Source organism: Bidens hawaiensis, unplaced genomic scaffold (genome assembly GCF_021521415.1).
Source record: "Bidens hawaiensis isolate Kalapana, Puna unplaced genomic scaffold, B.hawaiensis_p1.1 tig00025797_1, whole genome shotgun sequence".
In the NCBI taxonomy this organism is placed as follows: domain Eukaryota; kingdom Viridiplantae; phylum Streptophyta; class Magnoliopsida; order Asterales; family Asteraceae; genus Bidens; species Bidens hawaiensis.
In genome coordinates, this window is record NW_027494138.1 from 265334 (window position 1) to 337422 (window position 72089).

Here is a 72089-nt window from a genome sequence, read left to right on the forward strand (position 1 = left end):
GCAGACTGGTGTAGGTCACAAGTGAAATAGTATTTTACTATTGAGAGGAATTATTGATATTTCTTGATATATACCTGCATATGGTAATCAAATGTGTACCAATGATAGTATTTCATCATTTTGTACATAAATGTTGGTCTGAGGTATAAATTCAGGTAAAATTACTTGAATAATTTCTAATGAGTGATTTCTAAAAGTCTTATATGAAGTTGGGTCAACTTATCCGTAAGATCTATCATATCCAGTTTCTAAAGTTTTACTTACACGGAACTGTTCGTTTTGGTTTTTACAGATTCAAACATGATGACAGATGAAGATGAAGAAGATGAGTTTGAAGAAGATGGGAATTTGTTGAAAAAGATGAGAATTCAAAGTCGTTACTTTCATATATCAAGTAATAAGTCGTTACTTTCAAATATCATGTTCTTCAAAAGTTTATAATGAAGGAAACCATCACGGATCAGATATGTATGATAATCTGATCATATCTTTACAGAATCTTCAGGTGGCTGGGGTGCTATCAAGACTACACCAGTTAATAACAAAGTCATAGTTTCTAAGAAAATTGTTTGTTGTCTAATGTGGAAAGACGGAAGACAGATCTAGCTATATCCGCGCAGGGGGTCTGTTAGATCATATACGTCTATAGCTATGATCTTGGGTCTTAGATATGATTTTATAGGGATTAAATGTCAAATGTATAAGTTTGTATAGTTGTTAGCGCATAAGTTCAAGGGCCGCATATGTTATGTGGCGCATAACATATGCGCCGTATATCATATCCGTCCTTGAGAGCCTTCATGTGTTTCCTATAAATAGGAGACTTATGCGTTAATCATTAGACTTTTGGTCATTGTTAGAGAGAGAGACTAGAGAGAGAAAGTTCCTGAAGAGTCATATCTTGTAATCTTTTGAAGTTATTAATGAAGAATGTGCTTAATGTTTACTTGTGGTGTTCACTCTCATTATATTTTGTATTCCGCACATTAAGCTGTAACATCTAGAGATCCTATTGGTGTGTGCAACACTATTCCAGCCCTCTTTCAGAAAAACTAAACCCTATCTATTACAATTTTGAACCATTAAGATGGCCAAAAGCCATAAAATAAAACCAAAAAATAAATACAACTTTTGAACCAACCATATGGCCAAAAGCAAAATCATTCAACCAAACAAACAAGGTCGGGCCAGATTTACATATTCAACGAAAATAAAATCGGGCAATATTTTGCTCAAATAAAATAAATAAAATTTTAACCAAACCAAAATTGCCGTAAAATTTTATCTAGATAAAAAACGTCAACTACCTTGAAGTTTATGATGTAGAACCAGTAAAAATACCAGATTCGACTCGTATGTTGTAACCAAGGCTCTGATTCCACTGTTGGGTTCCAGTGGTGATCAGTCAACGGTTTAACAATTAAACCCGGTTTTAATTAAAAGGTTTCATGTTTATTAATCATATTAATAAAGGATTACGCAGCGGAATATTAAAACCAATAATCATCACTTTTAGGAACCGTACAGGATCCAGTTACATACAATATGAGTACGAGTCAAATGCATAAATATAAATTGTAAACTAACAATATATTTAAGTTTACCTTGGTTAATAAATAAACGGTTGAGACACCGAAGGCTAACAAACTGAGCTAGGTGACACAACGAGACAAACGACCGGCGGTGGCGGTGCATGGTGGCAACAACAGCGGCAGTGGTGTGCGGACAACGGACAGCAAGCGGCGGCGGTCGGCAGTAGGCGGCGACGGCTTACGGTGGATGAAGAGAAAGAGTTAAGGACTTATGTTCCAATATTAGGGTTATAGAATATGATATATTATATAACCTCTAATTAGGTTAAACTAATCTTAATTAGTTAAAACCCAATGGGCCGTTTAAGTCCATCTCTAACTCCAAAGCCCACTCCATGTTATTTTATCTCGCTAAAGTGTCCATCCCGGTTAAGTAACTTAAGCGGGTTTATTGTTCGTTACCTTACGGTGTAACTCTCACGGTCATAACCCAATTGGCCGTATTGACTTATCTGAACCGGTCCATAATTCCAACAGCTTGTACAAACATCGAGTCTATTTCAGCAAGCATTTGTGGTTTACAACATTTAAGAGAGCTTACACTTGAAGGCGGTATTCCAGAAGTGCCCAAGGAGCTATATATGTTAGCATTTGCATGTTGAAAAATCTGATCTCTCTTAAACCTGGATATTGTGAGCTTCTCGAGCAGCTACCAAAGGATCTTGGCAAATTAGAGGGTTTAGAGGAATTGCACCTAACAGATTGGATATCCTTACAAGGCATTCCAAACAGAATTTGGACGTTTGGAAAGTTTGGAAGATATTAATGTGGAGGGTGCAGGCATAAGGCATCTTCCGTAGAGCATTTTTCAGTTGAAAGGTCTGTAAATTGTCAGGTCTACGTGACGGCTTGAGTCGTATGGTTTTACATCCTTAAATGAAATCTCAACATACACGGCATCCTGTGAGTTTCCTCGTTGAACTCAAGGGATGATTTGGTGGGGTCAATTTACAAACCAGTATTGTAATTAACAGGTATTCAGTTAATATTTGTCTCCGTTTTATTTGAACTTTAAGTGATGATAGACTAATATTGATGTAAAGTAGGAGTTTTGTGTAGGAATTAAGCTGTCAATAGTCAAGAAGCATTAATCAATGACGTTCTTGCAGGTGCACAATTTATGTTCTTTCAGTAAGATAATCATAGTTGAAGCAAGTGATGAAGTAAATGTGATTTCAAATACTTTCTTTATAATGAATGCATTCTACCAACTGATGTTCAAACAATTTTTTATTTACTTTATTGATTTCTGAATGTATCAGCCCTTGAATATATTAAGTCTGTGATTTCAGGCAATCAAATGTTGAAGAACTCAGTATTAGTATTTGTTCAAGCAATCAATCGAGTTCAAGCAATGTCTTCAGGTTTCGGTGATTTTTAGAATGTTTTCGTTTATAATTTAGAAACGTGTATGCTTATGTTTCATAGAACGTCAGGCATTTTCAATGGAATTTTCAAGTAGCTGTTGTTGGATTCATGGAAAGTCTGAAAAAAAAATTATGGATTTGATGTTAATGTCAAGTACACTGGTAAAACTTGAAGTAAACTGAAAGATGGAGAAAAAGTCAGCATTGACTTTTTGGTCAAGGTGAAAACTCAGATCGACATGTTTTATGTTGCTGAGACCTTAATACCTGAAGCTGCAAAATGAATATATATATATATATATATATATATATATATATATATATATATATATATATATATATATATCAATGTTGCTGCTGCTGGTTATGATCTGAATTCTGTAGTTTCGAAACCCAACAGTATATTTGTGAAATTGTCGGACTTGCATTTTATTCCTATGACCATATTCTCGAATGGTTTTATGTTTTAAGCCAAAGGCACTGTTTTGATAGAGAAGAATTATTAGAGAGAAGATGGAATAATTCCATTCGCATACAAACGCTGCCTATTCAATCAAAGCATTGATGTTATCGATATTTTCTCATCTTTGTACCATATATCTTATGGTCTTACGATTCGTTGTATTCTAGCCTAGACATACACTCACGCTTGTTTTGTTTGATATTCGAATATAATTTCCAATGCCAACACTTCATTTTGGCGTTGCAATGTGAAACTACTTTTGTGAAACCTTTTGTCATGTTGTGACTTTAGTTTTAGCCTAGGCTAGTATGTGGTCTCTTAGTTGACAAATGGTAATGATTTTTAAACCTAGGATGAACTCTCACAAATTTCATTGCTTTACTTATCCAATATAGCGACTATTAGTGGACACCTATTAGTGGCGGTGTAAGTAATTTTTTATAAGTTGTCTTTCCTTCGTACTTGAAATTATACAACCTGCGTCAAACTTTTTGGGTTTGGTACATTTACTCATGTTTGATATTTGATCGGAGTCATTCGTGATTCTTCAAAATTTACTCTCGTTCTTGGTTCTTCAATATCACCCGTCACCTTTGAGAATATCGACTCGGTGACCCTTCACTTGTCTAATGCATTGCCGATTTGGATTAATTAAGCAGTATTTTTGTTAATGTTACAAAAAATTGTGTAATTGGTTATTGAGTTATGGGTAAATAATAAGACATGGATTGGGACTTTAATTGGTTAATAATAAGACACGGGTCTTTAAGTCGTTAAATAATACAACATGGGCTTGATTACTAAACTATAAAAAGAGTTTCTAGGTAAAACGTTAATAAAACTTTTATGTTTTAACTTAAAAATATTATATAGTTTTTTCATGCTAATGGGGTCAAACTTTTTTCATAAGCTTTAGGGTTCAATCGTAATAAAATAACTGGATTCATTCGGAAATTTTGTATTATACATTTTATATAATACGCAAAATATATTGGTGTCGGATGAATCCGATGTTCCCTATGTGAACCACTGCCACGCCAACATCTTTCATCATCAACATTATCCATGAACCACATGGCTATTTGTATGCAGAGCTGGGTGAAATATGGTTAAATCACAAATCTAAGCTGTTTTGGTCAATAGGTAAAAAGTCAACGAAGGTCAATGGTGTTCTAAAGGAACCAAGTGTATTGGGCCAGGTCTAGTTCATGTTTAAACAGTTGGGCTCACCCACTCGGCCCACCAGGTTTTAGCACTTTAATTTTTTAAACCCACTGACAAAGCTGGCATAAAAAATGCAAATAAAATTATTTATTAGTAAAGAAAATCATGATTTAAAGATTATCAGGAACTCATGATAGTGTTAATTCAATATGCTAATTGAATATTATATAATTTTATAAAGACCTGGGGAGTCAATAAATTACCACTACAATTATCAATGGTCATGACGCGTACATAATTAAAGGATACTTTTTTTTATCTTTATATTGTCTTTTTGTTATAAAAATAAGAACACTTTGTCCCCAACCCGTCATAAATTATATATATATTATAAATAAGAAATTCTGTCAGTCTCTCAACTCTATTGTTTATTTGGCAACTTGGTAATTTAATTAGTACTCTTGTCCACAAAATTTAGTTAGTGCTCTTGTCCTGTTTTAAAGCAGTTATGATTATGCCCATTGAGAAACTGGTCAAAATAATTGTAATATAAAACATTTTTGTTAAAAAAAAAGAACTTAGTTAATAAATAATTATTAAAGATTATAGGACCAATGAGGTAGTCGTATATGACAAACCCTTTAAAACACCAAAGTTTTAGACAGAGAAATCTTCGATTCAAGTCCCACAGACAAGAAGAATTAAAAAAATTCGCCGTTCAAAAATAAAATAAAATAATATGGAATTCATAATAGTATTAGAAATGCTAATTATCTAAGAATAATTTGGGAGGAGTATGACGAAATGATTATGAATATCCTCCATCCATTTACGAGGAACCTCTAGATGCATTGAACTCCAGGCTCGATGAATGCATGAACTGGATAGTTGAGATGAAAAGCAAGACGAGTTACGGGATAAAGCACACGAGGTCGTGATTAAGCAAGTAAGCCAACTAACTGAGGATATAGCCGAAACACGAAGAAAACAAGAGGAGTTGATCAGTGGTACCATATTGGATGGTGATTTGGTGGATGAGGTTAATGTTGATCTTCTAGATCAAGATATTGAATAAACTTATTCCACCAACAAGTGTGGAGTGGGGGGGGGGGGGGGGTTGAGGATATAGACTAGGAGTTTAGGACGGAAGACGTTGGACAATCTATCAAGAAGTGGCTTCACAACAATCAATCAACTAGAATGCCAATCGTTGTAAAGTGATTATGGAGTCGGCATGTAAACTATCGAGCATGCATCGGGAACTAGGTGGGTAAGTGCTCACTTTGACCACTTTAAAATAATATCACTTACAGTTTAACTGAAGACCTAAAAGTTAGTGCTAGTCGGGAGGTAGCCCTGAAGTATTTTGTGGGTATGTTCACTAAAAACTCTCACGAGACATCACTCGTCCACCCGGGCCTGCCAGAGGTTTAAAAGGCTAGTTGCAACACTAAATGTAACAGTAATTCTCTTGAAAATAAGTTTAGGATTCTTTAATTTTTTGTTACGAAATTTATGATTTTTTTTATCGAATTATAATTATTTATTTGGTTTGAGTGGTTCAAAAGTTTAAAAAGTTTTAATGAAAATATTGCAAAAAAATTTAAAATTTGTAAGTTAATTGTGACGTGAGAAGCTTGCTTTTACACGATTTTTTGTGAGTTTTGCAGGTCGTTGAGATAGACATTGAATATCGATTCACACTCAAATATATTGCCACGATGACTTGCCAAGTGAACTTTTTTTTACAGGAATTTTGTTAAAAATAATTAATTTTGTCGTTTTGCATGTCACTAGTAGTATTTATATATGTGCATTTAAGTATAAAATAATATCAAAGTTTTATATAATTTACTATAAAACGATTACAATAAAGTGGCAGGCAAACGGGCAACAAGTTGCGCCGCAACCCCCTTTTGAACAGCAAAGCCAATTCTGCTAAAAACGAAGCTTTGGGACCTAGAAGCTGAAGAGGTTCCGTGTACGACGCGCTGAACCCTACTCAAAAATTTCACAGCCTCTGGAGCCAGAAAACCAAATGTATCAAAGGCAAATGGTAGAAAGACATGTTGATTATCTAAACAAGCTTTCTCGTGTTTAACAACTTTGCCCGATTCAGCCTTCAACGCAGCCTGACCCACAACAAACCCACGGTCCCTGAGCCCAACAAGAGGAGACACTCCTGTAAGATCCACACAGGCGTGTTTCCCCCCTGCCCACCCGAACACAAGAATATCAGCTGGTCGTAAAGTAGACCTCCCTTCAATAGAATCCGTGAAAAAGTTAACAGGGGCCTCCTTTTTAGAATAATAAACATCGAGTATTTCCCCGTGAAAAAAGTGATTAGTGCCCCTTGAATAAGAATTTTGTATCTATTAGAAATAATAGGAAATTGGTTGTTTATTATACATGAATTAGATCTCTAGGGGAGGACACAGATAATTTCTGATATGTTGGTAGGCACGACCTAAACTTAAAAACACCAATTTTGTGTGCAATAACTTAATCAATGGATCTGTGTTTATTTTCCAATTGAACCGAAGAAGGAAGCCACCACGCTACTGGTTATTTGTATTATTATGGTCGGCTAAGTTTTCCCGAATCAAAACTGGGTGACCCGATGTTCCTGTGAACCTCTGCCACGTCAACATCTTTCATCATCAACATTAATCATGAACCTCATGGCTATTTGTATGCTGAGGTGGGTGAAATATGGTTGAATCACAAGCTGTTTTGGTCTATGGGTAAAAAAGTTAACGAAAGTCAATGGCGTTCTAAAGGAACCAAATGTATTGGGGCAGGTATAGCTCATGTTTAACAGTTGGGCCCACACACTGCCTTCCTCATCCCACCAGATTTTAGCACTTCAATTTTTTAAACCCACTATAAAAGTTGGCATAAAAACCGCAAATAAAATTATGTATTAGTAAAGAAAATCATGATTAAAGATTATCAGGAACTCATTTTTTTTTGGAACGACCAACTAAGTAACGCCGGGTATTCCGTACACGCCTCCAATGGCTAAAGGTAGTCCGAGCCGCCACGAGTCCGGACAGACGGAGCCCCTAGCGGTCCACCTATTGAGGGATTCCCCGGATAAAACCCGACCCCCACGCCCGTCAAAAGACACGACAGCGAGGTGTCGGAAAAAACCGGGTGAGATCAGAACTCAAACCCTGACAGACCAGGGTCATCCCTCATATCTACCATATAAAGTGGTGATAGTAAGATTTAACCCTTACCTCTCACTAGTTAATGAGTGTTCTACCATTAAGGCAGATCCAATTTTATATCATAAACTCATGATAGTGCTAATTCAACATGCTAATTGAATATAATATAATTTTATAAAAACCCGGGAAGTCAATAAAATACCACTATAGTTATCAATGGTTATGATGCGTACGCAGTTAAACAATACTTTTTTATCTTTACGTCTCTCTTTTTGTTTTTTATTATAAAAATAAAAACACTTTGTCCCCAACTCGTCATAAATTTGTATTAATCGGCAACTTGGTAATTTAATTAGTACTCTTGCCACTGCATTTAATTAGTGCTCTTGTCCACTCCCGAGTGGTCGGTTTTAAAGCAGTTCTGATTATGCCTACCGAGAAACTGGTCAAAATAATTGTAATATAAAACATTTTTGGTAAAAAAAAAAAAGAAACTTAGTTAATAAATAATTATTAAATATTATAGGACCAATGAGGTAGCGGTATATGGCAAACCCTTTAAAATACCAAAGTTTTAGAAAGGGAAATCTTCGATTCAAGCCCCACACACAAGAAGAATTAAAAGAAATTCGCCTTTCAAAAATAAAATAAAATAATATGGAATTCATAATAGTATTAAAAATGCTAATTATCAAAGAATAATTTGGGAGTATGACGAAATGGTTGTGAATATCCTCCATTGGTTTACGAGGAACCTCTAGATGCATTGAACTCCAAGCTCGATGAATGCATGAACTAGATAGCTGAGATGAAAAGCAAGACGAGTTACGGGATAAAGCACACGAGATCGTGACTAAGCAAGTCACTCAACTAACTGAGGATATAGCCGAAATATGAAGAGAACAAGAGGAGTACATCAGTGGTACCATATTGGATGGTAATGTGGTGGATGAGGTTAATGTTGATCTTCTGGATCAAGATATTGAATAAACAATTCGTATGGAAGACACAACACTTTCATAGGAGGCGAAACTGAAGGTAGCCTATGTTTATCTCGATCCTACTCCCATGTCTTATTCCACCAACAAGTGTGGAGTTGGGGTGGGGGGGGGGGGGGGAAGACGTTAGACAATCTATCAAGAAGTAGCCGGACAACAATCAATCAACTAGAATGCCAACCGTTGTAAAACGATTATGGAGTCGGCATGTAAACTACCAAGCATACATCAGGAACTCGGTGGGTAAGTGCTCACTTCGACCACTTTAAAATAATATCACGTACAGTTTAGCTGAAGACATAAAAGTTAGTGCTAGTCGGGAGGTAGCCCGAAGTATTTTGTGGGTATGTTCACTAAAAACCCTCACGAGATCTCACCCGGTCCTGCCAGGGGTTTAAAAGGCTTGTTGCATACACTAAATGTAACAGTAATTCCCTTGAAAATAAGTTTAGGATTCTTTAATTTTTTGTTACAAAATTTATCATTTTTTATTGAAATATAAATTTTAACTTAAGCGTTGCATTTGGGACAATGCAATGTTTGCAGTTGGGGATTTTTTTTTTTTTTGTGGGGGAAGGGTTATCTATTTGGTTTAAGTGGTTCAAAAGTTTTAAAAAGCTTTAATTAAAATATTACCAAAATATTAAAATTTATAAGTTAATCGCGACGTGAGAAGCTGCTTCTAAATGATTTTTAGTGTGTTTTGAGTTTTGCAAGTCGTTGAGATAAACTTTGAATATCGATCATCACACTCAACTATATTACCACGATGACTTGCCAAGTGAACTTTTTTTATAGGAATTTTATTAAAAATAATTAATTTTGTCGTTTTGCATTTAACTAGTAATATTTATATATGTGTATTTTTAAATAATAAACATCGATTATTTCCCTGTGAAAAAGTTGATTAGTGTCCCTTGAATAAGAATTTTGCATCTATGAGAAATAATAGGATTATTTGTTTGTTGATGATTATACATGAATTAGATCTTTAGGAGAGGAAAACACATATAATTTCTGATATGTTGGTAGGCTCGATCTAAACTTATGAACACTAATGTTGTGTGTGATAACTTAATAAATGGATATGTGTTTAGCTTCCAATTGAAACGGAGAAGGAAGCCGCAGTTATTTGTATTATTATGGTCGGCTAAGTTTTCCGAATCATTACCGGGTGAATATGATGTTCCTATGAACCACTGCCACGTCAACATCTTTCATCATCAGCATTAATCATGAGCCTCATGGCTATTTGTATGTTGAGGTGGGTGAAATATGGTGTGAATAAAAAATCTCAGCTGTTTTGGTCTATGGGTACAAAAGTTAACGATAGTCAATGGTGTTAATTAAAAATGCTAATTGAATATAATATAATTTTATAAAGACTTAGGGAGTCAATAAAATACTACTACAATTATCAACGGTCAATACACGCACAACGTAATTAAAGGATTCTTTTTTTATCTTTATGTTTGTCTTTTTGTTTTTTGTTATAAAAATAAGAACTCTTTGTCCCCAACCCGTCATAAATAAATTTGTATTAATTGGCAACTTGGCAATTTTATTAGTACTCTTGTCCACTACCGAGTGGTCGATTTTAAAGTTGTTTAGTTTATGCCCATTGAAAACTGGTCCAAATAATTGTAATTTAAAACATTTTTGTTAAAGAAAAAAAAAAGAACTTAGTTAATAAACAATTATTAAAGATTAAAGGACCAATGAGGAAGTGGTCTATTTTTAAAAGACAAACCCCTAATGGCATTCTTAAGAGTGAGTTTTTTACTTACATACGATACGGTGGGAGAAAAGGTATTTATTAAAATAGGTGGTTTTAAAAGTATTTATAATAATAGGTATTTTCTTAAAACTTTTTCTCTCACTCCTAAGTTTATTGGGATATTAACCTAATATAATTTATTAATTAAAAAATTTAGATATTTTGTCAAAAAAAAAAATCTCGGGTCATGATACTTTATAAAAAATATATTAAGTTTTTTTATAATCTTCTATAGATGATGTTGCTATAACTTTTTATAAAACGATTTTTAAATATGAATGTCTTTTTTGTCTTTATAAATATTATACTGTAGTTTCTTTATAAAAAATCATTTTCATTTAATATTTAACTTTTACAAAGGTTTTAAATGGCTTTAAAAAAATATTTAAGAAAGGTATTTAGATTAGAAAAAATATCATGATAAAAAGGTAAGCATCATTTTATTTTCTATTAAAAATGCCTATATATTAAAACGCTTTTCATGGTATATCCAAATTTTTTTTTTCACTTCATTCCATTATGTTTCTCTCTTTTTAAGTGTTTTCTTTTTTTGGGTTATCGTTGTAAAACAATTACCACAAGTTATAAAAAAAATATGGAAAGGAAATATAAATGTAACAACAAAAGGTATAAATCCATTTAGAAAGGAACGTTATATAAAGAAAAAAAATTATGATAAAACGAGTCACAATATACATATTATTTTGTAAATACAATTTGCAACAGATTTAAAAAAAAACTTTTTAGAATGAAATTTTAATCAAAATTAAGATAAATTTCAATGTACATGTTTATAAATATATTTTTAAAGACACTAGAAAAATATTTGTAATGACTAAAAACATTTATGTTTAAAAAGATATTTAAAAATTTACTGTCACATTTATAGAAAATTAAAAAAGAACATTTAATATATTTTTAATTAAAATATCTTAACCCAACAAAATACTTTTGTTTTATTTAATTATGGTATATCCAAATTTTTTTTCACTTCATTCCATTATGTTTCTCTTTTTAAGTGTGTTTTTTTTGGGTTAACGTTGTAAAACGATTACCACAAGTTATATAAAAAAATATTGAAAGGAAATATATATGTAACAAGAAAAGGTATAAATCCATTTTAAAAGGAACGCTATATAAAGAAAAAAAATTATGATAAAACGAGTCACAATATACATATTATTTTGTAAATAGAATTTGCAACATATTTAAAAAGAAAACTTTTAGAATGCAAGTTTAATCAAAATTAAGATAAATTTCAATGTACAAGTTTATAAAAATATTTTTAAAGACACTAGAAATATATTTGTGTGAGTGCATTCTCCATTTTTTAGAGTATGGTTGTGAGTAGAGAATAGAGAAAAGTTACTGTTCATGATTAATTTTGGAGAAACACTGTTCACACTCTAAAATTTTATAATATTTTTTTAAAGTGGTAGTGAATGGAGTGAAGAGAATATGGAATGATAAAGGTATAAAAAGTATTATTTAATTAGAAAGTGGAGAGAAAATGTGATAATTTTTAATGTAATTTTAGAGATGAAGATAAAGAATGGATTGGGAATGCTTTAAGTTTTAGAGAGGGAAATAATGGCTCAAGTCCCACAGACAAAAAAAAAAAGGATTAAAAAAAATTCGTCGTTCAAAAATAAAATAAATTTTGTGAAATTCATAGTAGTATTAAAAATTCTAATTATCTAATAAGAATAATTTGGAAGGAGTATGATGCGACTTTCAGCCACGTGGACAACCCGATCACTGTTCGCACAATTTTAAGTTTGACAGTTTCCCTAGGATGCACATTCATCAATTAGATGTAAAAAACGTCTTCCTTCATGGTGATTTAAAAGAAACCGTTTACATGTTTCAGCCCTCGGGTTTTCATAATCAGACATCCTAATCTTGTTTTTAGGTTACGTAAATCACTATACGGGCTTAAACAAGCCCCACGCGCTTGGTACCAACGATTTGCCTCCACTATTCAACAGGGTGGGTTCAAAAGTGTGGTCACAGATACACCGTTATTCACTTACAAACATGGCATCAACATTTCTTATCTACCCCCTATATTGATGATATAATCATAACCGCCTCAAGTGATCAATTGCTCAACAGAATTATAGCTTCCCTATCAATGGAATTCGTCAATGACTGATCCAGGAAAGCCTCACCATTTTCTTAGTATTAACGTTCAACATCAACAAAACGGTTTGTTATTATCACAGTCAAGCTATGCAGACGACATTCTCAAATGGGCCGACATGAGCAACTGCAACGCCAATTGATACATAATCTAAATTAAATGCCACGACTTGTACATTGTTACCCGACGGAACATTATATCGAAGTCTTGCGGGTGCAATTTTTGGTTTGGATCATGCAATATGGTAAATAAAATCAAGAAACCAGAACAGGAATAGCCAAATGCAATTTGTTATTGATAATCAAACGATTGAAACAAATGTACTGAATGATTACAGAGAAGAATTATCAGCTAGTTGAAAGTGAATGATAAAAAATACTAGAACAATTAAATAGGAAAAAAATAACAAACTTTGCAGATAACTTGGTCTTCATTTGCTCTTTTATCCTTGACTTTCGACGTTCATAAAATAAACGTTATGGCTGCATATATGGTCAACATTTAACCAACAACACTCCAATACCTCACTTTTGCATGGCCGGACCTCACCTATGCTGTTCAATAATTATGTCTTTTCATGCACGCACCTTGTGAACCGCATCTTTAGTTTCTCAAACGCATCTTTCGATATCTCAAGGGTACCATTAATCACTATCACACCCTCCAAATTGACCACTTTGACTACCTACTCGGATGTTGATTGGGGTGAAAACCCTGACTCACGTCTCTCAACATCCTACTACTGTGTGTCCTTGACGATAGTCTCATGTCTTGGTCGTCAAAACACCAAGCCACCATTTCTTGATTCAGTTCCGAAGTCTACTACCGGGGTGTGGCAAACGCCGTTGCCAAAACAAGTTGGCTTCGAAATATACTTCTTGAACCTTATGTACAAACTCGTAAAGCCACTATTATTTATTGTGATAACATATCCGCTGTCTACATATCTGAAAATCCTGTATAATATCAACACACAAAGCATGTGGAGCTCGACATTCATTTTGTTCTAGAAAAGGTCCAAGTCGGAGACATCCTAGTTCTCACATTCGAGCTGATTTTTCATACGCCGACATCTTCATAAAGGGACCTCCTTGCATTTTATTCTCTCGCTTTAAAGATTGCCTACATGTTCATGATCCTTCCGCTTAGTCTGAGGGGGTGTGTTATCACGTATCACACAAAATAAAATGTTTGATTCTAGAAATAATTTACAATTGACTAGAGCGATCATCGGATTGATTGTTGTATGTCTTCCTAATTAGTTGTAGCCTTTCTTGTGAATATATTCCTCGTATGTGTTAATAGAAATCATTGAACATTTCAATCCTCTTCAATAGACCACTTAACAATAAGAAAAACAAAAACAAAAAAAAATAAACATTATATAAATTAACCCACTTTTCTACAAAATTTTTACATCAAAAGTACTTTTTCATACCGTATTCTTTCTAGTCTACATTTTTCTTCTAAATGAAATGGTTCTTAAAATAAATTTTCCATCCGAGTGATCAACGAGTTCGACTTTGATGAGGGTGATGCAAATAGTATCCGATTCTCACAAATATGGCCGCACAAACCTATCCGACATGACAACATAAAAAATTGTATCACGTGATCATGAACAAGCTCTGGACGTTTAAATGGATGATTACTTCTTCCATACCCCAAAATACGATGAAACTACGTTTCGAGCAGGGCTTCGGATGTTGAAACGGTTATTTTTAAAAGTTGTTGGAGATGTAGAAACAATATTTGAATGTTTTAGGAGAGGCTAGACCAAGGCGTATAAACAATAGTTAGAGATTTTTTTAGTTAGAGTTAATACTTAGAAAAAAAAACATTCAATTATTTTTAAACAATACAAAATATTGATTAAATAATATAGGGATATTGGATTTTAATAATTCAAACTTTGGTCTATTGGCCGATATTAATCCCAACTTAAGAAATTCTCAACATTAATCCCAACTTTCACTATATTGGCATTCACTGAGACTTTTCTTAATGAGAACTAACCCGGTTATTTTTAAAGCAAAATATATCATTTCTCCAAGTTGGGGGAGACAACTTAATAAAAAATGTAATTTAACTTAAAAACTCACCAGCACGGTTGCCGTTGCCACCACCGCCGTCGCCACTGACACCATCTAAGTCATTTATTCGTTAGCATCTGATTTGGAGGTTCATCAAATTGGAAATGCTTGTATAGTTTGTAATTTTTAATCAAATTAATTATCTAATCAATTTAACAATTGTTAAATTAATTATCTAATTTTTTTAGTCCAATATATATTTATTCTAAACTAAAGATATATGAAAAGTAGTGATTATATCGAAATAGAAGGCAAGCGGGCAACAAACTGCGCCGCTATCCCTTTTGAATTGCAAAACCCAGTATTTTAAAAACTACAATAGCTGATCTTGGAGTTATAACATTATCTAATCAAATTAACATTTTAACAACTGTCAAAATTTATTATCTAATCAATAGCCCAACCAGATTTTCGTCTCACCGTGTGTTACGCTAGAGAGTTCTTCTCTTATGGTGACACAACGACTGTCAAGTGGCAGCCGACGGTATGGCTTCCCGGGGAACGCTCAACCCAAACTCTGAAAGCCAAGTGGGCCCGATTAAAACAACATAGTTTGACCAGAGTGGAGGCAACGAGACTCTTCAAAGCTGGAAAGTGGGCTGACTTAGCACACAATAAAGCTGCCGTTCAAAAAAAAAAACCGGATTCTGAAGGTGGTGTCAGATCCATTGCTGGTGATTGTAGCCCAGGAGGTAACCAGCCCAGCCAAACACAATATAGTTATTAAAATTGTTATTATTTTATTTTTGACTGATTTACCAACTTAGTCCGTGGATCCGTTAGGACTTCACCAAAGTATTTGGTCAATACCGATTAGGCAAGGGAAACAGAGTGTCCGGCTGTTAACTCAGAACCTAATGTACACTAATATGTACGACTTTATCAAGTAAGCTAGTCTTATAGTGACATTCAAACCTTCTTTACTTCTAATTTTATTTAATTTCCATTTTCAAAATTGTTTTCTTATTTTAAACTTACTCTTACATATTATTTATATTAACCTTATATAACTTCAATTCTTAAAACAGATTATTTATTTATTATCATCAAATTTAGTCTTGGTATTTGTCGGTTTCGTAATTTGTTATCGTGATAGATTAAATATATAATTTAATTATAAAAGTATATTATATAAATAAATGTTCAATGGATCTTGTCCATATAAAATATTACATGTTCCGACAATAAAAGTTGTCACTATCATTTTAATAATTAAAAATGATTTACATAATTTCGTATATGCGTCATGGTTGAAATATTCAAATTAAGCATCTTTTCTCCAACTAGGGCCATAATGTTATTTGTTGGCTTCGTATTTTCTTATTATTTATGTCGCTTCGTGGTTTAAATTTATAATTTATTAAAATTATAAAGACTACAACTTAACGATCTTCATTATATGATATTATATGTGGTCTTTTTAATTATTTTTTAAAATTAAAGAGGTATTTGTTTTTTCAGAAAAGCTTTCCCGGCCTTTTTTGTTTACGCCATGCAGATCACGTGCAGATGTTTACGCCAACAGTGTGTTTGTTTTTCAAAAGACCTTTCATTATAAAAGGTTTACGCGTCCTCTTCTTGAAACAGACATGGATCACGTTCTTCTAAGATCTTCTAACATCTTCCAAGACCTAAGACTTAGAACATATAACTAGTGATACAGAAACACACAAGTACCCTACTGGGCCACTTGCAGGCATCGAATTAGTCAGCAAATTTTGTTTTATTGTTAATTTAGCTTCCATAACGAACCTAACAGGAACCGACCAAATGCAATGCCTCAATGCTCGGGACCGACAACGCCCGAGCGTTACCGACCGACACACTCCATTGGTCTACCTCAATTTTGTTTTCTTTAAGTTGCGGTACCGTAACGAACGTAACCAAATTATTATTTTTGTTATACTTCCAGTGTCGTAAAGATCATGACGGAAATCGACCAAATTCGCACAAACTCGCCACCCCAACGCCCAAGACCAACAACGTTGGGGTTTTCTGAATGCCCAAGTTTTACAGATGCACACCACCCCACTAGTCCATCTAAAATTTTGTATTTTGTTTTTTTATGTTTTTTATTTTGTTTTAGTTCTAGTATTGTAACAAACGTAAGCTTTTTTTTTATTTGATAACTAAACTTTTATTTGCATCGACTTGCTGCTGGAAGCCTGGAATGCCCGAGGACCGACTATGCTTGGGTTTTACTAACACCCGGGGTTTACTAACCATTTTGCTTAGTTTCGGTACCGTAACAAACATAACCAAAACCAACCGAATTCCCATCCACTTACCACCACAATACACGGGACCGACAACGCTTGGGATTCACGGGACCGACAACGCTAGGGATTTACTGACTGAATAAACGTCGTTTTCTTTATTTATTTTGTTATATGTTAATTTCACGATTTTGTTTTGCTTTAACGCTTGAATTATACCAATGTTGTTTATACGGTACCGTAACAAGCGTAAATTGAAACCATCCAAATTTGCGTCAACTCACCACTGCAATGCCTGAGACCTACAATGTTTGGGTTCTACCAGCGCCCCGATTTTAACGACCGAATGAATGTCGTTTTAAATATTTTTATTTACATGTTAGTCTTTTTATATGTTAATTTGACGATTTTATTTTTTTAGGTTTTAACACTTAGGTTTTACCAACATTGTTTATATCGTAACGAACATAGTGGATGTTGACCAAATCTGCTTCGAATCGTTGTCGTAAATCGCGGTTTTACCCGCCAAGATTTCCACGCTCGGGTTCTACCAACCGAATATTTTGGGTTTAATTATGGTATCAAGTTAATCCACATTACAACACAGCTGCAACGCGACTAGTACAAAAACATATCCGACCAGCCCCGCTCAAGTAGAAAAGTGTTATGTAGGTTCATATATGGGTTGTGTAGATAACATTTCGAATTGTGTATTCATAATTTTTATCTTATGTAGGTTCATATATATATTGTGTAAGTGGTATTTTAAATTATGTATGTGTAAATTTTAGCGTGTGTAGGTTCATATATATACTGGGTATGTGGTATCTCAAATTATATACGTGTATCGTGTTTAGAATCATTTTGTGTAATATGTAGATGGTTTTACGAATTCGGTATAAAGTTGAAAATATTTCTAGATATGGTTAAATTGAAATATGATGGCGAACGAATTAATCATAGATTAAAAAAACAATTTAAAACAGAACGTAGTTTGTTACTTGGTTATATTAGTTGATAAACTGGTATTCGAAATGCATCAATTATTTCATGGTAAATGGAACTAGTGAAAAAAGAAACAAAAATAAATCCATACTAACTAAAGGAGATATAGTTGTATAAATAAATTGTAACTTACAAATCATAAAGTCTAGATATTAATGCTTTAAACTTTTATTTAGGGATATATTAAAAAAATTAAATGATGAATTATTTTAATCTACCCATACTATCCTTTTATTTATTTATTTTATTTTTTCTCAAAATTTCATTAATTACAATAAATGCAATACATTTTCAACCATTGATTAATAATCTAATGGTTGAGATGACTTCTCGTTATAAGAATCACTTCTGAAATGACCTAATCCTATATATATATATATATATATATATATATATATATATATATATATATATATATATATAATTGCAAGATGACATGCAAATACGACACACAATTTCTTATTAGCTTATTTTTGTAGTTTATGACTCTGGATTGATGACTTACAAAAATAAGTGTTATAATTTTTAAAAATACAATCTTTTTTAATGACACACGCATTTGTGTGTCATAAATCACCGCATGTTATAGTGCATATGTCATCCAAAGGCCTTTTTTCTACTAGTGTTAACATGACAGGTTTGCACTCAATTGATTTTAAAAGGGGTAAAGAGAATAAAACTTTTCAAAAATCAAAGATTGTTGAAAGTTTTGAGAGTTCTAGTTCAAATTGTTCAATTCCAAAGTCCGTTCTTTCTTATTTTACTAAACCAAAACATATTTGGAAACGTAAAACTCAGCAAACTACTTTTTGAAAAATCAAATGTTTTCATTAATGATGGAAAAGATATGAGTTGGCAAGAGGTCACGTATGTTGATGCTCAACGGAACTCCAAGACATTCATGACTTGGGTTCCTATGTCCAACTGATCCTGCTATGCGTGCGGGAACAACCACATAATTAAATGTTTATTAATATTAAATGGGTTGTTCCAGTACAGGGCAAATATCCTTTTTTTTAAGATTTCAAAACCGTAAAATGAATTATTTGTTTCTTGGTGAAGAACGTTTTAATTTGCTCTTTTAAGTGTGGAGGAATAAACATGATATGAATTGCATACTAAAAGGTTTGTCCAGACATTCAACTCGCAAAGGTGCAAAATCTCAATGATGTCTTGAAGATAAAAGGTAACTGTATCACCTTGGTATGGAAGATTTATCAGTCAAAAACAAAATTTTTGTTTTAATTTGTACATAAATTTCTTTTGTTTTATTTATTTTCAATTTACGCACAAACTTAGGGGGAGAAATTAAATTTTGATTTAAAAAATGATTATATATTCTACTAAAGTTTGTTTTTTTTAGAAAAATGAAAGTGACTTGAATGTACATGAGAAATGACAGTACATCAGTTGGCTTGGCTGTCTGTCACATCAGTGTGTGTGCGTTTTATTTGTTTCCCATAAAATATCAAAATACAAAAATAATGTCGTTAATTAAAAAAAATTCAAAAAATATATGTGAGCATTTGTTAGTTTGTTGCATTTGTCTGGGAAATGATATGAATCTTCATGTTAACAGTAAGATCAACACATATAAGGTACTGTAGCTGAAACGTATAGACTCTGTAATCTGTAATCCAATCCAGACCCTTAAGAATGAAAAGTCGGTTTGACTACTGACTTGTCTGAAATTAATGAACATGTGCAGGTGGGACACATCTTAGGGTCTTATCAATATTTTTAAATATGCATGTGTAAGAACTGAAATGGAAGGTCAAGCTATACTCAAGCCTTGAATTAGTTAGATCACCAAGTAATCAGCTTTTATAGAAATGTGAATTGTTTATCATATGATTCTTGGATAGGTCTACCGTGTAAGTATGCTAGACGGCCTGTGGTACAAACTAAATTCTTATGCTTGTAGTTTATGTGGTTAACACTTCACGAAGTATGGTCTTATGGCCTTAAATCCAATATTGATGGGATTCTTCCTAGTCCAGACACCATTGGGACTTTCTGCGATTTATCATCTAGGTATTCACTTCTTTGGAGTGGATATTAAATGAGCTCAAAGAGCAAACCTGCAGTTTATCTGCCAGATAAGTCAATAAATTGATCACATCGTACTTCAAAGTACGCATACACTACTGACTTGATCAACCATGTTGTTAATCATACGTGGTCCCTTTGCTCACATCCTGATACCATTAAGAAACAGGCCATAAGGGACACGACATATGTAAGCCCTATAGATGAAATCGTGCATACTCATCCATGGGAATGGACTTTGGGGTGTTTCTTGATAACGGGGGTAAGTCTTGTAGTAGGGACCATTTACTAGTTAGCTACTTTAATATACCTTAATCATATCTAATGGCCTTCTGGTAGATTTGCATGCTTAGGTTTAGGTGGACAGCAATATCCTTAATCGTCTTAGCTGGGTCATCACCATTAAACTTTGTACATTGATTGTGCAATGATTTTTGAACTACTGATTTTGAGGTTTAAGTTAAGTTGGGGTGGTTCGATTCGGTAACTGTAATGAAACATGGTAATGTGGTTTCTAGACTTTTAAGTGTGGGTCCCATTTGCTCAAACGAACCCAAATTGTGTCCGGTCTTATCCCTCTAAGTAAGTATTATGGGCATGGATTTAAGTGGACAACAATACTGACAATGGACCAGATCTAGTAAATTATGTATGTGCGGAAAAATGCTCCTTGTTTGGACTTAGAATGATTTGATCCCAACTTCTTTGCAAAAGTTGTAAGTTGAGTGTATATTAAACTTAATGTGTGATCTAGTTTATTAAGCTGGTATGATCTCATTTCAAGTCTTTTCAAGAAAATCACTAAAAATCTGAAAAATAAAAAAAATACAAAAAAAGTATGTTTATTCATTTTGTTTAAATATTTTAAAAAATATTTTTTGATTGATCTTTCTATCAAAGTTGATTATTCTTTCAAGACTGATTCCTTGCAAAGGAAGCGTATGAAGTATCTTAGGTTCAAGATTTGATGATGCAACCAAAAGGGGGGGGGGGGATGGTAGAGTACTGGATACAGATGCTGCTGAAGTTGCTGATCATGTTCAAGTAAAGTTTCTAAGGGGGAGATTATTGGGTTATAAATTGGTGAGACTGATGCATATCAAATGAACAAAAACATGATCAAGGTGAAAGAAGCATGATGAGTTGAAATGGTGCACATGGCTAATATTGAAAATGTATTTGGTTATGTGAATGCCGAAATCTCCTAGAGATTTCGGCTTAGGCCTAGTAATATCGTTTATGGGCTTGGCCTTTGGGCCTTTGCACATAGTAACTATATAAAATTATATAATTCATTATTATGCTAGCACTCTTAATAGAAAAACGACAGCCACCATCAAACCTAGAGAGCAGGATATCTAGTTTAATGGTTTATAAATCTAACAATTATTATAAATGTAACTGTATGCATTGAAACCGTATCATCGTATTCTTATTATTCGATCATAAACATCTTCATCTCTACTATTCTTGAATCACCACGGTGTTTGGATTCCGCACGAACATCGTGTTCAGCATCTGTATCCAGTACTCTACAATGCTTAAAGATCCGATTTGGGACTTACAACAATTGTAACATTGTATGTTTCATTTATCTCGACCTCCATAACTTTCCCGATTTTAATTGTTAACTAGGTTTTGGTTTTCTTCATGAGTTTGATTTCTGCCCCGACCTCGACCAAAACCTTCTACCTCAGCCTCGCCCTCGACCTCTTCTTGGTTGTCAAAACCGCGGCCTCGAACACCTTGTGCCCATTGACTTTTACCTCTATCTTGTGTATCGGTTTTCTCATACAACAGTGTCCTTTCTTTCTCAACCAAAACTTCTTGTCCTTTTATTGGTTCTTCGAAGGCCTTTTCACCAGTCATCAAAGCCCAAACACCAACCATAAATGTTGTACACAAAATAAAGTTGTACACGTGGAGAGAAAGTAGAAACTTGCTTGACTTGTTTGTAGACAAAGCTTGAAGAATAGTACTAAAATTGAAAGGTTACCCTGTGAAAAGTGAATAGAAAGTTCAGCGGGACACGTAGCAAACCAAGCAGATTATTTTAGTCATTTACATTGAACAGTAGTATGAGTTGTTGGTCCAGTAAAATATCTTTAAATTGAATAGTAATTCTCCCTCACGAAGTAGATCTCCATTTTAATATATAGTTAATTAGTAATTATTAAATGATATGTGGCAAAGCGGTGGTGGATTAAAAACAGTTAAGTAGCAGGGGCAAACATAGCTTATAAGGAGGGGTAGACTTTTGCGACGAAGTGGAAATTTTTACATTTTATGTGTTACGCTACCATTGAAATATATATTACGCTGTACCTAAAAAATTTTGAAAAGTCCAAAACTTTACCTTTTAAAGTTTTAAAAGCCCAAGATGATTAAAAGTTTACTATTTAATTAAAACTTAAAAACCCAACTTAAATAATCGGCTGAAGGTAGGCATGAAACGAGTTACCGTGCGCCGGTACGAAACGCGTAACAAGGCACCCGTATGCGCTAAACAGGTGGTTGGGCGTGGAGAGGCGCATAATGCTAAACTAGGCCTGGGATGCGTGAAACGCATAACAAGGTGGTTGTATGAGCGAAGCGCATTACTGGGCGCCAGTACACTCGAAATGCATTACCAGGCCCGCGAAACTAGTAATTGGGCGCCAGTATGTGCGAAACAGGTAATCTAACGCCGGTACGTGCAGCGCGTAACCAGGCTGGGAAAGTGCAAAACGCGTTACCGAACCTCCTTAAGGGCGAAACGCGAAACCAGCTACTCATAAGTGCAAAACGGGTTAAAAAGATTTTCGTTAAAATACAATCAAAAAAATTTTACGCTACCCATAAAATTATATTTTAGATCCACCACTTTTAAGTAGTTACACATTATTTACTTCTTATTATTATGAGTTAATAGCCATTTTCGTCCCCGTGGTTTGCTACTTTCGCCACTTCAGTCTAAAGTTTGAAATTTTGTCAATTTAGTCCTTATAGTTTTAAACATTAGCCAATTACGTCCCCCCGTCTAACGGCATCCAACTATGCCGTTAGTTTTAGGGGTATTTTTGTCTTTCTCCTATTTATATTTAGTTAATGATCAGTTTCGTCCCTGTGGTTTGATACTTTTGCTACTTTAGTCCAAAGTTTGAAATTTGTCAATTTTATGTTTTATTTATTCAGTTTTTTTTTCTTTTTTTTTTGCTACTTTTGCTACTTTTGCTACTTCAGTCCATGATGGAATTCATTGGTAAAGTGGTCAGGGTAATTCCCTAAAACCGAACTATACTGAAAAAACTAAAATCGTTTCTTTGATTAATGCATAATAGTTAGGGTTTAAAGATTAACATATCGTAGCAAACATCTGGGTCGAAATCAACATCAGGAGGTCGAATATCCCGCATTTCCATGTTTGCTCAAGAAATCGATGCACTAAATCGCATGTGTGTTCTTCAAATTGTGGTATTGTTCTTGAATTCGTCGAATTCAACCCTAGAATTGTAGTCGATATGAAGAATTCAAGAACACCACAACGATTTGAAGAACACACATGCGATCTAGTGTATCGATTTCTTGAGCAAACATGGAAATGCGAGATATTCGACCTCCTGATGTGATTTCGACCAAGATGTTTGCTACAATATGTTAATCTCTAAACCTTAACTATTATGCATTAACCAAATAAACGATTTTAGTTTTATCGGTATAGTACGGTTTTAGGGAATTACCTTGACCACTTTACCAATGAATTCCACCAAGGAGGAGAGTTTAGAAAATGTCTAGAAACTAAATACGAGGGGGGTATGATTATTGTTATCGACAGAGTAAACGTAAACCTGTTTTGGTCGATGCTCGATAGTTTTGGGCTTGGATTATGGTCTTAAGGGCTATAGACAAAAAAAAAAAACTCAATAACTTAAACATAAAATTGAAAAATTTTCAAACTTTGGACTGAAGTAGCAAAAGTATCAAACCACAGGGACGAAACTGGTCATTAACTAAACATAAACAGGAGAAAGACAAAAATACCCCTTAAACTAATGACATAGTTGGATGCCGTTAGACTAGAGGACGTAATTGGCTAATGTTTAAAACTATATGGACTATATTGACAAAATTTCAAACTTTGGATTGAAGTGGCGAAAGTAGCAAACCACATGGACGAAAATGGACATTAACTCTATTATTATATAAATGTATTAAATTGCAACTTCTTCACAGCTTTGTGTTGTACTTTTCAGCTACTATATTGTAACTTTAGCTTTTTGGTTTATACTTTCTACATAGTTTGTGGCTACCTCTGCACTTGCTTCCAGGTGTCTTCAATTGCTTTATCTGCTCACACGTGTTCTTGCCCTTCCTTCCAGGTGTCTACAATTGCTTTATCTTACGCTTACCCCCTGACCAAGATAACAACAAATAACAGTCTTTCCTTTCTCCACCTAACGTTTTTTTATTTTATTTCCGATCAAAAAAATTCGCCGGCTTCATTTTCTTCCCTTAGATCCTTGAAGCGATGGCATCAGCTTCATCCTTCCAGAAGAGATTTAAGTATGATGTCTTTTTGAGTTTTCGGGGTGAAGACACCCGTAAGAGCTTTGTTGATCATCTCTATCACGCTCTTCATCAGAAAGGCATTATAACTTACAAAGATGATGAAAGTGTCCAGAAAGGGGAATGGATCAATAACGGAATCCTCAGATCCATTGAAGAGTCAAGATGTTACATCATTATATTCTCCAAGAACTATGCATCTTCGTCATGGTGCTTACAAGAGCTCGTAAAGATTATGGAGTGCATGAGGACAGGTAAGCAGACTGTTTACCCGGTCTTCTATGATGTGGCACCCTCCGAAGTCCGCCGGCAAACTGGGGCAGTTGGAGAAGCCTTTGCAAAGCATGTGCATAAAGAGGCCGTAGAGATGTGGAGAAGGGCTCTATATGAAGCAGCCAATCTGGCTGGGTGGTACACCGCAGATGGGTAATATTTTCATCTTGTATTCACTTATGTTTCTTTGTAACCTGTGTGGTTAGTAAAATTTGTCATGTTGTGTTTCATTATAATTTATCATTATGTTATTACTTCATATATCATTCAATGTCATAGATCTGAAATTAACAATTCATGTGATATTTTGAGTAATCTGATTGGATCTTCTTTAATTGGCATGCAGCCATGAAGCTATAGTCATTCAGAAAATTGTTGAAGTGCTCTCAAAAAACCTACGTTATAACAAGTTTAGTGTTGATGAGAACTTAGTAGGCATGGAGACACGGGTAAAAGATGTTGTCTCATCTTTAGAAATTGGTGATGATAATGTTCTCATGATAGGAATCAAGGGGATGGGGGGTGGGGGAAAGACGACATTGGCTAGAGCTGTTTTTGATCATATATCCCTTTGGTTTGAAGGTAAAAGCTTTGTTGAGAATATCAGAGATGTTTCAAGAGGCTTTGGTTTGAAAGAATTGCAAAAGAAGGTCCTTAATGATGTGTTAAATGATCAAAGCATAGTTGTGGCGGGTGTTTCTGATGGGAAATATAAGATGAAAATGATGATGCCTAGCATAAAGGTTCTTTTAGTTCTAGATGGCGTGGATGATATGGAGCAACTTAAGGCGTTAGCAGGTGAGCCTAATTGGTTTAAGCCTGGAAGTAGAATCATCATCACAACAAGAGATGAGCAACTGTTGGTAGCACACAGAGTGAAATTTATTCATAATGTCAATTTGTTATCACATGAGGAAGCAATTTGCCTCTTTAGTAGACATGCATTTGGAGGAGAGGTTCCAATTAAAGGGTATGAAAAGCTATCAAGAAAAGTTATAGATTATGCTGCTGGTCTTCCCTTAACAATCAAAGTTTTGGGTTCACATCTTTGTGGTAGAAGTGAGCGTGAATGGGTAGATGCCCTAGAAAGACTAAAAGCAATTCCGTTGAAGGAAACTTTGGAACAATTGGAACAAAGCTATGATGTTCTAGAGAATGATCAGAAAGAAATATTTCTAGATGTTGTTTGCATACTTAAAGGGGAAACAAAGAAGAAGGCAATTAGAACACTTGAAAGCTGTGGATATAATGCTCAAATTGGTTTAATAGTTCTTGAGCAGAAATCCTTAATAACTATTTATGATAATGATCGTTTAGGCTTTCATAACCATATAGAAGAAATGGGAATTAATATTGTTCGTCGTTTGCACCCTGATGAGCCTAGCAGACATAGCCGATTATGGATTAAAGAGGAAATTGAAGATATATTGGTTAATGGCTTGGTAAGGTTCAAGTTAACTTTAAGGTGAACAACTAACACATTTTTACTTTTTACGACAAAAGTTTAAGTCAAATTTTCATTTATAATTTACAGGGTACTAAAGCAACAAGATGTGTAAAACTAGAAGATTCAGATCTCCATCCAGATATAGTTATGGAAGGTCTTAGTAAGATGAGTGAGCTTAAATTACTTTATGTGGATGACAAATATCAAAAATGGAAAATTAATGAAGTTGGTCGATACTTACCAAATGCTTTACGATCTCTACATTGGCATGGATACCCTTTTTCGTGTTTACCAGAAACTTTCCAAGCAAATAAGCTTGTTAACCTTGAAATGCCTCATAGCAGTATATTTCAACTTTGGGAAGAGGGAAAAAGAAAGGTAAAATAAGCATTCAATGGTTGTTTGCATCATGCATTATAATGCTATATTTTTCACTACACTCATATATTAAACTTCCTTTTTCTTGCTTATAATAGGTTCTCAATAAGCTCAGATTCCTTGACCTCACTTTTTCAAGTTTGAGAACCTTGGACCTTGGACAGGCTCCACATCTTGAGAGATTAGATCTTAGAGGATGTAATGACTTCGTAGAACTCTACATTCCTATTGAATGTTCACAACTGAAATGCCTCTACCTCAGTGGTTCTAAGCTGAGTAATCTTAGCCTAGGGCTGACTCCACATCTTGAGAGGTTAGATCTTAAAGGATGTAATGACTTTGTAGAACTCGATGTGCCTGTTGAATGTCTAGAGCTAAAATACCTCGACCTAAGTGGTTCTAAGGTGACTAACCTTAACCTTCGAATGACTCCACGTCTTGAGACATTAGATCTTAGGGGATGTGGTGGCTTTGTTGATCTCCACATGCCTATTAAATGTCCATTCCTCAAAAACCTCGACCTCAGTGGTTCTAAGGTGAGCAACCTTAACCTTGGGATGATTTCAAATCTCGAGAGGTTAGATCTTAGAGGATGTAATTATTTTGTAGAACTTTACATGCCTGATAAATGTCTACAACTTAGTTATCTTGACCTCAGAGGTTCAAAGGTGAGTCACCTTAATCTTGGGTTGACTCCACATCTTGAGAGTTTAGATCTTAAAGGATGTAAAGACTTTGTAGAACTCCGCACGCCTATTGAATGTCTACTGCTTAAATACGTCGACCTCAGTGGTTCTATGCTGACTAGCCTTAACCTTGGAATGGCTCCACATCTCGAGACGTTAGATCTCAGAGGATGTAGTGGATTTGTAGAACTCCACATGCCTATTGAGTATCCACATCTCAAATACCTCGACCTCGGTTGTTCTAAGGTAAGTTACCTTAACCTTGCGTTAATTCCACATGTCGAGAGGCTAGATCTTAGAGGATGTTATGATTTTGTAGAACTAGACATGCCTGTTGAATGTCCAAAACTCACTTATCTAAACCTCAGTGGTTCTAAGGTGAGTAACTTTAGCCTCAAGCTGACTCCACATCTCGAGAGATTGGATCTTAGAGGATGTAATAACTTTGTAAAACTCCATATGCCTGTTGAATGTCCACAACTCAAATATCTCAACCTCGGTGGTTCTAAGGTAAGTAATCTTAGCCTTAGTCTAACTCCACATCTAGAAAGCTTAGATCTTAAAGGATGCAATGAGTTAATAGAATTCAAAATGCCTCTTAAATGCCGAGAACTCAAATACATCGCCCTCAGTGGTTCTAAGGTGGGCAGCCTAAACCTTGGGCTAACTCCGCATCTTGAGAGGTTAGATCTTAGAGGGTGTAATGACTTTGTAAAATTGGGTATGCCTGTTGAGTGTCCAAATCTCAGATACCTTGACCTCCGTGGTTCTAAAGTAACTATCCTTAACCTTGGGTTGACTCGGCATCTTGAGAGGTTAGATCTTAGAGGATGTAGTGACTTTGTGGAATTCAATATGCCTTTTGAGGGTCCAGAACTCAAATACCTTGACCTCGGTGGTTCTAAGTTGAGTAGTCTTAACCTTGGGCTGACTTCAAATCTTGAGAGGTTAGATCTTAAAGGGTGTAATGACTTTGTAAAATTGCGCATGCCTGTTGAGTGCCCAAATCTCCGATACCTTGACCTTCGTGGTTCTAAAGTGACTAGCCTTAACCTTGGGTTGACTCCACATCTTGAGAGGTTAGATCTTAGAGGGTGTAATGACTTTGTAGAAATTCACATTCCTATTGAATGTCCACAACTTAAATACCTCAACCTTGGTGGTTCTAAGTTGAGTAGCCTTAACCTTGGGTTAACTCCACATCTCGAGAGGTTAGATCTTAGAGGGTGTAATAACTTTGTAAAACTGCACATGCCTATTGAATGTCAAAAGCTCAAATACCTTGACCTAGGTGGTTCTAAGGTGAGTAACCTTAACCTTGGGTTGACTCCACATATCGAGAGGCTAGATCTTAGAGAATGTAGTGACTTTGGCGAACTTCACATGCATGTAGAATGCCCGAAACTTAGATACCTCAACTTCAATGGTTCCATGCTAAGACACCTTGACCTTGGGCTAATTCCACATTTAGAGGAGTTAAATCTTATAAGATGTTGTTACTTTGTGGAACTTAATATGCCTATAAAATGCCCGAAGCTCAAATCACTTTGCCTCCGTGGTTCTAAGGTGAAAAACCTTAACCTTGGGATAGCTCCACATCTCATGAGGTTAGATCTTAGAGGGTGCAATGACTTTGTAAATCTGCACATGCATGTTGAATGTCCAAAGCTCAAATATCTTGACCTAAGTGGTTCTAAGGTGAGTAACCTTAACCTTGGGTTGACTCCACATCTTGAGAGGTTAGATCTTATAGGGTGTTATGACTTTGTAAAACTGCACATGCCTGTTGAATGCGTAAATCTCAAATACCTTGATCTCAGTGGCTCTATGTTGAGTAGCATTAACCTTAAGATGGCTCCATGTCTCGAGGAGTTACATCTTGAAAAATGCAATAACTTCGTAGAACTTCACATGCCCGTTGAAAGTCCAAAGCTCAAATACCTCAACCTAAGTGGCTCTAAGTTAAGTAACCTTACCCTTGGGACGACTCCAGATCTCATGACATTAGATCTTAGCAGATGCAATGAATTTGTAGAACTCCACATGCCTGTTGAAAGTCCAAAGCTCAAGTACCTCAACCTAAGTGGTTCTAAGTTGAGTAACCTTAACCTTGGGTTAACTCCAGATCTCGAGGCATTGGATCTTAGCAGATGTAATGATTTTGTAGAACTTCGCATGCCTGTTCAACGCTCCAAGCTTAAATTTCTCAGCTTCAGTGGTTTTAACTTGAGTAAGTTTAACCTTGGGCTGGCTCCACATTTCAAGAGGTTAGAAAGTCTGGAGGAGCTAACTTTGTCAATTGAAGATATCGAGCATCTTCCTAATAACATTTGTATGTTGAAACATTTGAAATCTCTTCAACTTAGATCATGTTTTCTTCTTGAGCAATTACCCGGGGATCTTGACAGATTACAATGTTTAGAGAAGTTGTACCTATCAGATTGTATGTCTTTGCGAGTTATCCCAAATAACATCTGCAATATGAGTTGTTTGAAGTATTTGCATCTCCCCTATTGTAATCTAGTTACAATATTGCCTGAGGAACTCGGATGTCTAAAGAACTTGAAAGAATTAAATATAGTAGGTACAAGCATAACGTATCTTCCTCCGAGCATTTTCCAGTTGAAGGATCTATGTATTGTATGGTCTAGGGGACGGCTTCAGTGGCATGGTTTTACATCCTTAAAAAAAATCTCAAAATACACCGCCTCTTCCTACGTATATAGTTGTGAATAAGATAGGCACTCAAAAGGATGGTTTCAAGGAGCTGATTCACAAACAAGTATTTTAGCAGGTATTAATAAACTGTATTTTCAATTTGTGTTTTGAAGTTGTTGCAGAGTGTTATAACAATATTGATAGAAAGTAGGCATTTCATGTAGGCAATAAACTGTCCATAGTTGAGCATAAATCAAACAATGTAATTGATGGATGTTCTTTCAAGAAATTGATGTTGAAGCACAAGTGTCATTCTCTGTTCAAGCAATCATTCGAGTCAGTTGATTTCATCAAGTTTTGATCATTTCAATCAGTCAATGTAAGTGTTAAAAATACATGTTCATTCAACTCAGTTCTGGTTTATATTAGTTGTTTATTTAATGTGGTTTATTCCAACTTAGCTTGGTTAATATCTTATTAGGCAGGTTGGTAGAAGGGCTGTAGGTAGCAACTGGATACTGTAAGGACTTGGATTGTATTTTCTTAATTTTCAGTTGTGTATATATTTTCTGTGTGATTAGTGTTGGATTTTTATTGCTCATCTTGTATTTTCTCTATGTAAACTCTCACACTGGTTCAAATAATTTGATTGATTGTTGATGAGTTGAGATCAGTTATTGGCTGATCTTTACTCTTGTGACTCTGATTGTAGATCTAAATGATCTACAATTTGATTGTGTGGTTGTGTTTGTTTTTTGGGATTTACTTTCTAGCGCTTGTAGTTTTTCGCTTTAATCTTGAATAAAATCTGAATTTACGAGTTCTTTTTGTTAAAATTATGTTATATTTAAGAATAGTGTTATTACTGTAAATATTAAACTTATGTTATTAGGTTCAAATAGTATGTGAATATTTTCAGGCATTTACAATGGCAATTTTCCAAGGGCTTTTGTGAGAGATTTATTGAAGTTTGAAAAGAAGATTGTATGTATGTATGTTTTGTCTATTTATTCATAATATTTAATGCCTAATTGCTTCCAGCCTTCCAGGCAGGTTGGGGTTATCAACCAGCCGTGACCTGCTTTGGACGGGTTGTGCACGACGGAATGTGTATGTGTAGTGTCACATCAGGACAAGACCCGCAGACATGACCCGTCAACCCAAAAAACATCAGAACTATCAACTTTACATATGTGAAACAATATGTTATTGCCTGGCTAGATTAATATGTATAGGTTGATAACAATAAGGTTGATTCATATAATTAATTTTGGAATTTGGATAGATTAGATGGGCGATAAACGTATATTAAGGATTATAAAATGAAGTTAATTTTCATATAAAGATAATTCACAAGAGTATAGCTTGATCTTGTTCTAAGTAGTTGGGCAGTCTTCTCTTTATTAGTTTTGGAGGTAAGGAACAAGTAATAGAGTTTTGAGAAAATTAATAAGACACAATTAGAGGTGGGCGAATCGGGGTTTTTCACAAACCGGAACCAACTCTAGATATGGTCAACAAAAGTTAAGGACCAAATTAGGTAGGAACCAGGTTCAGGTATGGCCGGGCTTTTTACAGAGCGTTTTGGCCAGTTTTGCCAAGTTTTAATCGGGTTTTGGATGGGTTGGGTCCAGGTTTTGACAAATCCCGATTTTTAGGGTCTTATGAGATTCCAACCATTTTACGAGCTTTTAACTAGCGAGATTCGCCCATGGCCTTTAGGGGCTTATGAGATTAACCCCACTTTGGTTTTGGACATCCATCACAACCAAAAACACCATCCTCTAATATAACTTTACCAAACAATTCTTATGTGTAACATAATTAATCATATCACTATAAAATTAACAAATTTGCAATCAAAGTGTGATCCGGATTGAAATTCGCTACAGGTCGATATAAATCTCAACTTATGGTATTGATTACTGTAGAGGATCTCTTGTTCTTTCTCTTATAGAAGACAAAAAATTGCCAAAATCATAAGGTCAGATTGCAAAAAATCTGTCACACATGTTTGTTATTAAATTTATTAAATGAACAGAAATAATTAAAATATCAACGCCTCAGAGATTCGAACTACATGCTGATGATGAAACTACATGTTCATCGAGTGAAAATCTTAAGAAGCTTATTTCTTTTGGTCTATGTGCTTGCACAAACCTTGAGTCCTTTTCGGAAAGTATTTGTAGCTTGCAACGTTTAGGAAAGCTTACACTTGAAGGCCCTATTCCAGAGGCGCCCAAGGATCTAGGCCAGTTAGAAACTCTAGAAGAGCTAACTCTGTCGATGAAAGGTGTTAAGCATCTTCCAGAAAGCATTTGTATGTTGAAACATCTGAAATGTCTAAACCTTAATTCATGTTGGCTTCTTGAGCAGTTACCCAAGGATCTTGACAAGTTAGAGTCTTTAGAGGAGCTGTACTGAATGGATTGTATTACCTTGCAAGATATTCCAAACAACATCTGCAAGTTGAAATGTTTAAAACTGTTACATCTTCCCTCCTGTGTTCTAGTTGAGAAATTGCCAGAGGAACTTGGACGTTTAGAATGTTTGAAAGAGTTAAATATAGAAGGTGCGGGCATTAGCCGTCGTCCCCAAAGTATTTATCGATCAAAAGGTCTGCATATTATTGGGTCAAGGTGGCGGCTTGGGTCGTATGGTTTTACATCCTTGACAGAATTATCGAGATACACAGCCTCCTGCTTCGTATAGCTGTGAATAACATATGCACTCTAGATGTTTTTGATAGAAAAAGAAGTATTCAGAGTCCAGCATATATCAATGATGTTCGAGCGATTAATCAAGTTTTAGGCAATCAACATAATTCGGGTGATTCCATCAAGTGCCCTATTAATTGATAAAAATGTCAGCGATTGCAAGGTACGCTTTCTTAGAATTTATGAAGGTCTATTTAAGTACTCTATTATCAATTTTTGAATATTTAACCTTGTGATTTATAGAATGTAAGCGAGACTTTCTGTTAGTAATTTTACGTTGGTTTGAAATATTCAATTATTATTTTCAGCAAGAAAGGCAGGGAAATAAGAAAAGATGACATTGCAAAGTTCTATTTTGGCAAGAGAAAGTGAGGTATTTATACAAAAAAGTATCATCCAAAAATTCGGATGATGGGAGGAAAGGTTTTTTCAAGGACAAAAATCCTACTGCTCCTGAGTTGAGCTTGCTATTATAATCCTTAATTCATATGGTTTGCTGGTAGTTTTAGTATCTCTCGTTAATTATCGAGTCAGTACGTTTAACTTTGTTTGCTTTTTTTTGTTTAGTGTTTGGACCCATTTGGGCATAGTTTGTTTAGTCCCGTTAGGGCTGTTTAGTTAGTCCAAGTATTGGGCCTGTTTATTGTTTGTTTGGGCTGCAAGTCAACAAACAAAATATCTATCAGGTCCAAATATCTAGGGATGGCAGTTACAAACGGTTATGGATATCATAACCATCCTGGAAACATCGCGTCTTTTCATTCAATATATATAGGATGAACATTCAGGAAGTTTTGTAATCACAACATCAACACACGCTGTATTAAATCAATCAAGTTCTTGTTTTGTTCAATATCTTGTTCCGATATTGTTGTTATAATTGCTGATTGATTATGGTGGCCAAAAACTCGAAACAAGTTCAGAGGGCCGGGGAGATCGACGGGACCAACAGCTATCAATCAGGTACTTTGCAGATAGCGTTATGGATTTGGTTTACTTTGTTTGTTGTATCTGGCATTAAACAGGCTACATTTTTTCTCTCTCCAAATTAAAAAAATGTACTTGTGCAATTGGCCTTTTGGTCCAATGGCATGCGGTGATGGTTGAGCCATGGGATCTTTATGGTTCCATGTTCTTTAAGGTGATTTCATCAAGTGCCCTGTTATCCTATTCTCTAAATGGATGGAGTTTGGGTAATTTCAAGGAATGCTTTCTTAAAATGAAGGTTTCGCATTAACAGATGCTCAAATTCCACATGTAAGAAACTGTCAGAAATCATGCTTTGACTATTATTATCAAACTCGAACACAATACAATACACAACTAAAGATACAATCAACAATCGTTCTAGGGAAAGACGAATAAATAGAATTAGCAATCACCATCGTGATGATTGAATTCAATCGCTCAAGAAACGATCAACCCCTAGATCATAAACAGAAAAGAACCGAGATCTAAATTCAGGAGAATATCTCCAATCAATAACCCACTTGCGTAACACAACTTTTATGTTATTCATAACAAACGCATGGGCCTTGGGCCTTGACCTTTGTAAGCTTCCATCCAGCCCATCAAACTTTAGCGCATCTATCCATAATAAGCAAGTCCAAATCCAATTCCATGTGCAATCCCAACCATTACATTAGCTCTAAGTCCAATAACACGTGACAAAAAATAGAAATAACAAATATGTGTTTGATATTTGAATTGACACTATATATTTTTAACATAAACCTCTTAAAATTCTCTTCTTTATGTACTTTTGAATGTATCAGTCTTTGAATATATTCAAGCATGCCATCTTAGAATGTTTTTGTTTGAATCTATATTTTCTTTGAAAAGACAAGCACGTCTTTTGAGTTTTTTCTCGCCCCAAATTTTGCTTTAACTTCTTCCCAAAAACTCTCCAGGATTCCCTTCTCCGGGATCTACTGCCGCAAAACCTCCTCCTGGGAAGACGCCAGAAGCTGTTTCCGGATCCCCATAACTCAATTTGTGATCGATATGCTTATTATAACTTTTGATGCGTACCCATTTTGACCCATTACACATCTCGCCAACTCATTTGATTTTCTACCCTAACTAGTGTATTATCATTTATAAGCAATATCTTCTAAGTTTAGCTGTTCTCATCTCTAAGCAAGTACGAAATACTACGGATAAAAGATTCCAACATTATCAAGTTAACGATTTTATAAAGGGTTTTCAAATTTTTGGTAATGTAATTAAGAACGGGCCGATTTCAGTTGCATTCAAATATGTCAAACGGGTTGAAAGTAGCCAATATATTCAAAAAGCTACAAGAAACATTTACTTAGCATCATTGCATACTAAAACCGTGACTTCTAGATCAGTATCAGTTATTGATATAATAGAAGATCACATACTCTTTGTTTTATAGAAATAAATAATAACCAAAATCATAAGGTCAGGTTGCAAAAAAAAACTGTCACACATGTTTGTTATTAATGAATTACTAAATGAACAAAAATAACGAAAACATCGACGCCTGAGAGATTCGAACTCTCGGGGGTAAAACCCATGTACTTAGCAGGAACACGCCCTAACCTCTCGGCCAAAGCGTCTTTTGATGTTTTTATTATTATTAATTACTCTGATAAAGATACATAAACAAATACTCATTTCAAGTCCACATTCAAAGAACATGATGAAAACAAAAGATCTTAAAAGGCATAAACATGACTGCATGTTTACATGAACATCATCTTTCATCAAGACAATAAGAGTCACATTGCTCTAACGTTGGATATAATTCAAAGGAAATTTGCATTAAACATATAATGGCATTATTAACCAAATATAAAACTACATTAACTTCAATAAACTACTACCACATAACACCATAAACATAAAAAATAATAATAATAACATGCATTCCATAGCAAGAACAACCATTTTCCGTTATTATTATTTCAAAAACGCCTTGATCCCGCCTTTTAGAAAATCTTCTAAAACGATTGTCGACGGCTCATCGGTATCCAAACAATCAAAACTAAGCCTTGGATCCAAAAATTTGATCTTAAATTATATGAATCTGAGCATAAATGTTTTTCTTAGTTAATGATTAAATGATAACTATATGTTTGCGTAATTATATTTGGGTTACACTGTTTTTTCTTTGAATGGTAAATTAATACCCCCTTTTTTTAATCTATTATGAGACTTGAATCTTTATTATTTGGAAAGACTCCATGTGAACAAATACTTTATTACCATTAGACCACAAGTCCTTTGGTAATTACACTAATTATAAGAGTTATAAGTTGCTAAACATTCGCATACAAAACTAAATTGTTTATACATTCAATTCTCGTTTTTCGATTTTTCGGTTTTAACTACATATAAAACCGAAACCCTACCGAAAATTTGGTTTTTACAAAAACATAAAACCAGGCAGTCTTTTTTTGTTTGGGCTTGGAATTTTCAGTTACGAGCCAACATTTTAGGTTTTATGTACACCCACAGATTCAAGTTACGGTTAACGGCTTTATGCACACCCAGGATCGTTACATCCTACGCAAACTCGTACCAATTCTCAGTTGATAATCATTTCGAACCTGACCCGCATCCAAACACCCCAAACAACAAAATTAAAGCTAAAGAAACAGCTTAAAACCATAAACATGAATATGATGATCATCTTTCCTCAAAACAGTAAGTCAATAACAGTCACATTAATAAAATGTTCGATACACCATTTTAATAACTCAATGCAAATGTACATCAAACATACATTATTAAACAAATCTAGAACTCCATTAGCTTCAATAAACTAAAACCACATAAAGATATAAATATCAAAAAATAACAACATACATCCCACAATAACATCAACACGTCTTCAAAAAATATACGATCAAAGAAACCGCCTTTTTCTTTATTATTTTGAAAATGACCTTATCCCGCCTTGCAAATCTTCTAAAGTAATCGTTAATAATTCATCGGTATCCAAACAATCAAAACTAAGCCTTAAATCCAAATTTTCCCGAGCGTTAACCAACAAAGGATCCACCAAACCGCCATTCATCTCCTTCCTTTGTTTCTCGGTTGTTTCAGTTTCTATTAACTCTGCAACTGTTTTAACTGTACACAACGGGTGCAATTTGAACCCGTATAATATACTGTTCTCTGATTGGTTATTCATTTTTAAATGAAGAATATTGGCTAAATCTTTGGTGCTAAAGTCATCAAAGGTGAAAAATTGTCACTCGTCTACAAAAACCTTCGTTGGAAGATATCACACGTTTCATTGGTTCGCTATAGCCTGCAAAAATAACTACTACTTTACCATTGTCCATTACTGACATAATTTCTTCGAGTGCTTCCAAACCGTAATCTTTATCGTCTGATTTTTGCATGGGCATTATTCGGTATACTTCGTCTACAAATAATATCCCGCTTTCGGCTTCCTTTAGCTGCATTTTAATGTTAAAGATTAGTATTGTGGAGTACAGGGTTCAACTGGTTGTTTCAGTGAATGTGAGTGGAAATAACCACAGTTCCATTCAACCAGCTAAAGAGTAATTTGGTCTTTTAGACAACGCGTAGTTGGGCTACAAAAATGGGCGACAAAAGCGAGGAACACCGCCCCCTGGGCTACAAGTGGGCGACAAGTTGGGTTTTTTTTATTGTTTGGGGGGGGGGATAGAAACATGTCACCTGGTTGTGTAATGAACATGCTGACGTGGCGATCAAGTACTAGTGAGGGGCGATTTTTGGGCTACAACACCTCCCACCCGGCTACATGTCGCCCCCTTTGGCCACGTGTCGAATGGATGAATTGAATATATGAATTAAATGAAAAAGGATATGGATACAGAAAAAGATGAATATGAATAAGGCTCAACTCGATCCATTTCCATCTACAGGTGGATGGATCATTTCAATGTGTTGTGTCCTGTGTGAAAAGATCTGTATTCCCCCTCAAGGGTAATTTGGTCTTTTTACACCACAAAAAGCTAAGTTCTTAAAATTCGGTATAAAATGGTTTCAATGGTTGTCATTTGCAAGAAGATTTGTGCTTCCTGTTATGAGTAATTTAGTCTTCGCATCACAAAAACTTAAAAGAGTAGTCAGAGGGCCCTTTCGTTGGTGATGCCAAGTGTGCAAAGATCCATACTTATCGCCAACGGTAATTTGGTATCTTATAACCAAAAAAGAAGCTAAAATTTAGTTATTCTGGTTCTGGGATTCAAGGGGCCATGTCAAAACCCAAAAGATTTCCATACTTCCCTTCAAGGGTAATTTAGTCTTTCATACTATAAATAAATAACTAAAGTCAAAATGAGAGACTCATATTTCATACCACTCTCCTAGTCTTGGGTCCGGTATGACCAACAAATTCTCCAACCAAATCCGTTCTTTGGACCTCCGTTACTTTATCGGTTGGTAAAATTCCAACCATAAAAAGTAATTTTCCAAGAATCCGAGCTACCATAGTTTTACCTGTAAAATGCATTATACATAAATCATCTATGACGTAAAGACGTTAAAAATTTACAATTTCACCCCTCCGTGACTACTAACCTGTTCCTGGATTGCCAAGGAAGGCCATATGAGGCGGTCTTCGTGGGCCCACTTTTAAACCAAGGGCCCGTCGCCTTTCATCTAAAAGCATCCCTTTGGCCCATTTTCTAAGCTGCGTCTTAAGCTCATTTAGGCCCACTAAATTTGATAACTCTTTTTCAAGTTCGTCCATTTTAGCTTTTGTTTCACTGCATGCTTCAATGGCTTTACGTTTTCTTTGCTCTTCTAAATGAGAGTTAAGTAGGGCCCGCAACTTCTCGTTTCCTGACCCTTCTGATAGATGATTCAAAGGAGTCTTACCTTCCTGTATCAGTCAAAAAATAAAATCAAATCAAGATTAAATGAACTGAATGAACACAGTGTTCGTTCAATTAACTTTAACCGAACATATGGCCGGACAATAACAATTAGACGAACGTGATTTTCTTGTTCGTGTATGTGTTCATTCTTTTAAGGAAATGAACATGTCCATGTTCATTTATGTTTGTTTGTGAGCAGTATAAACAAACAAGCATAGTTTAACATAGATGAATGAACATAAATGAGCTAAAACTAGTTCAAAGTAAGTTATTAAAGTTAGACTAAGTTGTAACGGGCCAAAAATATTTAAACAAATCTATTAATTAATGTAAACTAATATACTTAACAAACATAAATTAACGAACACATACGAACTTAAATAAACGTGCATTCACCAACGAGACACATGTTCGTTTAACACTTTAACTAAATGAAGAACATTTTATTGTTCATGTTCGTTCGTTTATTATATAAAAAAAAAAAAAGCATTTACTTATGAATTAAATGGGTTAGATACAGGTAGGGGTACATAGGCGGTTTGGGCCATTTTGGGCTATAATCAAAAATTCGGTTCTTTAGTTTTTGAAAACCGTTCGGTTTCGATTTCGGTTTTATAGTTTGGATTCAGTTCGGGTGCAGTTTTAACATTTGGGCTTGAAACTTTTGGGTCAAACCAACATGACCGACTTGTACCAATAAATACCCATTTACTTATAAACGGGTCAATTCAGGTTACGCTTCATATCTAATAAAAAACGGTTGTCTTGGAAAAAAAAGCATCTCAAAAATGCCAAAAGTCAGCTGAAAGTCAAAATAAACATGCATAAGAGTAATAAAGTCAAATCAACACAACTGGCCCATACTAAAAAAACCTTAACTTGACCTGAATCTATTTTAGCCCGTTACCCTACTCGCTCGACAAGCCCATTTTACCACCTCTAAGGTTCAATTATTAACGTATTAACTTGTGCTTTTAAAAATAAAAGGTAAAAAACCAGCAATTTACATCATCTTTTGCACTGCAGTCAGCGTTATGCTCGAGCAATGTTTTCCAGTCGAGTCGTCTTCGGCTCTAAGCGAGTGCCAAACAGAAAGATGCAATGGAGTCATCCCATTCTGCATATAATTATATAAAACATTAAGTTTAAATCTTTATCATTTTCTGTAATTAACCAACTATTATGAAAAAAGTGAAAAAAAAAACATAGCACGTACATTCGCTTTGGCTTCGGTAGAAGCACCGTGAGATAGAAGAAGCCCTGCAGCTTCATTACAACCGTTTTTAGCAGCCATGTGCAACGGAGTTTCTCCATACTGCAAAATCAAATGCAAAAAAAAACAACATTAAATACCATTTTCATATATGATTGATCAAAACTAATTAAAAGTGAATCAAAAATTTTGTGCACCATGTTCTTTGCTTCTAAGTCAACGGTTTCAGGCCCTGCTAGGTTTAGAAGAAACTTAACCACTTCAACACGGTTATGACTTGCAGCAACATGAAGAGGTGTATTTGCCATCTGAATAAAAAAATTAACAAAATAGACTAAATCACAGTTTCAAACTATTAATTCTTTATCAGTATTGGTTGATACAAATTCTCAAATTATCTCTCTTATAAAAGACAAAAATTAGGGGTTCGTATGGTTCGGTTCGGGTTTTGGCTAAAAGCCTAAAACGAACAAAAAACCAAAATTTAGGTTTTCGAAACCGTTTGATTTTGCTTTTTTCAGTTTCGGATTTTTCATGTTTTGTTTGGGTATGGTTTCGGTTTTGCCGTTCGGCCTTGAAAATTTTGGGCGGAAAAAAAAGTAATGAATTTGGGTCTAAATATTTTTGTTAATTCATAATTAATTGATTATTATGTATTTGGGTTAAACTTAAATGTATATTAAACTATTATAAATTAATTAAAACTTTAAAACAAAATACAAAAATCTATAGCTTCGGTTCGGTTGTTTCTGTTTCAGCTACACGCAAAACCGAAACTGCATAAATAGCTCAGTTTTCATGAAAACATAAGCCAAACTGTCGGTTTTCTTTCCGTTCCCCTACCAAACAAACCCTTCAACCACACCTAATCATGCCCAATTCACAACATTAACAAATCAACAAAACCCATCTAAAAAAAAAAAAAAAAAAAAAAAAACTTACAACAGGGTTCCGATCATTAACCAATGCCGGACACTCCCTTAACCTCTTCTGCAGGCCAGCAAGATCACCAGACTGAGCACACCCATGAATCGTAATGGGTTTTGCTGATTTTAAATCCTTAACATTATTATTATTATTATTATTAATAGCCCTGTTCTGCATCTTGGAAATTGGGGTTAATGTGAATTGGGAAAAACTGATTAAATTCTGTTGGGTTGGTTTCTTGGGTTTAATGGGTTCTGGTAGTGTGAGTTCAAGGTTTGAATTTGATCTTTTCTTCATTACACACAACCAGATGATGATATGAAATGAAACCCTAAATTGATTATAAAAGTTGTATTGAAAGTAAATAAAATATTATTGGGATTTGGGAATGTGACGTGAATGGGGAGGAAGATAGCTGGCTTTCTATTATTATGGGCGTCGGTGCATGTGGGTAATATTAGGCTAAACTCCTAAAGTGTTGATTCATACCATGACCTAGTTGTAATCCATGTCTCAAAAAAAAAAAAAAAAAAAAAAAAAAAAAGTCTGAAATTTTTGAAATATGTATGAGTGTTTCTGGGCTGGTTCCATACTAAACAGGCATGTGAATATGCGTAGTGGTCGAATTATGGTAGCCCGTTTTAGCCGTTTTGATGATTGAAGGCGTTTTTAGGGCGTGGCCTGTACTGACCATATACTATTCAATGATGACAGTTAAGTATGGGTAAAACATCCATATGGCCTATTCATATATATTTCAGAAAATCAAGAAAAATTTTTAATTTTTAATTTTTAATGGATTATTAATAAGAGATCGAAAGATACCCGGTCTCTGATCCTGTATTTATGGTATCAGAGCCATGGTGAATAATTAGTGTCTATGGGGAATCAACACTTTAAGTTTGTTTATGAATATTATTAAAAATAAAGATACAATTAAAAATAGTATTGAGGAAGAATATGATATTCCTCACAATCTTGATTTATTAAATCAATAGACAATTCCAAAAATTAATTATAACCAAATTTATAAATATGGTTATATGGAAAAATTAAGTTTTAAACAAGTAGTTAGAACTACTGAATCAACAATTTCTCTTAATAAAGAGGATATGATAATGAAACTCTTAAATAACAGAGAAATAATAAGATATAAGAATAATGAATATAAATTCATTCATATTGGTTTAGTGCAAATTGCCTTTAAACCATTAACATTAGAAGGTCTTCCAGAAAGCTTTATAGCTGTTCTAAGAGATGGAAGAAATTTAGATTGGAAACAATCCTTAATAGGTATTGTTCAATCTAGTCTGGCACATGGTCCAGTCTATTTTAATGTTTATCCAAATTTACAATTATCTTTAACTGATGTGAATATCACAGATGCTTTAACATTAAATGTTAAAACTAATGGTTACAATTATGCTCCAGGATCAGAAGTTATATGTGTTTGTTATAGAATTTATTACAAACCATTATATACTTTGAATCCTAGATGCAAAATGGTTGATAAACCATTAAATGAAACAATAGTTATAGAAACTAATTTTGGTAAGTCAAATATTACCACTAGAAGAAAAATTAGATGGGAAGAAATAAATTTCCCTGATAATTGGGTATTAAAAGAAAATACCCCATCTCAATCTTATATTGATAACAATCCTTTAGAAATTTTACAAACAACTGAAGGAAATGTTCAAATACAATTTGAAAAAGTTACACCTAGAATAACTAGGTCTTTATCTTCATCAAATTTTCATATATCTCCTTTATGATATACTGTTAGAAGTCCTTCTAGAGCTTCAACTTCTCAAATAAGAGAAAAATATCCTGAAAATAACAATAGAATTAATGAATTAAGAATTAATTCTGATAATATAGTTAGAGGAATTAATAGACCTCAACAAGACCCGGAATTAACCGAGTCAGAAATGGATTTCTCTATATCATGAATAATATAGAAAAAATTGATTTTAGACCAGGCTCCCTGGTAAGAGATAAAATAAATTCTGAATTCCAAGATCCTAAATGGGAGGAATTTAGAAAATGGTATTTAAAAAATTTTGAAATAAAACAATTACTATATTTTCGAGATGAATTTTATAAAGAATTAGAAGAACAAAATTGTATTATTTATTTTGTTCCATGGTTCTTTAATAAGTATGTGAATAGTATAATTTCTACTATTTACAGAGAATATGATTTAGGAGAAAAGAAAATAAAATCTATTTTCCCTCCTCAAACAGGTTTTAAAATTGAAAAAGAAAAGGTAACAATGTATTACCAAGCTTTTCAAAAATTACTGGAAGGTGATACTTTACCAGTAACAATTTTCCACCTAAATAAATTATTTAAACATATAAATTATACAAATTTATGTTTAATTATATTAGGAGAACAATTAGGTTCTATCCAAGAAAAAATTGAGGAAACAACCTCTTTAGTAAAAAATAAAAAAGTTTTTGAAACAGGAGAAGTTATAGCAGTTCCAGCTATTCAACCCCCTCCTGAAATAAGAGATTTTAAATTAAAATCTAATTCTGAAATATCTAAATTATTAGATACTAAATTAGAATTTATTTCAGAAAAAATGAAAGGTTTAAATATAAATACTCTTTCAAAAGAATTTTCTAAATCCACAAATAAAGAAAATTATAAAGAACAAATAAACTTAGAAATTGCTAAGTTACAGAATAAATATGCTAATAAACCTAGCATGAATAAATATTATTATGATAGACCAACTCCTCAAGATGTCTTAATAGAAGAACAGGAGTACATAGTAAATAATTCTTATAGTGGGAAGAACATCTATGAATGGAACATAGATGGTCAAACTGACACCCAAATAGCTAATACTATACATCGAATGATGATGTATTCTACGATATGTAAAGCAAATGGAAATACAGATAAATCTATTGCTAAAATGATAGTAGCAGGATTTACTGGTCAATTAAAAGGATGGTGGGATAATTATTTAACCCTCCAAGACAGAGAACAAATTTACTCTTCTGTAAAAGAAGAAAATGATATCAGTCAAGAGAATAGTGTGTATACTCTTGCTATCAATATAATGGAACATTTTACAGGCAGATGGTCTGATAATTCTGAAAATATTAGAACTCTTTTGCAAAATCTAAAATGTAAAACCCTTACATCATTTAGATGGTATAAAGATACATTTTTATGTAGGGTAATGGAATTACCAGAGAGTAATAGTACTCATTGGAAGTCTAAATTTATAGACGGTTTACCTCATTTCTTTTCAGAAAGAGTTAAACAGAAATTGAGAAAAGATAATATTAATATTAATTATGATGAATACACCTATGGTAGTTTAATAGGTATATGTAAAAATGAAGGATTAGCTTTATGTAATGAAATAAAGCTAAATCAGCAAATTAAAAGACAGTCTTTAATGGAAAAAAGACAGTTAGGCCAATTTTGTGATCAATTTGGCATGGAGAAAATTACTCCCCAAAATAATAAAAGAAAAGATTCTTCTTCTCAAAAACCAAAAAAATATTTTAAAAGAAAAAGGAAAAGAGAAGAAAGAAAAATAGAAAGAGATAAGAAAAGGGAAATTAAACCCTTTGAAAAATTTTATAAAAAATCTTTTATAATTTGTAGAAAATGTGGCCGTCCAGGTCATAAAGCAGCAACTTGCTGGGTAAAGAAAAAATTGAATGAAATAAAAGATGATAATCTTAGAGAAACTTTAGAAAAGATTATCATAAATTCTAATAGTACTTCTGATGAATCAGAAACAGAATCTTCATATGAAGATATAAATATTTTAGATAATGAAAGCTTTATTTCATCTTCTTCAGATGATAATAGAGAATGTCATGAAGATTGTTGTAATAATGAAATAAATAATGATTCAATTTATGATATTATATCTCAATTCCAAAATATGGAATTAAATGTTATAACAAATGAATTTTTAGATTTATTAAAAAATATTCAAGATGAAAAAATTAAGAAAGAAATGATTTTAGACTTAATAAGAAATGATAAAGATGAATCATCTTCATCTAATAAAAATTTTCAACCTTATACTTTTGCTGAGGTTAAGAATCAATTGAATAAAAGAAATCAACTAAATAAACAGGTTGGTATTGAAGAATTAAAAATTGAGATTAATAATCTTAAAATAGAAATTAATAATCTTAGAAATAACAATAATAATTTAGAAGAAAGAATTATTAATTTAGAAAAAAGAAGATTGGAAATTAATGATGTAAATTTTCCAAAACTTCAATTAGAAAATTATTTAAAACAAATAGAAGAAATAACTTCTCAGAAATGGCATATTAAAGTCAAATTAATGATTGATAAACAATTTTCCAAAGAATTTACTGCTCTTTTAGATAGTGGAGCAGATTTAAATTGTATTCAAGAAGGATTAATCCCTTCAAGATATTTTCATAAAACCACCCAGAAATTAGGGTCTGCTGGTGGAAAACCATTACAGATAAGTTATAAGCTTCCCAATGCTTATATCTGTAATAATAATAAATGTATTCCTAATAGTTTTATTCTTGTTAAAGATTTAACAAGTCAAGTAATACTTGGATCACCATTTTTTAGGAAAATATTTCCTTTAACAAAAGTGGATGAAAAAATTATAAAAGGAACATTTCAAGGTGAAGAAATATCCTTTGAATTTGTTTCTGAACCAATCACTAGAATCATCAATAATATGATTGATGATTTAATTAAAGCAAAAATAAACCAAATAGAATTTTTAAAACAAGAAATAAATGAATTAACTATTTCAGAAAATTTAAAAAATCCTAAATTAAAGGATAAAATAAAATTGATTCAAAATAAGTTTTCTTTACAAATATGTAATGATCACCCAAATGCTTTTTGGGATAGAAAGAAACATATTGTTTCACTTCCTTATGAGGAAGATTTTAATGAAAGACAAATTCCTACCAAGGCTAGACCTTGCCAAATGAATTCTGAATATTTAGAATTATGTAAAAAGGAAATAGAATCCTTAATAAATAAAGGATTAATTAGAAAATCTAAGTCTCCTTGGTCATGTACAGCGTTTTATGTTAATAAACATGCTGAGCAGGAAAGAGGAGTTCCTAGATTGGTTATAAATTATAAACCACTTAATAAAGTGTTAAAATGGATTAGATATCCAATACCTAATAAAAAGGATTTATTGGATAGACTGCATGATGCAGTTATATTTTCTAAATTTGATCTAAAATCTGGATACTGGCAGGTTCAAATTAATGAATCTGACAGATATAAGACAGCATTTACAGTTCCATTTGGACATTATGAATGGAATGTAATGCCTTTTGGGTTAAAAAATGCACCCAGTGAATTTCAAAATATAATGAATGATATATTCATTCCTTATTCAAATTTTATCATTGTATATATCGATGATATATTAATATTTTCAAAAAATATAGAAATGCATTTTCAGCATTTAGAAATCTTTAAAAATATTATTATAAAGAATGGTTTAGTAATTTCTAGACCTAAAATGATGCTTTTTCAAACTAATGTTAGATTCCTTGGTCATAATATTGACAAAGGAGTTATAATTCCAATACATAGAAGTATTGAATTTGCTTCTAAATTTCCTGATGAAATTTTAGATAAAACTCAATTACAAAGGTTTCTTGGGAGTTTAAATTATATTTCTCCTTATTATGAAAATCTTGCAAAGGATACAGCTATCTTGTATGATAGGTTAAAAAAGAATCCTAAGTATTGGTCAGACAATCATACTAAGGCAATACAAAAAATTAAACAAAAGGTTCAAAATCTTCCATGTTTGAATCTTGCTAACCCAAATTGGGAAAAAATAGTTGAAACTGATGCTAGTGACATTGGTTATGGAGGAATTCTTAAACAAGTTTCTCCAAACAATAAACAAGAATATTTGGTTAGATTCCATTCTGGAAAATGGAATAATAGTCAAAAAAATTACGCAACTATTGCAAAAGAAGTTTTAGCAATAGTAAAATGTGTTTTAAAATTTCAAGATGATTTATATAATCAAAAATTTACAATAAAAACTGATTGTCAGGCAGCTAAATTTATGTTTGACAAAGATTTTAAACATAATGTTTCTAAACAAATGTTTGCAAGGTGGCAAGCTCATTTAGCCCCTTTTGATTTTGAAATAATCTATAAAAAAGGATCTGATAATAGTTTACCAGATTTCTTGACGAGAGAATTTCTCGATTCTATTTTGCAGAATTAATGGGAATTAAAGGACCATTGAAAATTGCAATGGGAAATATTCGAAGACAAATTGATTTTGAATATAGGATGAGGATGAGACATGCTTTAAGAATAGCAGAATATAATATGGACTATTCTTTACATCCTCAAGAAAAAAATTTTCTTATAGCAAATGAATGGAATCAATACTATATTTTTAAGAATCGAATAAAGATTCTTCAAGAAAAAGAGATAATAATCTCTTGTGCTTAATTTTATTTGCAGGAATGGATCCTCCATGGCGAGGAGGAAAGAAGAGCCAATCCTCCAATAGAGGAAGAGGCAGAAATTCTCATAATAATTCTGAAATAATTATTGGTCAATTTGGCCAAAAGAGGCTAATAGCTTCCAATATTGCTAATATAGCAAATTCATCCAGTAATACTGGAAAAAATCGATTTAATGATCCTGAATACCAGGAATTCCTAGCTTTCAAAGCAGCTAAGGAAAAAGGAAGCAATACTTCCTATTCAATTGTTACTCAATCAGAAGAATCTGATGAAGGTTCTTATGATCAAAATCCTTATAAGGAGGTAATTTTACTCCTTGATAATAAACAGCTTAAATGGAAAGATAATCCATGGACCTTAATGGAAAGGTTTTTCGATACTGGATCATATCCAGCTGGAATTTATAAATCAAGATTCGTTTATGAATCAATTTTAAGAGCAACCGAATCTGCTCAAATTTTCCATCATAATTCTGGAAATGCTAAGGTTTTTACCTATAGCAAAATAATTATTAAAAGGATAATATCCTTAGAAGATTGGGGAAATTCTCCATTAAAAGAAAAAGAGATGAGTCATCCAGAATCTGGTGCCCTCATCAAATTTAATTATTGGGATTATATTGAAGCTTTCAATAAAGCTTTTCTATATCAAAATCCAATGAAGAAACATTCTTGGTTCTTCAAGATATGTCCTCAGGTTTATAACCAGGATATACCTAATTGGTTTTTAAAATGGTGGATTTCCTATGGAACATCTGTAAAAATTTTACCAGAATCCTTTAAAGGATACTATAATAAATGGGTTGAATTATCTCCCAGAATAATCGAAGCTACTCATAATAATGAGTTAATTGAAGGAATGCCTTCTCTATTTTTCTTTATGGAATTTGGAATTCCATGGATATGGAGATGGTCTTCAGAAGTTGGTCATACCACTCAAAATATTCCATGTTTAAGAAGAATTTTCTATACAAAATTTTGGAAAAAATTGACTTCAAAAAATAAAGAAGGAGTCATAGAAGGTCAAGAGACCATTGATCAAATTGAATCAACTCTGGACCTGTATCAAAAACAAATTCAGGTTCAATCTCAAAGAGAATCTCCTAGCCCATTCCAACAGATTGCTAGGAAGATATCAATTAAAGAAGGAAAGGATCTTTCCAGAAAAGATTTACTGGAAAAATACTTTGCAGCCATGGAAGAAGATTTAATGAAAAATTTCCAACCAGGGCAATCTTCATCGCAATACTCTTCAAATCCCTCTTCTAATCAAGAAGAAGAAGAGGATACAATGTTAGCAGGTTATTCTCAAAATCCAGAAGACGATGTCATGGATGAGGTCACAATAAAGGCCAAGACAAAATTGGAAATGTTAAAAAAGAAAATAATTGAATCAATTGACGATGAGGACGAAATTATGGGTCCCAGATCACATGCGTCTGAATAAAGGAGAATCAATAATTCAAAAAGTTGGGTAAAGGTACAATAATTAAAGCCAGCTGCCCAGACAAATGGAATCTCTTTTGGACACAATTGTCCAGATAATTGATGTATAATTATTACTTTTACTGTTGTTCTTTTGTTTGTTTTATAGAACTCCCATTATAAAAGGAGTAGTAGGTTTTTGTAAAGAGGCAGAGATCAGAAAACCACTGATCAAAAACCCTCTCTTTCACTTGTAAAATATTCGATAATAAAAATCTTTGAAGTTTTTAAGTACTTCATACTCCAGGTACAATTCATTATTTCTTTACTATTTTATTTTTATAATTTTAGCCTAATGAAAGGCTAAACTCCTAAAGTGTTGATTCATACCATGACCTAGTTGTAATCCATGTCTCAAAAAAAAAAAAAAAAAAAAAAAAAAAAAGTCTGAAATTTTTGAAATATGTATGAGTGTTTCTGGGCTGGTTCCATACTAAACAGGCATGTGAATATGCGTAGTGGTCGAATTATGGTAGCCCGTTTTAGCCGTTTTGATGATTGAAGGCGTTTTTAGGGCGTGGCCTGTACTGACCATATACTATTCAATGATGACAGTTAAGTATGGGTAAAACATCCATATGGCCTATTCATATATATTTCAGAAAATCTTTCGATCTCTTATTAATAATCCATTAAAAATTAAAAATTAAAAATTTTTCTTGATTTTCTGAAATATATATGAATAGGCCATATGGATGTTTTACCCATACTTAACTGTCATCATTGAATAGTATATGGTCAGTACAGGCCACGCCCTAAAAACGCCTTCAATCATCAAAACGGCTAAAACGGGCTACCATAATTCGACCACTACGCATATTCACATGCCTGTTTAGTATGGAACCAGCCCAGAAACACTCATACATATTTCAAAAATTTCAGACTTTTTTTTTTTTTTTTTTTTTTTTTTTTTGAGACATGGATTACAACTAGGTCATGGTATGAATCAACACTTTAGGAGTTTAGCCTTTCATTAGGCTAAAATTATAAAAATAAAATAGTAAAGAAATAATGAATTGTACCTGGAGTATGAAGTACTTAAAAACTTCAAAGATTTTTATTATCGAATATTTTACAAGTGAAAGAGAGGGTTTTTGATCAGTGGTTTTCTGATCTCTGCCTCTTTACAAAAACCTACTACTCCTTTTATAATGGGAGTTCTATAAAACAAACAAAAGAACAACAGTAAAAGTAATAATTATACATCAATTATCTGGACAATTGTGTCCAAAAGAGATTCCATTTGTCTGGGCAGCTGGCTTTAATTATTGTACCTTTACCCAACTTTTTGAATTATTGATTCTCCTTTATTCAGACGCATGTGATCTGGGACCCATAATTTCGTCCTCATCGTCAATTGATTCAATTATTTTCTTTTTTAACATTTCCAATTTTGTCTTGGCCTTTATTGTGACCTCATCCATGACATCGTCTTCTGGATTTTGAGAATAACCTGCTAACATTGTATCCTCTTCTTCTTCTTGATTAGAAGAGGGATTTGAAGAGTATTGCGATGAAGATTGCCCTGGTTGGAAATTTTTCATTAAATCTTCTTCCATGGCTGCAAAGTATTTTTCCAGTAAATCTTTTCTGGAAAGATCCTTTCCTTCTTTAATTGATATCTTCCTAGCAATCTGTTGGAATGGGCTAGGAGATTCTCTTTGAGATTGAACCTGAATTTGTTTTTGATACAGGTCCAGAGTTGATTCAATTTGATCAATGGTCTCTTGACCTTCTATGACTCCTTCTTTATTTTTTGAAGTCAATTTTTTCCAAAATTTTGTATAGAAAATTCTTCTTAAACATGGAATATTTTGAGTGGTATGACCAACTTCTGAAGACCATCTCCATATCCATGGAATTCCAAATTCCATAAAGAAAAATAGAGAAGGCATTCCTTCAATTAACTCATTATTATGAGTAGCTTCGATTATTCTGGGAGATAATTCAACCCATTTATTATAGTATCCTTTAAAGGATTCTGGTAAAATTTTTACAGATGTTCCATAGGAAATCCACCATTTTAAAAACCAATTAGGTATATCCTGGTTATAAACCTGAGGACATATCTTGAAGAACCAAGAATGTTTCTTCATTGGATTTTGATATAGAAAAGCTTTATTGAAAGCTTCAATATAATCCCAATAATTAAATTTGATGAGGGCACCAGATTCTGGATGACTCATCTCTTTTTCTTTTAATGGAGAATTTCCCCAATCTTCTAAGGATATTATCCTTTTAATAATTATTTTGCTATAGGTAAAAACCTTAGCATTTCCAGAATTATGATGGAAAATTTGAGCAGATTCGGTTGCTCTTAAAATTGATTCATAAACGAATCTTGATTTATAAATTCCAGCTGGATATGATCCAGTATCGAAAAACCTTTCCATTAAGGTCCATGGATTATCTTTCCATTTAAGCTGTTTATTATCAAGGAGTAAAATTACCTCCTTATAAGGATTTTGATCATAAGAACCTTCATCAGATTCTTCTGATTGAGTAACAATTGAATAGGAAGTATTGCTTCCTTTTTCCTTAGCTGCTTTGAAAGCTAGGAATTCCTGGTATTCAGGATCATTAAATCGATTTTTTCCAGTATTACTGGATGAATTTGCTATATTAGCAATATTGGAAGCTATTAGCCTCTTTTGGCCAAATTGACCAATAATTATTTCAGAATTATTATGAGAATTTCTGCCTCTTCCTCTATTGGAGGATTGGCTCTTCTTTCCTCCTCGCCATGGAGGATCCATTCCTGCAAATAAAATTAAGCACAAGAGATTATTATCTCTTTTTCTTGAAGAATCTTTATTCGATTCTTAAAAATATAGTATTGATTCCATTCATTTGCTATAAGAAAATTTTTTTCTTGAGGATGTAAAGAATAGTCCATATTATATTATGCTATTCTTAAAGCATGTCTCATCCTCATCCTATATTCAAAATCAATTTGTCTTCGAATATTTCCCATTGCAATTTTCAATGGTCCTTTAATTCCCATTAATTCTGCAAAATAGAATCGAGAAATTCTCTCGTCAAGAAATCCGGGTCTTGTTGAGGTAATGGGTTTCAAAGTCATAAAAAAGAGAGGTAATGGGTTTCAAAGTCATAAAAAACCCGAACTTGATACCGGACGTGAAAAACAAAAGCCTAGAACCAGGTTTTTAATAGACAAACTCGTACTCGATCCTATCCACAGGGTACGGATAAGATATACATTTAAGTACCAAAGCTCATACCCTGAACCGAACCGGACTCGATTTGTACCCGATAATACCCAAAAATTGAAACTGGTTCCATACCTGAAATCATGTTTTTTCAGGTTTTTTTAAATACCTTATCTATACCCGAAATTACGCAAAAAAATACCTAAAATATAACAAAAAAAAATACAACCGTTTAAGATTAATCCAAAAAGATGGCTCGAAAAACCCCGAAAATGGGGTTTTTACAATATTTGGAAATATGGTATTCAAATTAAAACCCAAAAACATATTTTTTTCAATACCCGGAAATACGGTATTCGAATACCGGTTTTAGAATACTTGTTTCTATGCCCAACCCAATCCCGATGCATAAGGTATGATTATTAGAGACAATACCCAGACCGAACCCGACCGGGGTATTCCAATACCCAATTTTTCAATATCCGGTCATACCTCAACCCCGGAACCAGGTATTACAAAAACCCGATTTGTGCACCTTTAATCCATGGTAGCTCATAGTGTGAAATCATTGGTAAATTTTGATGGGGCGGAGGTAGAAGACACTACTGAGGTACAATCAACGATCAAGAGGGGTCGTCCTAATTTGGACATAGAGAAAGAGGTTAATTTAACTAAAGAAGTGTATGAGGACCATGGATTTAGGGTTAACATTACTAAGGAGGCGCATATAGAAGATGTAGCACAGGAGGATGGAATGACAGTGGGAATTGGGGAGCTCGTCGATTTCAGGGTCTTGGGAAGTGAGGCGTGGTTCTGCGATCTGAATTAAGGAGAAAGAAGGGTTCGACTGCATACATGGTCAGTGATGTGTTTTCAGGAGAAAAAATGAGGCGTTCAACTAGATACAAGTAAATCATATAAGCAAAAAAGGCGAGCTTGTTTGGGGATCAAGGTGCCAATCTAATTTTGTTAATTTTAAGTTTCATGTTCGTTGTTGGATTGTGATTCATATTTGAATTTTCCTTGTACTTGTTGGGCTTCTTGCTTGAGGTTCCTTTTTTTTTTTTTTTTTTTTTTAATTTTGCCCTTTCAAAAAAACTTGTAAATATATTTGTTTGTGCTTTAGCTTAGCTGGTATTGGATGGGAATTGTAATTTTGTTTTGAAGATCGTAAATTGGATCCTAACAGAGTTTTGTCTATCACACCTTAACCTAAAATGGAAATGTCGGGGTGCGAACTGCTCACAGCTCACTAGGCATTAACATAACAATATTAGTGACAATATCTAATTATTTTATTAAATTCAAATCAAGTACAAAGTATTTGAAGAAATTAGAAATAAATCTAAAAATAAATAGCCAAAATATCCACAAAAAAAAAATTGTCTCTCTATATAAATAGTCTAAAGTCCGTTCTAATTGCTATTCACCTTCACTTCAAACCATATGATAACCTACAATATGCGTACAAAATAGAGTATATTTGTCAACACAAGGTTGAGTAAGTAATCACCAAATTTTGACACTAATAATACAATATGTAAGAAATAAGCAAACTAATATTGTGAGTATCAACAATTAAACAACGAGCAACTAATTGGTGTCAGTTGACCATTTCCTAGTGAATTGGGCTATAGCTACTATGATGGTATCAATGATTATGCTAGAATAAGATATGATGGACCTCTCAGAATGCTAGAATTAAACAAATAAGCAAGTAAGCAAATAGCAAATAAGCATTTAATTGATCAATAACACAATAATTATGATTTGCTAGTTATGGATAATATGTAATATGAAAGTATTAATAAGTATGCATAAAGTCCCAAAAAAGTGTTTAAAATAGTAGAAAAAAGGGGGAGTGATTACTTGCTTTGTTAATTAGATGAGTTAAATGATAATAAGAATGTAAAACCAAAACTTGAACTTTCACTTGCTGATTGAGCTGACACGAATGGACCTGAAACTTGGAGAAAATAAAGTAGAATTAAAACCGAGAATAATGTCGCTGGAATTAGATTAAACGGGCATCTAAAACTCAAGATATAAAACTCTTAATATTTAAGCGAGCTGGTACTGTTCAGAATCCGAACTTCAAATCTAAAGTCAGGTTCTGACCAGTACACTCAAAATTTCACGCTGAACAAAAAAGTCTTCTAGCCCAAAAGTTAGTTTTGACTAGAAGACGTAGTAATCGAATATTCAAAAGATTTGACTTTTATGCCGTTAAATTGGTCGGAATCAAATTGGCCCCCAAGACTTCGTCAATCAATGAAACTGATTGAGGGATTTCATTAAGTGAATGAAAACACACAAAAACATATAAGACAACTTACCCAAACAATGATTACACTAGGAGATAATCGAGGTCAAGGTGGTCTTGAACACCAAAGTCAAACTAAAGCTTTGAAGATACTTGAATAAACCAACAAGGGAGGAGAAGAATTTCGTGATTAGTAGGGATGACGGCTGAGTTGCATTGACTATTAGGGTTTATGATTAGTTTTGGTTTAAATATTAAGTGTTATAAATAGTTTATTAGGTAACCAACTTGTTTAAGAAACGAAATATTGAACTGATGGCAAAATCGAATCAAATAACGTAAAGTTATCGGCTTTAACAACAAGAAAACGAATTGGGACATGTTATAATATTAGAGGACATAACTTAAGGTTTAATTTTTGTGATTTTGGTCGGTTTAGGAAGGATTTAGCATTAAACAAAAACCAAAAAGGAAATTGCTGATCTGATGTGTCGGTCGCGCAACGCAACCAATGAGGAGGAACCCCGTCGCGATACGCGACGGGTGGATTTCTACCAGATTTTCAAACTCGTCATGATCAAACAATGCGGTATATACCAGAAGTTTAAGAGTTCGAAAATCACAAGTCTTGTGTTATGATCAAACAATGTCAACACATTGCAAAGTCTATGTACGGGATCTTACTGTTTACAATAGAAAAACAATGTGATCAACATGTTACGTGACCGAATAAAATAATTTTCATACATTAAAAATTACAAAAACTCAACATTATCTTTATAGCGATTATCAACCATTGCATTCTTAACATCAAGGGTTACAAAAAGGAGAAAAAATAAAACTGAATCGATTAACACTATCTTAAAAGAGAAAAGAATCATGGGTTTCCATCAAATTGCATCTTTAAAGACGTTTTGGCCTCACAAGCCATGCTTTTCTGAATCATGCCATCAATTTCTAGGTCATAAATATCTTTTTGTATTTCTTTCTCTAAATAATTCACTGATTGAAATGATAAGGTTCATAAGGACGAATAATGTACAAAAAAGAATTAGTTTTAAAGATACATTTGACTCAGAAGTTGATAACTTGATTCCGAAAAGATGGAATCTCATGCCAAAATAATCTTTAAAGAAGCAATCAAATGGAAGCCCAAGATATCCTTCTTCTCAAGAAGAAATAATAGCAACTACATTTGATCATATTAGTACAAACAACGTATGTAGTAATAAAAGAAAGAACACTGTTTACAATAGAAAAACAATGTGATCAACATGTTACGTGACCGAATAAAATAATTTTCATACATTAAAAATTACAAAAACTCAACATTATCTTTATAGCGATTATCAACCATTGCATTCTTAACATCAAGGGTTACAAAAAGGAGAAAAAATAAAACTGAATCGATTAACACTATCTTAAAAGAGAAAAGAATCATGGGTTTCCATCAAATTGCATCTTTAAAGACGTTTTGGCCTCACAAGCCATGCTTTTCTTAATCATGCCATCAATTTCTAGGTCATAAATATCTTTTTGTATTTCTTTCTCTAAATAATTCACTGATTGAAATGATAAGGTTCATAAGGACGAACAATGTACAAAAAAGAATTAGTTTTAAAGATACATTTGACTCAGAAGTTGATAACTTGATTCCGAAAAGATGGAATCTCATGCCAAAATAATCTTTAAAGAAGCAATCAAATGGAAGCCCAAGATATCCTTCTTCTCAAGAAGAAATAATAGCAACTACATTTGATCATATTAGTACAAACAACGTATGTAGTAATAAAAGAAAGAACAAATATATGTGATAGGAGAGAATTGCTCAAATGCTTGCGAATTGGAGAGATGAGAAGAGATAGAGATATGCATCAAGGATAGATGAAGCACTGCTTTATATAGAAAACTTTGGTTGGGACCAAAAATGAATAAATCATGTACATGAGATTTGGTCATACCACTTTTGATATTATCATATGAATACGGTGATTGCAATCATATGTATTTTATAGTCTTCTAGAGTGTTCGAGGTGGGTACAGATGTGTTAACATATCTGAGTTGTACACAATGCATTAATTAAATGTAAATAGAATAATGTAATGTAAAGATTATGACGTGTATTTGCACATATCTAAATTAAAATTTAAATTATTTGATAACAATAGTTATTACCCGTGTGTCGATATCAAGTTGGGCATATTATGAATTTTTTTTGGGTTTTCTCTTTAGGTTGCTATAGCTAGCATCAGTAATCGACCAAACCAGGTGAAAAGTAGGTAGCATTGGATAAATCATATACACACCATTTTACTAAACCCGGCTTACGACCTTAATTTATTATGTTTGGCTTATTTTATTATATGGACTAATACAATATTATTGGGCTGATGGGGTTTTGTGGAGGTAACCCTAACTGGGCTAGGCCCATTAGGGTACCATGATTGTGGCCATGAGGCTCCCTATATAAGGAGGTCTCCACCTCCTTATTAAGGGTTGTTGTTCTCAATAAGAGCCACCACCATAACCATTTTTGTGTCTGTAAACAAGAGATCCTCGAGATTTCTTAGCAGTCACCTCCACACCCCCCATATTTCTATGGCAGGTCTCGAATTACCGGAGAAGAAGATGAAGTAGTGGTTCGTTTATCTCGAACACCGAGGAACATCGTCTTGGATCAGGTCAGATTCATTTCATGTTTCTTCATTGGCGCCATCCGTGGGACTGGCAACGAGCTACCCTTCGATTTTCGTCTCGGTTCTCAGATCTGTTCATCCATTATTTCATATCTGTGATTCTTTTTTCTCCCAAGAAAAATCCAGATCTGGAAGTTTACAGAAAGATGCTTCAAGATTTGTTCTATTAAAGCTCAAAAAGATCCATAGATCTAAAAGATGCTTCCAGATCTGTGCAAAAATAAAGCTGAAAAAGATTTGTAGATCCAAAAAAGAAACTACCTGATTCGGACGATCAAGCCTCCGGATCTGTGATGGTTTTGAATTCTCTCCATTCCGAGCTTCAGATCTATTTTCGAGGAGGAATTTTTACACGATCCAAAAACTGAAAATGACAGATCTAACTTTCAATTTGTAGATCCAAAAATCTTTCAGATTTGTCTGCTTTATAAACAAGAAAAAAAAAAAAAGCAAACTATTAAGTCTAATATCTATCTTACCTCGCTCGCGCGAGACAAGACACACATTAGACTGGGGGGGCTTGAAGGGGTACGCACCCGCCTTAACATCGAGCGGGGCGGGTCAACCCACAAGATATAGACAAGAGGCTTGAAATCAGGATGTCATAAAGACACAAAGCCAAAACCTATGCGCAAGCGCATGAAACATCTGCGCGTGGCGCATATCACATATGCACAACACACACATTTAGTGTGAGAATAAAGAGAAGACCTTGCGCATCCCCGGGATAGGCGCATAAAAGCCGCGCGTAAGCGACACACAACAAATGAGACAATAGTCTAATCCAAATCAGGATAAGGACAACCATGATTGTACTCATCAGACAACCTTCCAGAAGACAACATGTTGGTTGGAGGACGACTCCATGCCTTTGGTTTTGTGTAGAAGACTCCGCCGCCATGCATGAGCGCCCGCGGAAACCTCCATGTGGGTCGTGCCTTTGGTTTTGCGCAGAAGACTTCGCCGCCATGCATGCGCGCCCGCGAGTCACCACTCCGCCGCCGTGCAAGGGCACTGCGGAGGATCAAGATTCTGTTACCATGCATGCGCGCCACCGGAGATCAAGTCTCCGCTTCCATGCATGCGCAGTGCCGAAGATCAAGACTTTGCCACCATGCATGTGCGCCCACGAGTCACCACTCCGCCGCCATGCATGCGCACTACCAAGGATCAAGCTTCCGCCGCCATGCATACGCGACCTTGGATCGCCACTCCGCCTCCATGCATGCGCGCACCGCAGATCAACACTCCGACGCCATACAAGTGCGCTGCGGACAAACTCTCCCGGCCATGCATGGCCGCATCGGAGGAACACCCCGACACCATGCATGCGCAGTACCGCGGGTCACTTACCGCGGGTCAACACCTGCGTGCCACCATGCATGCGCACCGGCGGGTCCTCTCTCCGCCGCCATGCATGCGCAGTGCCGAGGGTTAAGACTATTGCCATGCATGCACGCCACCAGAGATCAAGTCTCTGCTTCCATGCATGCGCACTGCCGAGGATCAAGACTTCGCCGCGATGCATGCGCGCCCGCGAGTCACCACTCCGCCGCTATGCATGCGCACAGCCGCGGATCAACATTCCACCACCTATGGAAGATCCCGCGCACATGGAACGCATCACAACTTAGAAAATGTTTCATGTAAAAGTTGTCAAGTTCGTAACCAAGGCTTTTTAAGCCATTATGAATAATGATACGCTCTATTTTTTCTTAACATGCGTTCTATTACCTTTTGCATACATGTTTCACACTTCCCTTTATTAATTTTGAGCAATATGACAACATTGTATTGACATCAAACTAAAAATAAAACGAAGTAAAACATACATGCGCGAGCTTCAAGCTCAGACGCGTTATCGAGTTTTAACTCTAAAACGTTAGGGCCTTAGCCCAATAATATGAGCCTTAGCTCAAATTACTCATAGCATCCATCCTACGTATTGCGCAGCTGGACCATAAAAATACCTAAGCACAACTAAGGCAAAGCACATGCGCGCTCAACCCTTCGCCATGCATGCGCGCTCAACTCCCGCCATGCATGCGCGCTCAACTCCCCGCCATAGCGGGTTGCATGCGCGCTCCCAGCGATTACTCTCCGCCACAGCGGGTTGCATGCGCGCTCCCGGCGATTACTCTCCGCCACAGCGGGTTGCATGCGCGCTCCCGGCGATTACTCTCCGCCACAGCGGGTTTCATGCGCGCTCCCGGCGATTACTCTCCGCCACAGCGGGTTGCATGCGCGCTCCCGGCGATTACTCTAAGCCATAGCGGGTTGCATGCGCGCTCCCGGCGATTACTCTCCGCCATAGCCCCCGTATGTCAACTTCAATCAACCGCGGATCAAAATCGCTCCCCTCGGATCAACTATAATCTCATGCGGGTCATTTTTTGCTTCCACGTTGCGAATGAAGCTTTATGAACGCTAAGGGTCAACTTTAGCTTCCGCAATCAACTTCTGCTTCCGCAAGCAAAGTTCCCGCAAGGCACAATCAAAGCCTCAAGGGTCAACTTCTGCTTCCGCAAGCAAAGTTCCCGCGTGGCGTTATCAAAGCCTTAAGGGTCAACTTTAGCTTCCGCAATCAACTTCTGCTTCCGCAAGCAAAGTTCCCGCAAGGCACAATCAAAGCCTCAAGGGTCAACTTCTGCTTCCGCAAGCAAAGTTCCCGCGTGGCGTTATCAAAGCCTCAAGGGTCAACTTTAGCTTCCGCAATCAACTTCTGCTTCCGCAAGCAAAGTTCCCGTGAAACAAAGGCACAATCAAAGCCTCAAGGGTCAACTTTAGCTTCCGCAATCAACTTCTGCTTCCGCAAGCAAAGTTCCCGCGAAACAAAGGCACAATCAAAGCCTCAAGGTTCAACTTTAGCTTCCGCAATCAACATCAACCTCCACAAAACTTATAGCTTCGGCAATCAACATCAACCTCCACGCCGTTCGCGAAACAAACAAGCCGCATGCGTGCTCCGGCGATTCAACTCCGCCATAGCATGCCGCACGCGCTAAATAATAATTGGCGGATCACATTGTGAACTCCCGCGGATCAATGAATAACTCTAGCGGGCAACTTAAATGTTGGAAGGGACAAACCTCACATACCGCGGGTCACTAACGCGCAACCGCGGATCAAATCTGACCTCCGCGGGTCATGGCGAGAAACTCCAGCAGCTTAAGTATAACCTTTGCGGGTCACAAGAAAGCTTCCGCGGGGTCAAACCTGGCTTTTGCGAATCACATGTACGCTCTGAGCAAAGAAATGGCCGGTCAGGTACGGCTCCCGCAGGCCAAGTTAAAGCTCCGACACGATTACCGCGGGTAATGTCATTGCGCCACCACGCGTACATGCCACCGCGGATAACCATCTGGCCGCCATGGTGCATGCCACCATGCATGAGTCCCACCACTAGCGCCGAGCACCGCATCACCACGATCCAACAACTCCCCGCCATGCATGCGCGCTCAACTCTCCGCCATGCATGCGCGCTCAACTCCCGCCATGCGTGCGCGCTCAACTCTCCGCCATGCGTGCACGCTCAACTCCCGCCATGCATGCGCGCTCAACTCTCCGCCATGCGTGCGCGTTCAACTTCCGCGGGTGACATAAGCGCTCAGATATTCCAACCCCGGCACAGTGCCACCATGAAACACTAACGGCGTGTCATCTGGGCACTTACGAGGATCAACTAGCAACCATAAAGAGCCGCATGCGCACTCCCACAAGTTAACTTCAGCCATCATGGATGTATCGCAGGTCATTTCTGGCTCCCGCAGATCACGAGAGAGTTCCATAGCGGGTTGATTCGCACCATTCCGCGTCCGTAAACAACTTTTGCGGGTTACTACCGGGGCTCGTCACGCTTCCGCATGGATGAAATTCACTACCACCATCATCGGGGACTGAAGAAGCGATCCGGATGTCTTTCGTATGATGAATGAAGGTGTTTTCTTGATGTATGAGTATATATGATTTGCATGAAATGGCACAAAAAGTGCTTATATTAATGCAAAACATAAGGCCACGCGCCAAACTTAAAGGTTGGGAATCCTTATAAACCCATACGGCCATGCGCCAAACTTAAAGGTTGGGAATCCTCATAAACCCATAAGGCCACGCGCCAAACTTAAAGGTTGGGAATCCTCATAAACCCATACGGCCATGCACCAAACTTAAAGGTTGGGAATCCTCATAAACCCATACGGCTACACGCCATATTTAAAGGTTGGGAATCCTAATAATATCCCACATGGCCACGCGCCAAACATAAAGGTCGGGAGCCTAATAATATCCCAAACGGTCACGCGCCAAACATAAGGGTCGGGAGCCTAATAATATCCCACATGGCCACGCGCCAAACATAAAGGTCGGGAGCCTAATAATATCCCAAACGGCCACGCGCCAACATAGGTTGGGCACACCTCATAATTTGCCCGAGGAGGGAACCTCGTAATACATCCACTTTTAGTTGATATGTTTTTGCAGGTTCGGCTACGAGTCGCACAAGCACTCATGACATTATTATTATTATCTGGCCGTTTGTGCCTCCATTATTATTTTGAAAACAAGTTGGGATAGTCATCCTGCGTAGAAGAGGCACTTGTGGGCCAGTCATTATCATCATATTATAGCTCATAAGCCGCAACTCACGCATGCTCCATTATTTTATAGCTCGTAAGTCGCCTCGCGCGCAAGCTTCATTATTTTTATAGCTCGTAAGCTGCCTCGCGCGCAAGTTGCATTACATTATTATCGAGATGCGCACTCTATCTTTTATCAGGCCCCGCGCCACTATTGTTATGATGCGTGCTATATCTTATTCATGCCAGTGCACCATTATTATCATAAGGACCACAACATGTCACCATCATGGAGAAAACCTCTCAAAACTAAAAGACAATAAAGACAAGGCCGAAGAAAGGGGAAAAAACCGCCTCATATCCTAACACACCTTATGAAGTCCAGCGCTCCACCTAAACGCTTGCACGCCTAGGAGCAACACTGGACTTGGGGGGCTTGTAGGGGTATGGTATTAAACCCAGCTTACGACCTTAATTTATTATGTTTGGCTTATTTTATTATATGGACTAATACAATATTATTGGGCTGAGTGGGTTTTGTGGAGGTAACCCTAACTGGGCTAGGCCCATTAGGGTACCATGATGGTGGCCATGAGGCTCCCTATATAAGGAGGTCTCCACCTCCTTATTAAGGGTTGTTGTTCTCAATAAGAGCCACCACCATAACCATTTTTGCGTCTGTAAACAAGAGATCCTCGAGATTTCTTAGCAGTCACCTCCACACCCCCCATATTTCTATGGCAGGTCTCGAATTACCGGAGAAGAAGATGAAGTAGTGGTTCGTTTATCTCGAACACCGAGGAACATCGTCTTGGATCAGGTCAGATTCATTTCATGTTTCTTCAATACCTAAAAAATTAAAACATAAAAGTTCATCCTCATTATATTGACATAATATTTTAAACCACTTAGGACCATAGATATGACACTAACACTTGGTATAAACAAATTAGGAAACTAAGCTAAATAGGATTTAGAGTATATGAAACTAAGCCAAGTTATGAAAATAAAGATTGGATCATTCGACTGGATAGACTGATAGACTGACTGATGGTCTAATTATTATGTTGGCCTATCTATAAGAAGTAAAGCATGACTATTTTATTAAAAACATTTTGAAGTATAAAACCAAACACTATAAAGGTCTAAAGCTAAGTCCTACTACTATCTAGGGATTTGAAACAAATCTATATTGTAACCCTAGGTTAGCGAGCATAAGATAGTCTCCAGGTTGGAAATGGTTATCCAAGGAGATACACAATGCGAATACTCTATCTTTTACAAGTTATTTACTCCTTCTATGACTATCGTTATGTTGATCCATATTTAAAGTGTAAAAAACTATTTTCAACGGATTGATATGAATTTTTAAAACATTTTAACTCAAGGTACTAACTAGACGCTCATGCTAAAATACACCTGTGTCTAGACCCTTAAATATACCGTTTGTAGTTAGAATATTGCAGTCATGCTATTACATCCCAACCTATGGCGAAAATGTCGGGGCGCAAACTGATTGTTCACAGCTCAAAAGGCACTATCATAAAAAAAATGTGACAATATATATTAAATTAATTATTTCAAATTAAAGTGCTCAAATATTCAAACATGGCAAAAGCAATCCAAACAAATAAATTATCCCAAACAAAATAGAAATATAAAGAGTCTTCATTATGTTTCCTAAAGTCTTTCTAGGCGTTCTTCACGTCAAATTTCAAGTCAACTGGTAATCTGCATATGCGTAGAAAATAAAGTAGATTTTGTCAACACTAGGTTTAGCGAGAATAATATAATAATATATAAATAAGTAAGCAAAACGAAATAAATGCGGTAATAAACAATCAAACCGTGAGCAATTAATGTGTCAGTTAATCATTGCTATGCGAATAGGCATTGGCTACTGTGACAGTCGTATGATCATACTATAATGTGAATATGATTGTCACACCCCAACCTAAGGCGGAAATGTCGGGGCGTGATCCAATTGCTCATAGCTCGAAGATACTATCATGAATATAAGTGACAATATCTAATTAATTATTTTATTCAAAGAATACACAATATCCAAATATAACAAAACAATTCCAGTAAATAAATATAACAATTTAAATCCATGTTTGTCTTCCTTATAACCCTAAGGTCTTTCTAAGTGTCCATACTTCAACTTCAAGTAACCTGCATATGCGTAGAAAACAGAGTTTGTCAACAACACATGTTGAGTGAGTTTACCACCAATTTTTCCATAAAATAATGTTAATATGATAAATAATAAAAATAAGCAAAACGTAATAAATGCGGTAAGTAAATAAAACCATGAGCAAACAAGTTGTCGATTAAACCATTGCCAAGCGAAACGGGCACCGGTAATCAATCAAGAGCAAATAATAATAAGACCGTTGCCAAGTGAATCCGGCGGTGGTCAATAATATGAGAACCCTCTCCAAGGGGATATGTGTAACACCGTGAAAATACCCCATCTAATTTTGGGCCAAAAATGTCAAGATTAGAAGTTAAAGGGTTAAATTGCCAATTCTGAAAGTTAAGGGACTGAAAATGAAAAATTTTGAGTTTTAAGACTCATCGCACTACGCGATGATCTTCTGATAAGCATCACCACGCTACGCGACAGAGAATCACACAATTCAAGAAAAAGGTTGGCGTCGCGCTACGCGACGAAGAAACTCACTGGTCTCATCGCGCTACGCGATGACCAGGTTAAGTAACCCGGGACACGTGGTCAACCACGTGTCAACACGTGGCAGCTTCTGATTAATTGCGGCGTCGCGCTACGCGACGGCCTTGGGGAAAAGGCCATCCCGCTACGCGATGGTTTGTAAAACTCGCCTATAAAAGGGCAGCTACGGGTTCAAGCCATTTCATCCCATTTTCACCTTAGTTTCACATAGTTAACCTTGGTAAGCGTGCAAGAGAGTACCGAGGTGCCGAGGGCTGTTTTTGCGAAGAGACGAGGAGTCGTAACGCTGTTTAACGAACTGTTGATCACGTAAACGAAGTACAAGCTGAATTGCTGCTGATTTCCTACGTTCTTTAGTTCCGTTAAGCCGATTAAGGTAGGAATAGGGTTAAGGTACTTTACTAGTTACTTTAAATATCTAGTTACAACTTAGTTAAGAATATAGTCGTTAAACTGTTAATATTTTCCAAGTAATGTTTAATAAAGTAAAGACATTGCTTCTATGTGAAGTAATGTTATCAAAACTATTATTTTGACGGGCATGTAGTAACTAGAAGGGGGTATCATTAGTAGACTCTTCTTGCCTAAGGAAAGTCATTCGTACAAATTCCAATCAACCGCTGGACCCGTTTGCTTACCTGGAGAAGTTTGCCAAAGTGATATCCCTTATTAGACCAAAGCGTGCTATTCCAAACGTCATATGTAACTTCAAAGTATTTTCATAAAACGACTATAACTATACTAAGGTTAGGACAGACCTAAGAGTCTGCTTATCAGACCTCGAGTCTGCTGAACTGAATCAGACATCAAGTCTGCTGATCAGACCTCGAGTCTGTTGAACTGGATCAGACTTCGAGTCTGCTGAAACTGTAATAGACTTAAAGTCTACTGAATAATACCAACTAGGTACTTATGCATACCTATTATGAATATAGGTTAATAGCATACGGAAGCCAAGGAGGTTGATATTTCTTAGTGATAATATAAGGTGAACACGTTAAACTTTTACTGTATGAACTGATTTTACTCTTGTAATAGACTGGTTGTTTATTACAAAGAGTCTGATAAATGTTTGCATGAGATATAATCTCTAAAATTGTTATAATACAAAATAGATAATAAAAAGCAACTCAGACCGAATACACATATGTCTGGATCCAAATATAACTGATAATTGGCATACAAAACCAAGTCAGTCATAACCAGTTCTCCACAAGGGTTACATAGCCTAGGGGAAAGTTGTCTCCGAACAGGGGCTCTGTACTCGGGGAACCTTTGAATTGTGTGTGTAGGGCAGTGGTACAAATCCCGGGAATGGACAGACATTCCTGCTGAGATTGTGAACAGAAAACTATGTTTGTATTAAACGACTGTTATAAATGTTTTATCGAGTTAACGTTTCACCAGCATATAGCTGACGTGTTTTTTCCACCCTTGCAGGTAATTAGATGATAATAGATGATATACAAGGATTGGAGTCATAGAAGATCGCTCGAGATGGCTCGTTTTTTTTTTATATTACAAATCCTGGTACTATTAATATCACGTTTTGTAAAACTAAAACTCGGGTGTTAAATTGCAGAGTAGCTTGGATAATGTAAATTAATATTTTAATATTTAAAGACTTCCGCTAAAATGAACCCGCTACTCTGATATCTTTACAAAACAGGTACCAACTGATGGTCACACTCCTAGGCCCTGGTTTGGGGTGTGACAATATGTCAAACGGATGCACATAAACAAGTAAGCACATAACATAAATATTTGATTAATCACACACAACTACACATTTGCTATTATATATATATAGTATGATATATGCATATGTCTCCAAAACGTTGTGAAAATTGAGTAAAATAGGGGAATGATAAAACCCACCTTTGATTAAAGGCAAGTGATTAATAATTAAGATAAACGAACTAAAGATTAAGCGAGTCGTCCACTACGCGTCGAACGAGATTAATGATCAGAACCTGAAACTTTGAGATATAATAACATAAGTAAAAACGAACTCGTGGCCGCTGGAATCAATCCAAACGGACGTTTAGAACTCAAGTTACGTTATATTTAAGATTTAAGCGAGCTGCTACTGACCAGAATCCGAACAGCGATTCGGAAGTCGGGTTTTGGTCAGTAGCCTTAAAATTTTGTTACGAGAATAAAAATCTTCTGGACCGAACGTTGAATCCAACCAGAAGTTTGAGAAAACGTAAAGTCAAACTTGTTGACTATTTTACCCTTTATCGAGTTTTAAAGCGATTGACCAGTCAACACCCTTCAACCACCGAAATTGATTGAAGTTTATTGACTAGGGAATATATATGAACGATTTCTATGTTTACAACTTACCCGGAAAGTGAAAGGATCAAGAGAAACTAAGAGTCAAAGGTCCATACGTATGCAAAGTCAACTGTTTATGAGCGTATCTTCAATAATAAATCAAAACCCAAAGAAGATGATGAAGGATGGAGGTAGGTGACGGCTGGAGGGTGTTTATTTAGGGTTTAGGGAAGTTTATGTAGGAGATTTAATGATATGTTTATATAGGATTCACTAAATCGAACTAAATATGGTAACCTACTCGTTTAAGAACCGAATGGGTCTTTAGTGATCAAATCAATAGAATAATCAGAGGTTTTCGTTCTTGGACAAGGGTTAATGTATATGGACATGTATCTAGGCTTTGCGGGACTTCTTGGGGCTTAAAACACTTGATTTCATCCAAAATATAAGCGATTTCAGGCCAAAAACGAACTAGGAAACAATTTTAAACAAAACGATCTGAACAGCTTGCCCATAGCGCCGCGCGGTAGGGGAGGGCCATCCCACCACGTCGTACTCTGGCCAAAATGATTTTTGACGCTTTTAGTCCTTGTAGTTTGAGAATTGGATAATTAATGAACCTGTTATGCATAAATTAAGAATTGAACATCTTTTAAAGTATGAAGGGCCTCAAATGAATATTAGAAACTTAAAGTCTTATAAATATTTAATTTCCAATAACAATAAAGATCTAAAAATGTTTCCAGGTCGGGTTATACGCAAACGAATGCGGGTTTGAAAAATCCGAGATGTTACAATGATGGACCTCTCCAAATGCGATAAAGTAAACACGTAAGCAAGTAACAAGAAACATTTGATCGAATACACACAATTATACGTTTCCTAGTTCGTGTATGCATATAATATGAAAGTAATTATTAGTACGCATATGTCCCTAAATCATTTAAAAGCAGTAAAATAAAGGGGAATGATAATCTCACCTTATCGTGTAGGCGAATGAGCAAAAATAAGAATAAACGATGAGAAAATAAACGAATTGTCCTCTAACGCATTGTTTGAGATAAATCAAATAATCCTGAAACTTTGTGACAAATAACTACTATTAAAACCGAGAACATTGCCACTGGAATCGTTCCAAACGGATGTCTAGAACTCCGGTTATGAGAAAATAAACGTTTAAGCGAGCTGGTACTGACCAGAATCCGAACAGCGAGTCAGAATTCAGGTTTTAGTCAGTAACCTTTAAATCTTAAAACAAAAATAAAAGTCTTCTGGACCGAAAGTCGGTTCCGATCAGAAGCATGAGAAATCAATTAGTTAATTTGACCCATCAATACCCCCAATCTCATAAATTTATTGAGGGGTATTGACAAGTGAGTATTGGTGAACAATTCATCAGTTAACAATTTATCCGGATAATGCTTGAGGTGACGAGAAATTGAGGTCAAAGGTCATAACAACGTGAAAGTCAAACTGCAGCGTAAAGTCTTCTAGTAAATAACCAAAAACGAGAGAGAAATCATCGGGTTGATGGATGTAACGTCTAGAAATGCAATGTTTCAGTAACCTCTAGGGTTTGGAGTTATGATACGTTTATATAATCAGTATATATATCAACTCGTAGGACAAGAAACCGACTCGTTTTGGTAAACGAATAACGTATTGATGACGAAATCGAGCCTTGAAATCTTCTGTATATCGATATGAATACAGAGAATGAACCCAGACATTATTTCCTAGCAGATTAAATAACTTGTTGCTCAATTTTCGTGATCTAGGGTTGTTTAGGGAAAGAATTAGCATTAAACGAAGATCGAACCCAAATTTGGCTGGTTTGGGAGTTCTTTGCGCCACGCGAAGGACTAGCCCTTCCTCATTCACGCCGCACGAAGGAGGGGTGTCTACCAGATTTTGATTTTTGGCAGTTTTGGTCCCTGAAGTTTCAAAAATGCATTTTAAGCGATTTTAAGAGTTTCTAAGGGCTATTTGGCACAAATGAAAGTTAATGAATTATAAACTAAGTTAAACATAATTAATTTACTAAAAATTGCATAATTTTATTGATAAGAAAGATCCGAATCAATTACATTCCCGAATCGGGTAAACAAATACGAATACGGAAAAACCGAAATTTTACACAGGCTAGCCACGAAGTATGAGGAATACCTCATAATTCTTTTGCGTATATGTTTAGTTGGATGACTTAGGATGGGTCCTGCTAAGTTTTTGAAAACTAATGATGTTGTGTTTTTATTTGTTTATGAAAATTCTTATAAGTCTATTAGCGACATTCACAAGCAATAGTTGACGTATTTTCAAACGTGTTTCCATATAATCAGGAGTTAGATGATAGCAAGATTAGATTGCTCAAAGGACGGCTGACTCCTTAGGTGACAGGAAAATCTCATAGCTCAAATATATTATATCCTTGTAACAAGTGTTTGGAAGAAATGTTTTGTAAATAAACAATAAGGGTATTTAAATCCCTTGTGTAGTTATGTTCTCAAGTGTTTACTTGGATTAGTTTCATAACTTTGTTTATACCAAGTTAGTGTCATTTCAATGGCCCTAAGAGACTAACAACATTGTATCACTATAATGAGGTTGAACTTTGATGTTCTAATGTTTTAGTTATTTAGTAAAACGGTGTGCAGATGATTTTTCCAATTCTACCCATTTTTCACTTGGTTTGTTAGAGTGCCGACACTCACTATAGCAACCGAAAGAAAAAACCAATAAAAAGTCATAATATACCCAAAATGATATTGACACAGGAAATAATTATTTTTATCATATAATATAAATCATAATCTAGATATGTGCAAGACACATGACATAATCTTTATGTTACATTATTCTATTAACATTTAATAATTACAATGTATACAACTCAAATATGTTCACACAAATGTACTTCTTCGAACACTCTAGAAGACTATAAAATACATGTGAATACAATCACCGTATTCATATGATAATATCAAAAGTGGTATGACCAAATCTCATGTACATGATTATTCATTCCTGATCCCAACCAAAGTTCTCTATATAAAGCAGTGCTTCATCTATCCTTGATGCATATCTCTCTCTTCTCATTTCTCCAGTTCGCAAGCATTTGAGCAATTCTCTCCTATCACATATATTTCTTCTTTCTTGTATTACTACATACGTTGTTTGTTCTAATCTGATCAAATGTAGTTGCTATTATTTCCTCTTGAGAAGAAGGGTATCTTGGGCTTCCATTTGATTGCTTCTTTAAAGACTATTTTGGCCTGAGATTCCATCTTTTCAGAATCGAGTTATCAACTTCTGAGTCAAATGTATCTTTACTATTCATTCTTCTTTATACAATTTTCATCATATTGTTATGAACTTTATTATTTCGGGCAACGAATTATGCCTTAAAATAAAGAAAGAAACACAAAAGGTATATATGACATAGAAATTGATGGCATGATTCATAAAAGCATGGATTGTGAGGCTAGAAAGTCTTTAAAGATGCAATTTGATGGAAACCCATGATTTCTTTCTTTTTCGAGATAGTTTTAATCGATTCATTTTTATTTTTCCCCCTTTTGAAACCCTTGATGTTAAGAATGTAGTGGTTGGTGTGGGAGCGTTTATTGTAATTGCTATAAAGATGTATAATGTTGATTTTTTATAATTTTTAATGAATGAAAATTATCTTATTCGGTGATATAACATGTTCATAACATTGTTTTTCTATTGTAAACATTATAGACCCATTACATATACTTGGCTATGTATTAACATTGTTTCATCATAAAACAAAGCTTAAGATTTGCTACAACTTTAATCTTTTAGTATATACCGCATTATATAATAAAATTTTGAATTGTAGGATTAAGGATTTAAGACTGTTAAGATTTATTATCTCTCGGAGTAATAAACTATTTTGCAGTTCTCTTATCATTTAAAGGAAAATATTATAAGCTTCCTAGAAAATAACCACAATAAAAATTTCTATCGGTATTCATGTATAATGACTCTCTCACTTAATAAAAAATCATGAATTTTCATTTATTTTTCCTTGGGAGTTGACTTTATATTGTTTCGATTCTCGTATTTGAAATACACATACGCAAATTGTTTTTATTAGAGTGCCTAATAAAGATGTAAAATTTTATGGCTAAAGTTGTTAGTATAAATTTGTCACTATCAACCATTCTATAATTCTATAAGTTTGTAAAATTCATGTGAAAATTGTGACGATATAGTTCTCTAAAACTTAAATAATAACAAGTTTATATTAAGGTATGACAAAAAAATATTTTACTTAGCTTAAAAAAATTTCATATTAGGTTACTATTAAATGTTTTATTCGAGTATTGGGAGCTATATATAATTATTTGAGAATCATTTTGATGATTTTATTTGACAAAACGGGCGGGTCAGGAAGCATGTTAGGTGAGAATGGATACGGGTCAAAGTCGGTGCAGTTAGAATGGTCCAGTTTAGAAAAAAGTTATTTTGGTCAAGGTCAAATAAGTGCAAGTCAAAATGTGAAATTAGAACTTGATGTGTGTTATCTTACCTCCATCACTAACTCAAAACACTTTCATGAGTACTTCACAATTTGCTAGAAAAATATATATTTATATATATTTATATATTTAAGAATATAAGGGTAAAATAGTCTTTGCTCATTCAAAAATAATTTACAATAATGGTTCTTCAATCAAATGTTGTTAATTTATTAAATAGTTACACATTTTCCTCCTCATTCTAAACCAACTACCCCACGACCTTTTAACGGCCATAACTTTTTCACACCTTAATATTTTTTCTAAAAAATTACACCATAAAAGCAACCATTTTATTCCCTTTAATTTGAGTATGGTATTGCTATAGTTTATTATTTTTTAGAAAACTAACATGTTACGTGATTACCAGTTATTACCGGCAACGGGTCAGGCAGATTCGGCTAATGGTGTCGGAACGGGTTAGGGTTGGAATAATTTAATACATAAAAGGGTTAATTTAGTTCATGTCGGGATGGGTTTAGATCGAAAGGTTTCATGTCAAAATGGGCTTCGGGTTAAAACATTTTCGGGTCGGAACAGGTCCGTCAAAACGGATGGGTTAACAAGTAGTTTATTTGAAATTACTGTACATTTCATCTTAGCTTCTTGATTGTCGCCACAAGTTACGCGCGTTCAAGCATCAGTTACGCGGATGACATTGTTTATACATATCGGTTGCTCGCGTATAGGCGTTATGTGGCACGCTTACTGCCACCGGTTACATGTCCGATGCCAGGTTAAATACATACCACGTACCGTCGGGTTACGCACATACCGTTGTGAGGTTACAAACGTGCTAACATGGGTTGCGTTTGCGCGTACACTGCTGCATCACGCGGGTATTTGGCTAGTGTGTGTGTATATATATATATATATATAAGGGAGAGATATTTTGAGAACCTTGTTGAGTTTTAAGAACGAACTTCATTCTTAACCATACATTTAATTAAATAGATTAGATTATATGGTTGAGATTAAATGTGATTAAAAACTTAAGGAGGAGAGAGAATAAAGATGAACAGTGATTATACTAATTTGAACGTCTGTTACACCTATGTAAAAAGTCGACTTGGTACGTAAAAAATTATGTAATTTTTCTCCGTACATGTAACCTAAATATATTATATATATGTAAAAATAATTCAAAAAAAATTG

At 34.8% G+C, this 72089-nt stretch overlaps 2 pseudogenes across 2 annotated transcripts; one reads left to right on the forward strand and one right to left on the reverse strand.

Annotated features, from left to right (window-relative positions):
* The first annotated feature begins 24547 nt into the window (after positions 1-24547).
* On the forward strand, positions 24548-32952 carry LOC143572295 (uncharacterized; annotated as a pseudogene). The gene is made up of 7 exons (XR_013142238.1): positions 24548-25011; positions 25205-26300; positions 26393-26683; positions 26782-27524; positions 28317-28772; positions 28899-29884; positions 32249-32952. The product of XR_013142238.1 is annotated as an uncharacterized LOC143572295 (transcript).
* Positions 32953-36482: 3530 nt separating this feature from the next.
* On the reverse strand, positions 36483-40956 carry LOC143572298 (uncharacterized; annotated as a pseudogene). Its single transcript, XR_013142240.1, has 7 exons — positions 40746-40956; positions 40001-40111; positions 39807-39905; positions 39598-39707; positions 38292-38595; positions 38071-38210; positions 36483-37180 (listed from the first exon to the last, which is right to left on the reverse strand). The product of XR_013142240.1 is annotated as an uncharacterized LOC143572298 (transcript).
* Positions 40957-72089: the final 31133 nt, after the last annotated feature.